The 72089-nt window shown below is 37.9% G+C and overlaps 3 protein-coding genes across 3 annotated transcripts in view; 2 read left to right on the forward strand and 1 right to left on the reverse strand.

The window, feature by feature from the left end:
* Positions 1 to 5511: 5511 nt before the first annotated feature.
* Positions 5512 to 31913, forward strand: eif4ebp2 (eukaryotic translation initiation factor 4E binding protein 2). The gene is made up of 3 exons (XM_028795525.2): positions 5512 to 5825; positions 23606 to 23782; positions 29031 to 31913. The coding sequence occupies exons 1-3, from the start codon at positions 5693 to 5695 to the stop codon at positions 29060 to 29062; spliced, it is 342 nt and encodes a 113-aa protein (XP_028651358.1). The 5' UTR covers positions 5512 to 5692; the 3' UTR covers positions 29063 to 31913.
* Positions 31914 to 33013: 1100 nt separating this feature from the next.
* ndr2 (nodal-related 2) lies at positions 33014 to 39785 on the reverse strand. Its single transcript, XM_028792806.2, has 3 exons — positions 39147 to 39785; positions 34321 to 35087; positions 33014 to 33167 (listed from the first exon to the last, which is right to left on the reverse strand). The coding sequence occupies exons 1-3, from the start codon at positions 39400 to 39402 to the stop codon at positions 33015 to 33017; spliced, it is 1176 nt and encodes a 391-aa protein (XP_028648639.1). The 5' UTR covers positions 39403 to 39785; the 3' UTR covers position 33014.
* Positions 39786 to 49241: 9456 nt separating this feature from the next.
* The window catches only part of LOC114647044 (paladin-like), a 256380-nt gene continuing 233532 nt past the window's right edge, over positions 49242 to 72089 (forward strand). Inside the window, exon 1 of the mRNA XM_028795527.2 lies at positions 49242 to 49367. The gene's annotated coding sequence lies outside the window, so the exon portion shown is untranslated. The remainder of the gene's footprint in view (positions 49368 to 72089) is intronic.

Raw genomic sequence — 72089 nt, forward strand, 5'->3', positions numbered from 1 at the left:
CAGGTATCACCATTTAATGTCATGGTAGTATTTAGTTTGAAAGCAATACAGGTTAGTATATAAGTCGCTGATGACGATGCAGAAACAATCTGATATATAATTCACTGTCTTGGGAAATAGCCAGAGCTAAGGACAGTGGAGCGGAAGTGGCAGGTGAGGTCAGACCACTGCTCCTGATGGAAGTGACATCAGTGGTGCTCTGGATTGTACTTCTCCACAGAAGTCAGGTTAGTGGTGTCACCTTAAAATTCTTCCTTGTAACATTCGAAAAATCCATCCCAGTTAGACACAGCCTAATTTCACATGCTTGACTCCTTCCATTTTTTAACACATCTAATCAAATTCAGAGTTGCAAGTAGCCACTGTTTATTTCAGTACATCAGGCACAAAACAGGAACCAACACTTAGTGGTGCACTATTACTTTTATTAATTAACAATTTCTTTGGACTCTCTATATACTACTTTGTTTAAAAAACTATTGCTCCATTTAAGTAAAGATAATCCAACTATCCCTTGTCTCTTACAAAAAGGCTTATTTACTGCAAATATAAAATCTTTATTATTTAGTCTCTGCTTATAATTTTACACAACTAGGGGGCTCTGCCCCCTGCTCGCTTCGCTCACCCACTCTCGGATTTGGTTTACCGGATATACAATTTAAAGAGATTGTTATTTTCATGGGAACTGTTACATATGCATTATTTCACTTTTACTTTAAAACTTTTGTAAAAACAATACTTGTCCTTTATTTCCAGCACTTGGCGTGGTTAAATCTCTTTCTCACAGGACGTATAACGCTGCTCGCATTGTGAAGGGGGGCGGCTGAATGCACACTATGGAGATGTCGTTCGTTCAGCTGCTGTCTTTCTGCTGCTGGCGAGCTGCGTGTTCTGTTTGTCATGCTGTGCGTCAATCATTTAAAAGCCTTTACAGCAGCTGTCCTTTTGCCACTTCATGTCTCTGCCGCTCGTGTCGTGAAGGTGGGGGGGGGGGTGACTGAACGCATGCTAAGGACAATCGGTCAGATCATCTGTTGGCTTGTTGCTGCTGGCGAGCTGTGTGTTCTTTTTGTCATTGTTTTTTAAGACCTGGGAGCACATGAAGTGTGTCTGCCAAAAGCATTCCAACAACTGCAACAAGATCACGTCTCGTCTCCCTAGTCTCCCTCCCAAGATTTTTTTTATAATAGAGAGATGTATGCCATTTCTTTTCTTACTTCTTTCCCTCTTCATTCTTGCCTTCACTTTCTTCTCTCTTATATTTTTTCACACATGATACTCTCAAACAATTCACAGTCACAGCAAGCCACAGGCTATCCTGTAAACATTGGGCACAATTCAGGAAAAAGCCCTAAACAGAGCAACAGTTCATTTTAGGGCCCATTCAAAAGTGCATAGTTATTATACCTTGTGCACATATCTAACATGCTACTAGATGCAAAGGTGGCCTTAAGTTAATTGATTTTATTATTCTAAATAACACTAATAATATAAAATGAATCGAAAATTGCGTTAAAACCCCTGATTCAATCTGGTACTTTTTCTCTCATATTTTTAAAAATGTTGGGGGCTTGCACTTTTTTAACCAGTATCTACTATTTTAATAGTCTACCAAATTCTTTTGGCATGGAAAAAAAAATTATGTGCACAATTTTTCTCCCCATAAACTTCTTTAGTGGAAAAAAAACAAATGTATAAGTGTAAATAAAAATCTATTTATTTACACCATTGGAAAGAGATACCTGTTTGATTGCTGATCTTCTTTGCCAATCTAGCCAATTACTATCATATGAAGGCTTTTTAAAGAAAAATCTTTTCCCACCAAATTTAGAGATTTTGATAATGCATTGAAGTCTATACAGCCAACTATTTTACATTTAATCAAAAACCATATGCAATTCTTCACTATATATAATATACAAGAAATATATTAACTACTATTATATATTAATGGTGCTGATATTATGAGTCGCAAATGTACTATGTTTCACACTTGCACATTGGAGAAAGCTTAAGTGCTCCGATGATGGTAATTTCCCACCACTCCACAGGTTTCTGCTGTTTACTAACACCTTTTCTCTTCCTCCCACTGCAGACCAGACGATTGACAGGTTTAACACCAACGTCATCAATTCTGCTATCGCTCAAATTTATTAGGGATCGCATATGAGACATTTTCTCAAATAAGACTTAGATGTTGCACTTTGTGGTGGTCGGCTGGGGGCTATACCCAGTCACGCCTGGACGGACCAGGAGAGGGACTGTGCCTTCCCCGGACCACGAGAGGGCAGCCGCCCTGGTTGGTGTGGAGGCCATGGGAATGGAGCATGGAAGCCCAACCCTATAGGGGCCCATGGTCACCGCCAGGGGGCGCCCGGACGAGTATGGAGCCATGGACTTCAGCACTTCCACCACACCTGGAGGTGCGGGCAGAAGAAATACCAGGGACACCCAGAGTGCTTCCGGGTGCTCATGTGGCACTTCTGCCACTTTAGGAAGTGCTGCAGGAAGCTCATCGGGGGCACCTGGAGCACGTCCGGGTGGGAATAAAAGGGGCCACCTTCCTCCAGTCATCAGCCGGAGTCGGGTGGAAGAGGACGAAGCTCATAGGAGAGGAGTGGAGGCGGTGAAGACAAGACTTTTGAGAGGCCCGGACTTGAGGGTGTTTGGTGATTGAGAAACTGGGTTGTGTGCGGGACTTTATTTATTGAAAATATTGTAAATAAATGTGTGTGGTTTTGAACCATCGGTGTTTGACTGTCTGTGCTGGGGCTGATTCTCCACATCTTCTGTACTACTAATAAAGTTTGTGAAGACTACCTGAGAATTCTACACAACATTGACCCTTATAAACAGAATTTACCTATGTTTTCTGATATCAAATATATATATAATTCATAAAAATTTAATGCATTTACTTTTCACCTGTTCCTATTGTGACAACTTTTGGCACAATTGAACTAATTATTTTTATGATGAAACATCTCACTTTCTCCTGCGAGAAAGAGATTTAACCATGCCAAGAGTTGGAAATAAAGGACAAGTATTGTTTTTACAAATATTTTTATTTACTTTAATTTCAATTTGAAATCTGTAAGGTACTGAGTGAAAATATCATAAAACAGTGCCTATAAAAAGTATGCATCCCTTGGAAGTATAATATTTTATTAATTTACAGCATTGAATCACGATGGATTTAATCTGGCTTTTTTGACACTCATCAACAGAAAAAAGACTGTCAAAATGAAAACAGATCTCTACAACATGGACAAAAAATAACTGATCGCAAGTATTCACACCCTGTAATAGGACACACCTAAATCATCAGTGGTGCAGCCAGTTGGTTTTAAAAGTCACATAATTAGTTAAACAGAGATTAACTGTCTGTAGTCAAGGGGTTTTAATTGATTGTAATATAAATGCACCTTATCTTGAAGGTCCAACTTGTGGTGAGCTAGTATCATGGCCTAATCTATAAAACGAGCAAGAGCACAATACAAGCAACTCTGTGAACAGCACAAGACAGGGGATGGATACATGAAAATATTTGACTCATACAGTTAAATCAGTCATTAGGAAAATAAAAGAAATCTTCCTATAGTAGGCTGTCTACAAAAATGCTGATATTGCAAGAAGATGACTAGCAAGGGAGGACACCAAGTGGCCTGTGATAAAAACGCTTGCCTAGGTGCTACATAAGCTACAGCTTTATGAAAGAGTGGCAAAGAGAAAGCAAATATTAAAAAATACACATTACATTTCAGCTAGAGTTTGGCAGATGGCACATGGGAGAATCTGGGGACAGCTGGAAGAAGCTTCAATGGTTTGATGAGACCAAAATTTAGCTGTTCAGACTAAATGCCATGTTTGGCAGAAGTCAAAAGCTGCACATTATAAACAACACACCATCCCACCATGCAGCACAGTGATGGAAACGTCATACTTTGGGCATGCTTCTCTGAGGCAGGTCCTGGAAGGCCTCTGAGGGTACAAGGTAAAATGAATGATGCAAAATACTGGAAAATTGTGGAGGAATACCTGACGCAGCCTAAATGAAACCTGTGCTTTTGGTGGATTTGTTTTTCAGCAAGGCAACAACATTTAGCATAAAACCAAATCTACACAGGAATGGCTTAAAAACAACTGGTGTGGTCAAGATGGAGTTCATTTATGATCCCCATGCAACCTGACATGTAATTAATTTAGGTAATTCTGAAGTGATTTGTTTTCATTTTCACATTCTATTAATGTCAAAAAAGAACCAGTTAAATCTACTGTGATTCAATGCTGTACAACAATAAAATGTGAAAATCTCAAAGGGTTAATACATTTTATAGGCACTATACACAAATGCAAATATAGACATAACACTCCCTCTTTTATTTTTTTTAATTTAAATGTCTAACTTTCACTGAGTCTCTTAAAACCCTTAAATCTTGAAAAGTAATTATATTGACCTCTACAGTAACCTTTTCAACATCTCCCTTAAAATAAAAACAAGGAAAAAACTTTACAAGAACCGAAAGAAAAAATACTGCGATGGGCTGGCGCCCTACCCGGGGTTTGTTTCCTGCCTTGCGCACTGTGTTGGCTGGGATTGGCTCCAGCAGACCCCCGTGACCCTGTAGTTAGGATATAGCGGGTTGGATAATGTATGGATGGATGGAAAGAAAAAATACAAAGGGTGGGGTATATTTTGAGGTTGCGTCGTTAAGGCGAAGTGACGCGCATCAATCACGTCCATGAACAGTAGCTAATTACAATTTTGCTGCATGAGCTGCGTTAATTTTAGGCTGATAGTTACTGATTAAAATAGGTAGCTACAACCCGACATTTGCTAACCAGATTATTTAAAGAGAAAAGACGGATATTATGCAATTAACTACATAAATCCCTTAATGACTTTGTTACACGTCTAAGTGTCGGAGAGTGCCAAGAGAAGAATCCAAAATTTAAAAAATTAAAAAAATATTGCTGCTCATTATAAATACTAGGTGGTATTTGCCAAAATTCAATGCATAAAATTGATTGGGACATATACTTTCAGCCAGGATTCGGATGTGTGAACGCCACGAAATAACGGCTGCACGGTGGAAACAAACGAGAAAAAAAGAAGTCGCCGAGTAGAACATTTAACAAATAAAAGAGCGTTTCAAGCCTAGTGTCCATGTCACAAATTAATAATAATAATTCATCACATTTATATAGCGCTTTTCTCAGTACTGTACTCAACGCGCTATCCACACAGGGAGGAACCGGGAAGCGAACCCACAATCTTCCAGTCTCCTTACTGCAAAGCAGCAGCACTACCACTGCGCCATTACCCGAAAAGGGTCGGTTAAGCGGCCACTCTTACATAGGAAAACAGTTTAGAGTGTAAAAATCGAGTATTCGTGAACTTTTCGTATTTACAGTACACCACTAAAAAATACGATTGGAGTAAACGTGCTCTTTGTGCGTCGTTGACGTAGCAGTCCGCCGTGCGCGCTAACGTCACTTCCGCTTGGGACTGTGTTGTGTTTCCTGGCCGAGGGCGGGGACCGTGCTGACGGCTGGAGGACAAGACGGAGAGAGAAAAGTAGGAAAGCTGTGCTGCGAGCGAAAGGAGAGAAGGATCTCGGAGTTGGGAATTTCAAAGCCCTCCCCTTCGCCTTTGCTTTTTCAAAGCTTACGAGCAGCAAGTTCAGGTGAAATGTCCGCCGGTCGTCAGCACAGTGAAAGCCGGGCCATACCGACCAGGATGGTGCTGGTGAACGACGCAACGCAGCTACCTCATGACTGTTGCACCACACCTGGGGGCACTTTATTTTCCACCACTCCTGGAGGTAACAAGACCGCGGAGCCCATATATCTATTTGTATATTTGTAGTCGCATCTGTTTCGTTGCGCTGACGAAGTCGTTTTAATTATTGTGTTTTATGTGGCTTAAATCCGAAACAATGCCGAGTAGCTCCGCCCCTTACTTTGTATTGGAGCTCTAGGTGCACGCCTGAAATTACGAGCTGTCCAAAACAGTAAAGTTGCAGTCTGACAGCAGCTTTTTTTTAACGAATGTGATATTAGCAAACACGTTTGTCATTGACGCCTCTTTTCTCAACTGTTTATTTCGCATCATAACAGTTAATTTGAAAGAGTAAATTGTTTTTTCCTCACTTACTTCCCCCTTCTCTGTTGCATAATATTCTTTAGCTTGGTGACAGACCCGTGAAACACCCTCTATAAAACCGATTTACGCAGCTGCAAATTGATTGGTAAAATCTTCCACTTCAAAATTGATTGGTAAAATCTTCCACTTCAAAAGTACTGCCATTTTCACAATGTGATCTATTTTTTCCAACTGCTAAATTTTGGGCGATCTGTTAAAAAAACTTTTCAAATCATGTGTCACACGTAAATATTTTTCATTGTATTTCACGGTAGTGGTATGCATTTAGTGACTTATAATTTTCATAATACATTGAAACATGCTTTAACATGCAAAACGACATACCTACAGATTACCTTGGTTCTGGAAACCTAAGGATCTAGGTTGTCCAGATTCAGTCATATATACATTGTGGATTTTTATACGTTCAGTTCAGTGGATGTCAAGTGGCTGAATATGCTAATCTGGAATGCCAACTGCATTGCAAGACTAACACTGAAAGGCAGGATGTTGCCCCTCCTTACCATGATCTGTTTGCCCTAAAGCATACTTTGTTACCAGTTTATTCCACCACTGCTTACTTGGTGGCACTGCTGCTGATGCTCTGTTTGTCTGCCATCAGACTGTATAATGCAGCCATCTTTAAGCCTTACAGTCATACCAAGTAGTTATAATAGACCCACTGGCATAATAGAAATTGCTTATATTTTGTTATGTTATAATTTATATGTTGTGTGTGTAGGTCTGGATCTTAGGGTTGGGTAATGGTTTATGGTTATACTGGTGTAATGGTGTTGTATTCTGTGTTGTAGCTGGAAAAGCCTGCCTATTTATTTTTACAACAGAGATTGCAATACCAAACACATTTTGATATATCTTTGGCTATTTTCTTTTTTGTTCACTTAAATGGCAGTTGCTGTAGTTGGCATTGTATTTTTTACCAATTACAGCAGTCCCATAATTAACAAATTTTAGTTGTAATTAAGAGGAGTCTTTCAGTCTACGTCAGGAATACAAAAATGTAGTTGTAGAATAAATATTTTTAGCTGCCACACAAAACGACCTTGTGACTATAATAATTTTGCATTTAATATGGACTGCATTTGTGTGTTTGCATTTGCTTTTCTTTTAACTGTATTTTTTGAAAATGAATCGTTAATTTAGCCTTTCTTGTAGCATATGTGCTCCTGAATGGTTTGAACAGATCAGCTGTCCATTAACTGTATTATTTTTACCTGCCAATAAACAGTAGGGCATTCATTAATGTTGTGATTCAAGGCTTCCCTGTACTGGTGAAACTATGGATAACCTAATCTTGGGTGTTTATTTCCAGAAAGGGATTTACTTTGCCGGGAGCCTTCTGCAGCGATTAGTGATTCACTTGTTTGGGGGCTTTCTGTAATCTGCCTCTGTAATCTTGACATTGTTAATCACCAAATTATACTTATTTGATTTCCTCCCAGACTGGATGCTCCAATTTCTCTCTGGTTTTGCAGCAAGTGGTTCTGACTTTATCCTTCCTGTTTACAGGGCAAATGAGATGGTACTTAGTCTTTTTAAAATGCACATTTTTATTCACATATGGCTTGGATCAAAGATTTAAGATGGCATTTAACTGTTATAAACTAAACATAAATATAAAATAAGCAAAAACATAATTTACAGTGGATTAGGAAAGTATTCAAACTTTCTGCACAATTTTTCATGTTGTAAATGTAGTTTTAAATGGGTACATTTGCCATTTCTCTCCATCAATTTATACTTGGCCAATAATGACATAGTGAAGATATGTATTCAGAAATGTTTGCAAGTTCATTAAAATCAAAAATTGAAATTTCTCATTTATTCAGCTCTTGTGCTGTGGCACTCAAAAATTGTGGCCAAGTACAGTGCATCCGGAAAGTATTCACAGCGCATCACTTTTTCCACATTTTGTTATGTTACAGCCTTATTCCAAAATGGATTAAATTCATTTTTTTCCTCAGAATTCTACACATAACTACCCATAATGACAACGTGAAAAAAAGTTTACTTGAGGTTTTTGCAAATTTATTAAAAATAAAAAAACTGAGAAATCACATGTACATAAGTATTCACAGCCTTTGCTCAATACTTTGTCGATGCACCTTTGGCAGCAATTACAGCCTCAAGTCTTTTTGAATATGGTGCCACAAGCTTGGCACACATATCCTTGGCCAGTTTCGCCCATTCCTCTTTGCAGCACCTCTCAAGCTCTTATCAAGTTGGATGGGAAGCATCGGTGCACAGCCATTTTAAGATCTCTCCAGAGATGTTCAATCGGATTCAAGTCTGGGCTCTGGCTGGGCCACTCAAGGACATTCACAGAGTTGTCCTGAAGCCACTCCTTTGATATCTTGGCTGTGTGCTTAGGGTCGTTGTCCTGCTGAAAGATGAACCGTCGCCGCAGTCTGAGGTCAAGAGTGCTCTGGAGCAGGTTTTCATCCAGGATGTCTCTGTACATTGCTGCAGTCATCTTTCCCTTTATCCTGACTAGTCTCCCAGTCCCTGCCGCTGAAAAACATCCCCACAGCATGATGCTGCCACCACCATGCTTCACTGTAGGGATGGTATTGGCCTGGTGATGAGCGGTGCCTGGTTTCCTCCAAACGTGACGCCTGGCATTCACACCAAAGAGTTCAATCTTTGTCTCATCAGACCAGAGAATTTTCTTTCTCATGGTCTGACAGTCCTTCAGGTGCCTTTTGGCAAACTCCAGGCGGGCTGCCATGTGCCTTTTACTAAGGAGTGGCTTTCGTCTGGCCACTCTACCATACATGCCTGATTGGTGGATTGCTGCAGAGATGGTTGTCCTTCTGGAAGGTTCTCCTCTCTCCATAGAGGACCTCTGGAGCTCTGACAGAGTGACCATCGGGTTCTTGGTCACCACCCTGACTAAGGCCCTTCTCCCCCGATCGCTCAGTTTAGATGGCCGGCCAGCTCTAGGAAGAGTCTTGGTGGTTTCAAACTTCTTCCACTTACGGATGATGGAGGCCACTGTGCTCGTTGGGACCTTCAAAGCAGCAGAAATTTTTCTGTAACCTTCCCCAGATTTGTACCTCGAGACAATCCTGTCTCGGAGGTCTACAGACCATTCCTTTGACTTCATGCCTGGTTTGTGCTCTGACATGAATTGTCAACTGTGGGAACTTATATAGACAGGTGTGTGCCTTTCCAAATCATGTCCAATCAACTGAATTTACCACAGGTGGACTCCACTTAAGCTGCAGAAACATCACGAGGATAATCAGGGGAAACAGGATGCACCTGAGCTCAATTTTGAGCTTCATGGCAAAGGCTGTGATTTCTCAGTTTTTTTATTTTTAATACATTTGCAAAAACCTCAAGTAAACTTTTTTCACGTTGTCATTATGGGGTGTTGTGTGTAGAATTCTGAGGGAAAAAAAATGAATTTAATCCATTTTGGAATAAGGCTGTAACATAACAAAATGTGGAAAAAGTGATGCGCTGTGAATACTTTCCGGATGCACTGTATATCCCAATCTCTTTAATTCTCCTTGATGTGTATCCAGAACTTGGTTAGAGTCCAGCTGTGGCAAACTAAATTCATTGTGCAACATTTAGAAAGACACACTGTTAATTAGTAAGGTCACACAATTCACACTGCATGTCACAACCAAAACCAAGCCATTAGGTCAATGGAGCTCTCTATAGACCTCTAGAATAAAATTGTGGTGAGGCATAGATCCAGGCCAAAGATATAAACCCATTTCTAAAAATTTGAGTGTTCCCAGGAACACAGTGGCCTCAGTAGTTATGAAATAGAAGAGGTATGTAGCCACCAGGGACCGTCCTAGAGTTGGCCAAACCGAGTTACTGCAAGAGTAGCTGGTGATGGAGGTGACCAAGATCTCATGGTAATTGTAACAGAGCTTCTGAAGTTATCTGCTGAGATGTGGGCAACTGCTGGAAGGAGGATTATCTCGGCAGCACTCTATTATGTGTTTATGATAGAGTGGCTATATGGAAGCAACTTTTAAATATAAACATATGATAGCCCTCCTAAAGTTTACCATACAGCATTTGGAGAACTCTGAGAGCAAGGGGGTTTGGAGGGATTCTCTGCTCTGATAAGACAAAAATTGAACTCTTTGGCCTAATGCCATCCCAAAAGTGAAGCATGGAGGTGGCTGAATCATGCTATGGGGGGGCTTCTTGGCAGCATGGACAAGGAGACTGGTCAGAATTAAAGGGTCATTGTGCATCCAAATTCAGACAGGTCCTTGAAGAAATCCCGCTCCTTACTGCGTGTGAACTCACACCGTGCCCACAAGTCACTGACTGTCCTTGAGTGGCCCAGCCAAAACTCAGACTTTTTAAACCCCATAGAATGTCTTTGGAGAGACTTGAAGATGGCAGTTTACAGACGCTTCCAGTGTGCAGCCAAACAGAGTTTGAGAGGATCTGCCAGGATGACCAAGATAAACTTCCCAAGTCCATGTTTGCAAAGCTTACAGAGATTTACCCAAGACGACTCAAAGCTATATTGGATGATAAAGGGATTTGTACAAAGTACTGAATTAAGAGACTGAACACTTACATGAGTGATATATTAAAGTTTTTGATTTTTAAGAAATTTGCAGACTTTTTGAAAACTTTGTCGTTATGGCTTTGTAAGTGTAGACGGATGGTTAAAAATGGCAAGTTTATCCATTTAAAATTAAATCTACAACACAAAGTACACAGAAAGTGACATTCACCAGAATGGATATGTGAACTTTCACACTCTGCTGAGAATAATAGTAAGGAAGAAAATGTCAGTTCTTTCGTTTTAATTTTAAAGTAAATCAAGATGGTTATTTTCCAAGTAAAGCCACCAAGTATTAAACATTACTTTGTATATACTGTATGGTCTACTGAAAATAATCCATGTGATCTGGTAACCCTCTTTGGTAGCTGATGTTGAAGCCCTGTTATTTGGAAACCTTCACTGTAATAGACAGTGGATATCTGTTTTAATGAAAGCCACAGAGTGTTCTGATAGATACCACATAACTTGCTGATAATGTAGAGCTGCTAACACTCAGAATTTAAACTGTTTCCATCCTTCCCTACTTGCTTTGAAGTCACGAGGCATCATTTAAACAGATGAATTCTTAAAAATGTTTTAGGAGTTGCAAGATCTGTAGTCATAACTGTGAAGTACTGGATTGAAATTATGATATGGTAAATTACAACAAATAAATGCTTAATGGTAATTTCCACATAGTACTTGAATAAGTTGAGGGAATAAAAAACATGTACAGTATACTGTTTTCTGTCTTTGTACTTTACTGTTTGCACAACCACTGAAGGTTACTTTAGCCCAACAGACCCAGTTTATACTGTAAATGCTAAACACATAGCTAATTTTGTCTTTTTTATCATGCATGGTCTACTACAGTGAGTATTCAGAAGATGTTGCTCATGGACATTAAAGCTTTTCAACCTTTTTTCTTTGTGTCCCTGGAATTTGTGGGGTGCACTCTGGAAAACAGGTTATTTTGTCTCCCTGCTTAACACTACCTCAGAACAGGTGGTGGAGGACAAAACATTTCAACATTAGAGATAAATAGCTTGACTTTTAATGATGATACAAGTGCATAAGTGTACTTATATAAAAATAAATAAACTAAAAAATACCAAGTCTGTTCTTGCATTTTAAAATGGAGCTGAAGGCACAGAAGTCCAAACTCGTAAACAAAACTCAAAAAACCTGTTGAGTATGTCTGTTATTCAAACCAAAATTGTAATCAAGTATTGATATACCCTCAGGAGCTTGGTTCCTCTATCTTATATTATTAAAATTACTAAATGTTATGCCAAGATGTGAATTTTGAAACCCATTTTAAACTGTGAGCATGGGCATATTTTTTAAATGCGTCACAACTATTTTTTTTTTTTTCATTTTATTTATTAATTTTATTGTAATCATTCCATACAAATAGATCAATTTATAACAAAAAAAAAATTGAAGACAAATCAAACCCCATCCCTGAGAAGGAGAGCTTAGCCAAAGGAGAATTGCTTAGGGCTTTTTAATAAGGCAACAATAAACAAAAGAAAGGAAGAAATATATATAGGTAAATAAAAAATGGAGAAGGAAAATAAATGCGGTAATAGTTATTTCTCTTATTCTAAAATAATATTGATTAGATCCTGCCAGGTTTTGAAAAAATTCTGTACAGATCCTCTAACTGAGAATTAGATTTTTTCCAATTTCAAATAATATAAAACATCGGTTTCCCACTGACTTATCATAGGAGAGTTAGGATTCTTCCAGTTTAACAAAATAAGTGTGCGTGCCAAAATGGTAGTGAGTGCAATCACCGTTTGCTTGTCCTTCTTCACTTCAAGTCCGTCTGGAAGAACACCGAACACAGCTGTTAATGGGTTAGGAGGGATTGTGACCCCAAGGCTGTCTGAAAGGCACTTAAAAATTTTGGTCCAAAATGATGTTAGTTTGGTGCAGGCCCAAAACATGTGACCCAGTGAGGCAGGAGCTTGGCTGCAGCATTCGCAGGTTGGATCTTGCCCTGGAAACATTTTGGACAGTTTTAAGCAAGACAGATAAGCTCGATATATAATTTTTAGTTGAATAATTCTATGCTTTGCGCATGTGGAGCTCGAGTGAATTGTCTGCTTTGCTACCTTCCATTCCTTTTCTGATATATTGATTAAGAGATCTTCTTCCCAATGTCCTCTTGGATCTTTGAAAGGTAGGGACTCTAATAAGATTTTATATAATGTGGAAATGGTGTTTAATTCCTCAAAATTGAGCAGTATTTTTTCCAGCATGGTGGAGGGTACGAGGTGAGGAAAATCGGGCAGTTTCTGTTTAACAAAATTTCTAATTTGAAGATAGTGAAAGAAATGTGTAGCTGGGAGGTTGAATTTGGAACATAATTGTTCAAAAGATGCAAATATGTTGTCTATATATAGATCTCTGAGCATTTTATTCCCAAAACTTTTCCAGGTATTAAAAACTGGATATGTTTGCGAGGGTTGAAAGAGGTGGTTCTCTTGCAGAGGTGCCGCGGATAAAAGGTTTTCCATCTTAAAATGCTTTCTAAGTTGGTTCCATATTGTGAGTGAGTAAAGCACAATTGGGTTATTAGTATATTTGCGATAACTTGCATTTATTGGAGCGCAGAGCAGGGAGTATAAAGAAGTACTACAGGATTTTACTTCTATTGCGAGCCAAGCCTGTGTATGTTAATTTTTTTGTGTCCAGGTTTTTATGGCTTGTATCTTTTGCTGCCCAGTAATAAAACTGAAAATTAGGTAAAGCCATGCCAGCTTCTGCCTGAGGTCTTTGTAGAGTCGCTCTTCGGATACGTGGGTGTTTTGAGTTCCAAATGAATGAGGTTATTGTTGAATCTAATTGCTTAAAAATGATTTATTGATATATATTGGAATGTTTTGAAATAAAAAAAGAAGTTTAGGAAGGATATTCATCTTAACAACGTTAATTCTTCCGGCTAGAGTGAGATGAAGGGTTGACCATCTATGCAAGTCTTGCTTAATTTTTTCCATACAGATGGCAAAATTTTGTTGATAAAGAGCTTTTTGTTTATTTGTGATATTTACCCCTAGGTATTTAAACTCATCTGGTATGGTAAAAGGTAGGGTGTCCAATCTAATATTATATGCTTGTGAATTCACTGGAAAGAGTATACTTTTATTCAGATTAATTCTGAGACTGGATATCTTTTGAAATTCTGTTAGTGCTGTTAGATCTACAGGCACAGTGTTTTCTGGGTCTGATATATATAAAACCATATCATGTACATATAGAGAAATTTTCTGTTCCAGTCCTTCTCTGATAATCCCCTTTATCTGATAAGAATTTTGACAGTGAACCGCCAGTGGTTCAGTGGCGATTGCAAACAGCAGTGGTGACAAGGGACATCCTTGTCTGGTACCACGTTCTAGCTTAAAGTAGTCTGAGCAAATGTTGTTAATACAAACTGAAGCTTCTGGATTGGTATACAGCAGTTTGATCCATGCACAAATATTCGGGCCAAACCCAAATTTATCCAATGCAGTGAAAAGGTAGTTCCATTCAATCATATCAAATGCTTTTTCTGCGTCTAACGATAGTAATATCTCTGGGGTGTTTGATTTTGCTGGTGAAAATATAACATTAAACAAGCGTCGGAGATTGGAAGATAGGTGTTGGCCTTTAATAAATCCAGTTTGATCCTGTGATATTACCGAGGGCAGCACTTTCTCCATCCTTCTAGCTAGAATTTTTGAGAGTATTTTAACATCATTATTCAGGAGTGAAATTGGTCTGTATGATGCACATTGTAACAAGTCCTTATTTTGTTTAGGAAAGACAGTGATTAATACTTGACAAAATGTTTGAGGTAGTATTTGGTTGTCTCTAGCTTCTGTAAATGTTGCCAATAAGAGGGGAGCTAGCTGAGTGCAGAATGTCTTATAAAATTCTACAGAGTAACCATCAGGGCCTGCTGATTTCCCGTTTGAAGTGACTTTATAGCATCTAGTAATTCTGTTAGCTTCAGAGGTTTACCCAGTTCCTCAGCACTTAAAGCATATATTTGTGGTGTCTGTAATGTATCCAGAAATGCATTAGATTGTGTGTTGTCTTCTTTGAACTCAATAGAATATAAGGATTTATAATAATCTCTAAATGCGTGCATTATATTTTTATGGTCAATGATTTCTTCTCAAGTCACAACTATTTTGTGGCAAATTAATTTTTTTATTTTTTTTTTATTTAATGTACTATATTAATCCCTGAGGGGAGAGCAATTTTCAGGTCAAGGACCTTGCTCAAGGGCCCAATGGAGTAGGATCCCTATTGGCAGTAACAGGACTTGTGTGTGGCATATTTCTGTGAATAAATAACTTGGACTTGAAAAATATTTAACTTATTCTTTAATACAGTAATCCCTCCTCCAGAGCCACTCGCGAAATAAGAAAATCTGCGAAGTAGAAACCATATGTTTATATGGTTATTTTTTATATATTTTAAGTCCTTATAAACTCTCCCACATGGTTTATAAATATTCCCCGTACAGTTATACAGCATAAACCCTTTATATTCTCTTAGTTATTAGGTAAGATTCGTTGAAATTATGTATGTAAACACAGTTTATATACTACTCACAAACATATGTATCGTATATCATTGAGGAGTTTTATTTAATACGTAATACAGTTTTAAACATATTGTAATTGAGTAGGTAATATAAAAATACGTGAAAAATCTATAACATGTAAATGCTGTACATAAAACCAAAATGTTATTTTAAAGATACTGTAGAGCGTCTCCGATATCACATTTGTTACAGCCATTACGATAGACAGGCCACCGGCAATAAATACCAACAATGCAAGGAAAAAATTGTATAAAATGTGTGCACAGTTACAATAAACGTACATACATGTACTAAGTACGTAGAAAAATAGTTTTGGGTACTCACCAACTTGTCAGATAACGATGACATTTACTGCACTGTCACAGCTGTTCTAAAGGAGCCTCTTCAGGCGACTGTGTAGCACCGCCGTCGTCTTCTTCCACTGAAGGCATACTAGGCAGTGTTTTGCGTGTAAGGAACATCGTGATGGGCTGTTGCTGCTTTTTCATTTGTGTAAAGAGGTTCCTATACACTTAACGTGGTGCCGTCAAGAGCATTTTTAAATTGCAAAGAATGAATCATTTGCGGATCCCATTCTTCAACTGATGTCTGGAGATCTTTTGCTAGATGTCTGGAGATCTTTTGCCATTCGTAGAATGGTCGCGAGACGCTCGAGAGTTAGCACAGCACCCAGGAGCTTAACCGCATGCTCTGATTGGGTAGCTTCTCAGCCATCCGCCAATAGCGTCCCTTGTTTGAATTCAAATGCGTCCCTTGTTTGAATTCAAATGGGCAAATCAACTGAGGAAGCATATGTACTGTAGACCACAGACATCCGCGAAGCAGTGAAAAATCCGCGATATATATTCACATATGCTTACATTTAAAATCCGCGATGGAGTGAAGTCGCGAAAGACGAAGCACGATATAGCGAGGGATCACTGTAATGCTGTTTGGTGCAACAGGAACCAGACACATTTGTCTGTGGCAGAGGTCTTGACCGTCCAGTCATCTCTAGATGTCTTGGTTTGGAGAGAAGTTTCAAAAGCTGGGAGTTTTGATGTCTTTTGTGTTAAAACATTGTGGGTGAGCAGTACCTGGCTGCCTTATCATATTATTCTAATTTAATATACAAAAACATGTTCATTAAATGCTAAATTCTGCGTACAGCCATTCTTATCTGTCTCTGTAACTAAAAATAATAATACATTTTATTTATATAGTGCCTTTCCCATGCTCAGAATATTCCAGAAAATTCTTTGCTATATAATAGATACTGTGCCTGACCTTCTCCTCTAATATTGTTTTTCTAGTTCATCTGTGTACATTTATATCTCAAGATGACCTTGTTTGGCATTTCACATAGCATAGTATTTCCAAAATCTAGAAATGCCATAACCATTAACCTATAAACATTTCAAACATCGGTCACAGTAGCATATTTTGACTGAATTTGCTGCACTGTTATATTCCACCCTAGCATGGCAGTTTAAATGCACTGTTTTGAGGAGCCCTTCCAACTAAGATAATTCCCTACAGTGCAGAGTGCTATATGGTCTAATTGAGAGGTGGAGTTTACTGTCTATTTAATCTTTGACTATCTTTCTTGATTTTAAGGTTAAATTAAAAGTTAAGGATAGTAAAAATGATTTACTGTGCACCCCCAAAATTCGTGGGGGTTACGTTCCTAGAACACCTGCGAATTGTGATAAACCGCGACTTTTGGATATGGTTAAAAAATGCCTTTTAAATGCCTATTTTTATAGTTTAAACCCTAAATACAGTATGCCCCCAAAGCACTTTAATTTCGTTGCAAACTCAGCTTAATACATTAATACATTACCTAAAAACAATGTAAAGGTAACCCCGTCTACTGTACAGTACTGTACTGCTATGTCTCCCACGGTGCTAGAATGTAAAATACCAATGTTACCACTGTACGTACTGTAATTTATGCAAGCGTGTTTTCTTTGGTATGTGCTGTCGTTTTCTTTGTTATAAGTAGAGTAAATACATAATCATTTCATTTGATTAAAATACAGTAAAATGTATGGGTACTCACCAATAATGAATGATGATGAAGTAGCTGTGCAGTAAGATGCAGAGGATTTAAAACTTCTCGGGTGGCGCCTCTTCTTCAGGCACTTCAGGAGGAATCGTATCTTTGGATGGGTCTTCTTCTGGAGGGGTTTCGTGCTGGCTTTTCTTTATAGGTTTCAGGAACATTGTGATGAGAACTTGCTACATTGTCTCTTGTAGTGAACTGCTGGTACAATTTCCATGCTTTCTCATGGATGATGTTACCGTCCAAGGGGATGTTCTTCTTCCTGCTGTCGGTAATCCACAATGCCAAGGCAGATTCCATCCTGACGATATTTTTATTCCTTACGGCCGTTACCTTTTCGGCACTATCACAGTAACTTACAGATACGGTACTCCAGATCGCTGCTTCGTTCTTCTTTATGTAGCATGTGGTGCTTTCATTAATGCCATAGTGGCGTGCTACTGCAGCATAACTTTTTAGTTCCCGGAGCAATTCCAGTAGTTCAACCTTCGCCTGGAGTGTTTTAAACTTCTTCTGGCGCTTAGGCTCAGTTCCATAAGCCTTAGAAGGTTTCAGGGCGATTTGGCGACATCTTGTGCATTTAAGAATAACAAAATGAATACAATAACAAAATGGCAAACATGAGGACACTCGGCTGGAGTTGCGTTACAGGGCAGAAATCAATCGGCAGCAAGGAGAAATGAATAACGCTCTCGGATTAGCTACTTTCACCATCCCAAACCGCGTTTCCCTCAGCGGTGGTAAACCCACTCACCTGGGGCCTCATGTATAAACGGTGCGTACGCACAAAAATGTTGCGTAAGAATGTTTCCACATTCAAATTGCGATGTATAAAACCTAAACTTGGCGTAAAGCCATGCACATTTCCACAGTAGCTCATACCCTGGTGTACGCAAGTTCTCCACTCGGTTTTGCATACTGGCGGCACCCAGTGTCAAAGCAGTGCTACTGTTCCTGTGTGGTTACCCTTTCTTTTTTAGATCCACATCCCTGACACGGCTTTATAAATACACTGAAATTAACCGCATATTGTTTATTGGTTTTATGCATCTGATTGTAATTAACCTGTAACAATATAATGGTCCACAGAATGGTCAAACTATTCTAAATACAATAGCTGCTTTAGCGTTGTTACTCTCACTGCACCTTCTTCTTCTTTCAGCTGCTCCTACTAGGGGTTGCCACAGTGGATCATCTTTTTCCATATTACTCTCACTGCATCACTCAGTGTATTTATATCACTGTATCTGAGTGGGGAATCACAGCTGTACAGCAGCTGATCAGAAAGAGAGTTATCAGTAAACAGCATCTAGCACACGCTGCCTCAGCCGTGCTGTCTGTTGAACTGCTCTCATACGGCAAACGCTTCAGAGCCTTTCCTGTACTGACCTTGCAGTTCAGAAACAGTTTCATCCCAAGAACTATAAACGCACTCAATCAGTCCATCAAGTGCTCCTAGTAGAACTGTTTGTACTTACAAGTACAATCACCTCACTGTAAACTTGCGATAGTTATAATATTGCATAATCCGAGCCACTTTATAAAGCATGTATTTACATATGATGACGATATTATTTTTAAGATGAAATGCAGCAAAATATGTTTATTGTATTATACAGATAAAACTTTAACTTCATTTAAATAATCTATATTGTTAATAATTAAACATGTGAGGAGCTTGCGCTCCGTTCACGGATTGTTCCTGCCTCGCGCTGTATTCTTGCTGGTGCTGGAAGGATAGATGGATAGAATAATTAAACATGTACTATGAAGATATTTCAATGCTCCTTAAAAGTTTTGAAGAATCGGCGTTCTAAGCTTACAGATGGCTTAACGTCTGTTACAGAGCTGATTGTGTGGCAATTGGGTATTTGGAGAAAGAAAAATAAGGCCAGGAATTGGGGGTTAGTACGTTTGAAAGAGACAGTACTGCTACAATAAAGTATTTGATCGAAGGTCGCACATGGCGCAGCAAGCATCTTGCATGAGACATGAACAATCACTGCGCCACCGTGTTCCCATGTTTAATAACATGCTTTAACTCCTATCATCATGAAAATATCACATATACATCTCAGTATTTTAATTATTCAGAGAGCTGTAACACACACAGCATATAGAAGATAAGATACAAAACAAAGCATTTAACGTGCTACTTTAGTTACGATGGGATTTGAGAAATTAGTACAATAAACGATTTTAAGATGGAGTTTATGATGTTTTACTTTAATGACAAAATAAACTATGTGATTAAAGTGGAAATTTAGAGATTAAAGTTGACATTTTGTGCTTTTTTTCCCACTGTGTGCCTATTTTTTTTTTTTCTCTGTACCCTAATAAGCTTTCATATGACACTCAGACGGTGGGCTACGACTCGCCTTTTCACGTCTCCTTCTTTTTTTATTTCGGGCACTGTGCAACTTTGTGAACTTGAGCTTTCAAGTTTCTCCGACACGCTATGTCACTCGATATACCACTTTATATTATACCACTGTTTAAACTAACAAATAGTATGTTTTTCCTTGCCTCCAAATGGTATTTGCTGAAATCCTTCTATTTTCCCTCGTGCTTTTGCCATTGCCCTTTCACAGCTTAAAGGCTATTTATATTGATTTGCATATTCAAGGAGGTGTAATTCTGGGAGGAAACGGGGCGGGACAGAAGGCGCGTGCACGTGCTTTACTTTTCACACTGAGCAGAAGAACGTGGAAGCTGGTGTTCGCACAGATTTATGCATCTGGATCTTTTTGTGCGTAAGCACATTTCCGCTTTTGTGCTTACGTCATGTTATAGTGCAAACTAGGGGGCTTCGCTTGCCAACCCCTGGTGTTGTGAAATTACAAAGAGCGTGATGTATGAATGAGATATAGCATAGTGTGAAGGTGTAGATGACGCATATAGGAAGCAAATAAAGTTGTGCATGTCCAAAAACGGGCTCAGAGAGGTAGATGCTAACTTTGTGTATTGTTTGTCCTTGTGATTTGTTGATGGTCATGGCCAAGGTTGGTTTTAATGGGGAACTGTCACCGTTTAAGAGTAAAAGGTAATTCCAGGTCAGAACTTGTAAGGTTAATTCTAGGAATCAGAACAGTATTGTTAGTATGTGATGTTGTAAGAAGTTTTGTTTCAATAACATTGTGTGGCATGGTGTTGACGACTAAACGTGTAGCATTGCATAAACACTATTTAGTGTTAAGGTTTCTTAATAGCATGATTATTGTTCCGTTTTTAAGGCTAAGATTGTGTTGTGTTAATCCGGCTGGGTTAATAGTGTTCAAATATTCTAAGGGGAAATTAAGATGGTCATTGTCGTCATCAGAGTCAACTTTGTCAGAGCTTAGAAAGAGCTGTGCAACTCCAGGAAGTAATGAAATGACCTGGTTACTAATGTGATCAACATTAATATTTTTTGGACATAATATAGTTTGTTGTGTTAAAAGGGGTATTTGGTGTAATGAGATTGTTGTTCCAAATATCTCCGTAACTCTTTTGAAAGCAATGCCAATTGTCTGCGTATTTTAAGGTGGACTGCAGAATAGCCGAGCGCATGGAATGTGGAACAATAGCTAAGCACTGTGTAAAATCTCCCCCTAATAAAAGTACCTTTGCTCCAAAGGGAATATTATTATTTATCAACGTTTGTAGAAGTTTATCAATGGTGTTGAGTAAGTGACTGGATGGCATTAGATGCAAAAGCAAATGAACTATTGTAGGATCTAATGCAGTTCATAAAGTTTTCGCTTTCAGGTACTTCGTCAGTTAGAAGCTTCTGTAGATATGCAGGATATGAATGTAAAGGAGGCAGTCTAATTTGACCCTTTTGACAATAACGTGTAAATTCATTACTTGTATTGCTAGTTGTTTCTTCAGGGAAGTTAAGTGAATGATAATGATTGTAAATGACATTCAGTAATCCCAATGAATTTTCATGAATTGCGTTTATTTTGTCCCTTCGCTGCCGTTTTTGTATCTCTGAGACTCGAGGTGTTTCGTTTTGAACCCTTGCCTGTTTCGATGCAGCACTTTGAGACGCGTGCTGTATGCGTGTACGTTCATTGTGTCTGTCCATCTGCGCTCGTTTCTGTTAATGTGTTAGTTGAGCTTTGCGTTTTTGGAGCCGAGACATTTTTTCTTCCAGGGTTTCAGAAGCGCGTTGTATGCGCTGACGTGTATTGTTTTTTTTTCATGCGGGTTCGTGTGTTTGGTCCCGTCACTTGAGCCGTATCGTTTTGTACCTGTGATCGTGAATTCATTACTTGTTTGTTCTGCAGCGTTAGATATATGGATAAGTAATAAGGAGGATCGCACTCACTGTTAATATGGAGCCTTTTCTGTGGTTAAACGGTTAATAGTGGATCAGTATAATGAGATCGACCTATGCTGCCTAATTTGAATGTGTTCAGATGACGTATGTTTAATACGGACGGTTCGTTTAGTAATGGGCAGGGTTGCCACCCGTCCTGTAAAATACGGAATCGTCCCGTATTTGAGAATGAAATTGCGCGTCCCGTTTTGAATCAATACGGGACGGGTTTTGTCCCGTATTTTTTTTATCATTTTTTTTAAAGCAGCGTCTCATGCAAATCATCTCACACGCATTTTATGAAGATGCCTCCTTTCCTACTTTTGATTGGGTAATACTTGATGTCATCGTTAGTTTGATTGGTCATTTTAACTGTCCAGTGAGGAGGGCGGGTCTTTTAAGTAGAGTCTGCAAAGTGTTGGCACTGGGATGTGGCCCCCGCTGCAGTATGCGTCCCTTATTTTTTTGTATTAAAAGTGGTAACCCTAGTGGGGCTTTGTGTCTCATTTCTTATTTATGTTAGTGTGGTCGTGGGTCCGAATCCTCTTTTTTGTGTATGTTTCGTGTGCTATGTCCGTAGTCTGTCCCGTTTTGTGTCCAATTGGTTTGTGTGGCGCTCGCGTCTGACCTCTTTTTTTTTTGTGTGCTAGGGGCGCGTTGCCTCACTTTTTTATCTTTGTTAGTGGAGGGGGTGTTTGTTTGTAGTGGGTCTGAATCCTCTTCTTTGTGTGCGTAGCGTTTCGTGTGCTATGTGGCGCTTGCGTCTGACTCCTTTCTTTTTGGTGTTCTAGGGGCACGTCGCCTCATTTCTTATTGCAGTTACTGCAGGGGGGCTTTGTGTGTCGTGGGTCTCAATTCTCTTGTTTGTGTGTGTTCCATTTCGTGTGCCATGGGCTTCATGCACACAGCGCCGGCGTCTGATTCCTTTTTTCTGTGTGCTATGGGCGCCTCATTTCTAATTTTACGTTGCTTCCCATGGGTGCGGCGCTGTGTGCGTCGCCGGCGTTTCACTCCTTTTTTCTGTGCTGACTCCTTTTTTCTGTGGTCGCGGCGCCTCATTTCTTTGACTCCTTTTTTCTGTGTTCGCGGCCGCCTCTCGCGGCGCCTCATTTCTTGGGGCGCCTGCGCAGTACGTCTTTTTGCGGCTACGGCCCATGGCCGGATGTCCCTGCGTCCATCCGGTTTACCATTCTCGGTTAGTAATGTGGATTCTACACACGCCGTTATGCATGAGGCCCCTGGTGATGCGTCACAGGGCAGCAATCAATCAGCAGCAAGGAGAAATGAATAACGCTCTCAGATTGGCTACTTTCACCATCCCAAACTGCGTTTCCCTCAGTGGTTGCTTCCTGTTCTCTCTACAGCACAGTATTGCCACAAAAAAAGCCATAAAAAATTGAGGAGAATATTTGCACTTTCCGCTAACAATTAATAGTTAGGTTCTAAGAAAAAATCTTACAACCCTGAACCGGGACTACTCGGGGGGGTTTACTGTACTTTAATAGCATAATTGGATGCATGATTGTTTTTAGCAAAGCTTTAATGATGATTATTTTATAAATAATTCTCAACAACGGTGTAAGATTTCCTTTATAGATTTTTTTTCTGCACATTTAAATGCATCCTCCTCTTTAGTTTTGATTCTTTCTACCAGGCCTCTGACATGTGGATAGTCCAGTCAAACACTTATTCTATTTCTGTAGAATGCTTTGATGTACACAGTGACTTCACTGATCTTATATTGAACTAATAGAAGTACTCATCAGTGTTTAAATCTGAAGTAGTATAGTTAGTGAGTTTGAATGTTAGATGTCTTGTGAAGATTTACAAAACTAGAATTTGTTTTTTCAACATATAGATTATTTCCAATATAATGTAATTGCCATTTGTGCATTACTTATAGTTCCCTTTTTTAAATGTTTTGATGCACATACTAATCTACTTTATACCTTCTTATTATTCAGGTACCCGGATTATATATGATCGCAAATTTCTTTTGGATCGTCGCAATTCCCCACTAACTCAGACACCACCACCCCACCTTCCTGATATTCCTGGAGTGACAAGTCCCAATGCAAGCACTGAAAATGGGACTGCTGAAACAAACAATGTGAATAATCATGATGGGAAAACATCTGTGGGTAAGCAGGTTTTAATTTCTCTTTTAAAATTGTTTTCATGGTCTGTTTTACAATTTTACTCTAAGTAAAAGACAAGAAGATGTTTGTTATTTCAATCATTTGCTTTCTTTTAATATGTAGGAATATTAACCCATGAGCTATATGCAAAGATTAAGGAAAACTGCAGTGACATAGTTTTTAAAAATGTAACAGTCAGAGCTATGCCTTATGATTGAATCACTAAATAAAAAAAAACAAAACTTAACAGGACATATACAGTAACTGGTATTTTGATAGATACATATTTATTGATTGTGTTACATTTACCCCAAAAAGTTTAGCATTTACAAGTCTATTTTTTGAAACATTTTGTCTAGTATTAATACAAACTGTTATGTACTTTTAGAAAATATACCTTTAGACACATTTACTATATCATATGCAGTAGGCAGTTTGTTTACCAGTTCATTCGAAGGTCATGCCCTTCGTCATTATGGTACAGAGAATTAACTTGGTTAGCATTTTTATGAGTAGACAGTGTGGTTGAGCTACCTAGATATCCTTTGTCAGTTCAGCTTAATAGTTACTGGCATATTTTGCTGAAGCAAAATGCTACTGCCACACTTCGGTAATGGAACATGTCACACCTTTTAACAGTAACCACCACCTGACCCCAGCACGCTCCACTCACCGCAAATCAAATAAATCTTTATTTACAGCTAGGGAAAAATTTAAAAATATATAGAATCTTTATGTTCTGTGAAGGTAGTTTAATTTATCTGTGTATAGCACTCTTTATGGAATACTGACTAGGAGAGTTCACACAAGTTTCCCATAAAATAATTAAGCCATACATCATATAGAGTCATGCATACACCAATTACTGTATGTCAAAAGAACAGTAAAACATGGCATATATTCAACCTGATTAACATTAAATTATGACAGTGTAAACCAATTAATATAATTGAGATGTGCCTGTTTGAAAAACTCGTTAACAGTATACCTGGAAAAAAGAAAATAGAGGGTTTATTTTTGAGAGACAGAATTTGACTTCTGCACTAATTGACTTTTTTATGATTAATATTGATTAGGTATAATATACTATTATCCATCTAGCACTACTGTTTTCCCATACTGCAAAGTCTATCCAGCTTGTTTGTAAGGGATTATTAAACTTTGGCATTTCAAATTCATTTTAAGTCTTTCATAATTGCCTTACTTAAATGCACATGAATACATAAAAAACTTTAATGCACATGTACATCCATCCATCCATTTTCCAACCCGCTGAATCCGAACACAGGGTCACGGGGGGTCTGCCGGAGCCAATCCCAGCCAACACAGGGCACAAGGCAGGAAACAATCCTGGGCAGGGTGCCAACCCACCGCAGGACACACACAAACACACCCACACACCAAGCACACACTAGGGCCAATGTAGAATCGCCAATCCACCTAACCTGCATGTCTTTGGACTGTGGGAGGAAACCGGAGCGCCTGGAGGAAACCCACGCAGACACGGGGAGAACATGCAAACTCCACGCAGGGAGGACCCGGGAAGCGAACCCAGGTCCCCAGATCACCCAACTGCGAGGCAGTAGCGCTACCCACTGTGCCACTGTACCGGCCGCACATGTACATAAAACAGCAAATTTTAAGATTCAAAACTCCAGGGCAAAAGGAACATGGTCAGAAAAACTATTCTTAATGACAGAGGGGAGCAGGTTGTTATGAATTTAAAAAAAAAAAAAAGTATTTTTGTAAATAGGTTTGATGCAAGGAAGAAAACAAAGGATATTGGCTTAAATATAGGTAAAGAAATATAAATGGTCACACAAATTATCATCCTTGATAAAATGTAAAATTCTTGAGGCCATTGTAGATACTGCAGTCTTTGTTGGAGATGCTCTGTCTAAGGCAGGACTGCATACATAAATTCTCCTGCCAGTAGGAATGGAATGTAATGTGCCTTCAAGAAGAAGAATAGCAGAGAGACATTTTACTTAACATCCAGACAACTGGTCTGAAGGAACATTGGTTGAGCAGCTTGGGAGCTGAAATGTGTGATTGTTAAGCACCTTTTAAAGGTGATATTTCCATTTATCAAGAAATATATATTCTAAAATACAAAATCTTGAAAATAAATGATAAAACTTTACATCTTGTAAGGTGAAATGTAAAGGTCTTAATCATTGAATCAAAAGGAACAATTTACATTATATCCTAGCACACCGAAATCAAAACATCTCCTTCCTGCAGAGACCCATTTAAGTACTAAATATCAATTTAGGTTGATGATAGGTTGGATATGCCAGGTACTTCACCCCAGGAATGATGAGAAGAGGAAAGTACTGAGGCTTAAAGAAACCATGTTTGTTGTGACTGAAGTAATTTTTACTTCTGATGGGCACTGCATTATATTGGTTTAGAGAATGAATAAAAACAAATTAATTCTGACTAAAATATGCATCAACTTGTGTTGATAACCAGTTCATAATGAAAGTTCTCACTTTAATTATTGACTGTGTTTCTACACATATATCGAATTTAGGGTTACTATGTTAAAATTTACATTCATTTGTTGCATTATTTTAGGTTATTAACCTATTTCTCCTTGGCTCAACACCTATCACCTCCTTGTCAAGTCTTTTTGGCATTCATCATTTCTTGCTTTGGATATCATTCTAGTCTTTGCTGCATTTACCTTGAGGCCTTTCACTTCCAAACAAACTTTCAATTTCAGTATATTCAATTCTGCTTCAATTTTTGCCATTAAAACAAGGTAATCAGTTGTAGAAGGGCTCCCGTAGCAATACTTAATGCACTTCACTGGTCACCATCTCTTATCACCATTATGAAAGTCATGGGCCCAGAATGGATTCCAGGTGCATCCCCATCTTCACCTCGAAACTTTCAGTATCCCCATCTGTGTCCTGACCGCCATTAATGTTTCCTTATACATCTAGATCACTCTAACCATCCATTTACATCTAACTTTCTCTATGCTCACCTCACAACTTCTTGTGGCAACTATGAATGCATAGTGTAGCTTCTTTCCCATCACCAGATGCTTCTCTTGCATTTACCTAACAATAGAGATTACATCTGTTGTTCCCTTACAAGTCATGAAACCAAACTGCATTTTGGTAACTTTAGTCTTATCCCCAATTTTTCCCCTCTATCAGTCTGTCAACTACTATCATTACCTATTCCAAAAGGTTTAGGGCAAATTTGAATATTCATGCTGATTCATCTGTGTGGATGGACTCATTGAGGAAGCTTAAGGGAACATATGAATTCAGCTATGTAATATTTAATAAATAAATCGACATGAATTGAATTTACTTTATGTATCAGTATGTGCCAGTATATGCATGACAAGGGTGGTATTGCAACTTATTCATGGTCCATGTATGTTTAAGAATGAAAGCTTTTGCCACTTTATGGCATAATCTCTTCAAAATCTCTCTCTCTCTCTCTCTCTCCAGGCAACACATCCACATATATTACGTAAAGAATATTGGAGGCAACAGAAGTTAGTTGCTTCCAGCATTTTAGAAACCTTTGCTCTTTTCTTTCCTTATTGTCTAAAACTCGGAACAATCTAAAACTAAGCTCCACATCGCCCTTCTCTTGTTGAATATAGCCTTAATCTTATTTTTGCAATTTTCATTTCCAGACATCTTCAAACAGTATAATAAAAACTGGATTGTAAAAATTTAGCTCATTTTGTCCTCCCTTTTAGCTACTATTTCTCAAGTACTGGACATCTACAGTTTACCTATTTCGACATGACCGTGATTTTCAAAAATGATTCTTCTTCTTCTTCCGGCTGCTCCCATTAGGGGTCGCCACAACGGATCATCTTCTTCCATATCTTTCTGTCCTCTGCATCTTGTTCTGTTACACCCATCACCTGCATGTCCTCTGTCACCACATCCATAAACCTTCTCTTAGGCCTTTCTCTTTTTCTCTTGCATGGCAGCTCTATCCTTAGCATCCTTCTCCCAATATACTCGGCATCTCTCCTCTGCACATATCCAAACCAGCACAATCTCGCCTCTCTGACTTTGTCTCCCAACCGTCCAACTTGAGCTGATCCGCTAATGTACTCATTCCTAATCCTATCCATCTTTGTCACACCCAATGCAAATCTTAGCATCTTTAACTCTGCTACCTCCAGCCCTGTCTCCTGTCTTTTTGTCAGTGCCACCGTCTCCAACCCATATAATATAGCTGGTCTCACTGCCAATTGCATTAACCTCCTTAGCGTTTCTGTCTTCAGGCAGTGAAACTGAAAGTGATTGTAGTGAATCCGAAAGTAATGCTTGCGGCACTCGCACATGTGCAATGTGCTGTTCGTATTACTATTATTAATATTCATTGTTGTTATTTGTATCATAGTACTTTCTACACTTCTGACTTTGTACTTTTAGTGTTTTTGCACATTTTACAGGAGAAATATGAGATTTAATAAAAATTTCAGTTTTTAAGCCAAAAAATACAGCATTTTTTTAAAAATGTTTTTGAAGGAAAAATGTAACGTTAAGGAAGTTAAACAATCTAGTTAAAAACTCCATTGCCATCTCTCCTAAACAACTCCATGCTTCCACAGGTATGTCATCTGGACAAACGGCCTTCCCATTCTTCATCCTCTTCATAGCTGTCCTTACTTCTTCCTTGCTAATCAGTTGCCCTTCCTGGTTCACTATCTCCACATCATCCAACCTTCTCTTTGTCTCTCTCTTCATTCATCAGCCTCTCAAAAGTAGTCTTTCCATCTGCTCAACACACACTCCTCACTTGTGAGTATGTTTCCATCATTATCCTATTCACGCTATCCTGCAGCTCATCTTTCCCAGCTCGGTCCCTCTGTCTAGCCAATCAGTACAGGTCCTTTTCTTCCTATTTAGTGACCAACCTCTCATACAACTCATCATATGCCTTTCTTTAGCCTTTGACACCTCTCTTCACCTTATGCCTTACCTTCATATAGTCATGTTTACTTTCTTCATCTCTCTGACTATCCCAAATCTTCTTTGCCAACCTCTTCCTCTGTATAGTCTCCTGTACTGTTTAAAAGTAAAATATGTTATATCGAAAGCCTGAAGCAGTTTGTTTTATGCATTTCACTTCTTCTGAAATTGTTTGTGTGATATTTTGCATCAGTGCCTATGTAGTGCATAGAACATGGATTTACTGTTAATGTCTCAAGAAGTGAAAAGTTTAAACTTAACAGTCATTTATTTTTAACCTTTCCTTTAAGGTGATGATGCTCAGTTTGAAATTGACATATAACTGAAGATAAGATTGAAGAACTTTCATCATGTGGTACCTGTGTGCCAGTGGCTTGGCTTCTGCTGTGGATCGTCACAGATCTTCCATTTAATTGCCCCTTCTCATTGGCTACTGAATACAGCAAGGAAATATGTAATGTGGAAAAACTATTACGTATTATTTTCAGCTCAGCAGTGAAACACATAACCAATGGTTACATACTGGGTTGTGCCAACAGATTTTTTCCCCCCTTGTTCATTTTGATTGGGGTTGATGAGGTTGTCAACTCCATAGACTACTAAGAAGGGATTTTTTGAGGATTAGGAAAGATACTGTAGCATACTTTACATTGAGATATATTCATAAATCATTGTAAATAAAGTAAAATGAGCATTTTGCAGAAGATGATAGATCACCTTTATTTGCTTATACTTTGATTTAATATCTCTTATTCAGTTACAAAAAGGCAAACCATCAGAGAGCAATAACTAGATCTCATATGTACCTCTTTATTGTCATGGCAAAGATAAAATCAAATTAATTGCTTGCTGCCTTTTGTACTTTTTAAATAATTTTAGATTGTTTCTGCATTACAAATAATGTTTCAACAGCTGTGCCAGTGAGGAAGCTTAAATCTTCTGTCCTCTTGAATTTATAATTCCTACACATTGTTGATATATTACAGTTTAGCAGTTCTACTGGCATTTTTTGTCATTATCAGTTTTTCTGGTCTTTAAGTCACATGCTGCACTTGTGGGGTTGTGCTCACTTTGAGTATTTCGAAGTTGCAGTTTTATGGATAATATGAAAAAAAATCAATTAAACTGAGTCTGCAACCTTACTTTTTGTGAGAAAAGTAGGCTTTTTTTTATTTGAAATTAGTTAGAATGTACCTGTCCCCAGAAAATTTAAGAACCAGTAAATCAGCCCTTTTTCATTTCTAATTTCCTGGCACAGCCATTCGTAACATGTCCTCTTTTTTTTGAACTGTGATCTATCACTTTTTTCTATAAACCATAACTCATTTTCTATTTATTGAGTGTTCCTTCATACATAAATTGCACTAATAAATTTAATATAAGCGGTTAAGAAACAAATTTAAAAAACAGTAATACTTCAAATATAAATCGTGTTCAGGGAGTGGGTATTCCCCCCAGAAGTAAACATTATTTTTTTTTTTTATTGTGAAAAGCATTTTACAAATCAGCTTTTTTTCTTGATTATTTAACACATATTGGCATTAATTAGGAATGTATTTAACATTGGATCAGTTTAGTTTTAAGGTACAATCTTTACCTTCAAGAGTGTGGCATTGAAGCAAATCAAAGATATCTGCCTTTAATTGTTATAGTTCAAGTCTCTGACTTGAATGTACAGTGTCTTACTGCTTGTTTTGTATATAGAATATGATATTATTGAAATGAAAAATATACTTGTTGCACATTTGGAAGTAATTGATGAACAGAAGAAAAGCACTTCAGGCTGATGTGTGCATGTAACAATGTGCAAGTGTAGCAACAATGCTCAAAGATCATTCTCAGTGAGCATTTAAAAATATGTTTTTAATTAACTTCCATAGAAAACAGGCAGGTCTAAATTATTCTTCTTGCATGTTTTGTTTAATGTCAGACTGGGCAAATATGCTGTTTAAGGCCTTAATATGTTCATTTGCCACCAATTTTTAGACCCAAACATTTTGTTTGTGCTGCTGTTTTATTCCCAACAGTTATAAAGATAACTGAATTAAAAGCTTAGCCTGTTTTTCCTATGCTTAAGAAGAGCTAATTTTATATAAAAGTAGAAAGTAAGCATTCTGAATTATGTTAAAAGCTTTATTTTGGGATTTGAACAAAAGTATGGTTACTAGGAATGCTGTGTCTGCAGGCCTAGTATGTGAAAAGTCTTAAAATATTTCACATAATTTAAATGTGGGCCTAGTTTAAGTTGGTAAAACCCAGGAACAAAAATGTATTATGTATTTCCCAGATTGCATTTGCAGTGATATTAGAATGAACAAATAATGAGTAAAGAAAACCAAACACCAGTTTGTTAGGGTATGCATTTATACTCGTAAAACTAGTGAAAGATTTCCTCAAATGTCTATTTCAGAAGAGCCTTCTCCTGTATCTTGTGTATACAGACACAGCATTTCTTATCATTTTTCTTCAATCTATTAAAGACCTAATTTCTTTAAATTTAAAAATAAGCATGCTGAAAAACTGTAAAATAGCTGCTATTTTCAGTATGTATTTTTCTTATCACTTAAATTAAGCAAATATTAATACCTTAATTTATTTACGGAACAAAATTTATGTTTGCTTGGCTTTATTTGACATTTTTCTGTGCTTCAGATTCTGATATGCACAGTATTTGAAATGGTCAACCTCCTTTGTATCTCTGAATTGGGTTGTTTTCTTTTTCATTAGCTAGATTTGTTTCCTTCCTAAAACCGTGATACAGACAACAGTTTTGTTGTGAGTTAATGTTTCTGATTAAAAGATAAATGAACAGACTTTTAATTGGGACTTCTAGTACAAAGATAATCTAATTGCTGGAGGGTATGATGTTATGTCCTGTGAAGACATGGTGACATTATAAAATATTGCTTTTTTAAAGCACCTATATCAATTACAGAGCTGAACAGTTTTGGCTTTAGTTGTTGATTTCATTTTTTAATGCTGTGTAACCACCATTAAATTAAGCTCCCTTTTTGTGGGGGGAGGGGTTCTTTTGTTTTTTTCTTTATCTTCCAAAAACTTTGTATAAAAAAGAAAGTAAGGAAAAATAAACAGTGTACCTGCAGTCATGCCAATGCCAGTGATCACTGTTACAAAGAAATCAATAAACATCCTTATTAATAAGGATATAACAACATGCGTGTTTGCAGTTTTTGTCTATACATGTGAATTATGATGTGTTTTGTGCATTTACCATAACATTTTAACATTTGTTTTAACATATTCCTTATATTGATAATGAAAAAGACCCTCTCAAACTTCAGTATTTCAGTACTAAATTTGTTTTTGTATAATCTTTTGGTTTTTGTATGTTAATTTTTATAGAACTTGACTTTGAATAGAATGCATAATTATGTAATAGTATGAAATAGGTAGAGAAATTGTTCAAAGAAGAGTTTACCGTGCTGATTTATTATGCGTAATAGTGTCATTATTGTGAGTAGAAAGACATTTAAACAGCAGTAATTACAGTATGCATACATATTTATAATATTTATTTATCCACATTGAATATTTCATACAAAAATATTTTCAATAAATAATTAGGGTTTATACAATATTTACAATAATATAAATGTTATTTCACATTTAATTTGTGCTAATATATATTCATGTTACTTATCAGACCCTTGATCCCTTAGTTCCTTTTATCTCTAAACAAATGTATTAAAAATGGAAACATGTAGTTTCTACATTTGGAAATTGAAATAGAAGGTCAAGTTCCCTTTGTTGAAAATGGCACATTAACCATCAAAGGGTAAAGCTATTGGTGTACTCATTTACAGTATTTGTCTTGTTCAAAACCAGTTCCTGTAAACTTCCTTGTAGTCAGTAGTTCATTTTTAAGGTGGTAAATAGCGCAATTTTGCAATAAGAAAACCTTGAATTTACTTTTCTTACTAATTATAGTAAAATATATACATATAAATCTTTACTCAAATAGTATAAATTTGCATTAAAAGTAGTGAGAAAAAGTCCAATATTACGCAAATTAAAGTATGTTGGAGTATTTTCTTAGTGCCTGTGCAATCTTCTTGTATTTAAAGTAGAATATTTGTCCCTATCTCCAGTGAGGAATGTAGCTCTCTTCTTTCAGCTTTTTCATTTACTGCTCAGTTGCCTTTTGGAGATATTAGCCAGCCGTAATATTAATTTCAAAGTGTCATTCACCACTGGTAAAGATGGTCTCTTTTTTTTTTTTTCTCCACAAGACACCAAATGTAAATGCTCAGTTCTTAGTGGCAGCCACATTCCTCTACTATCATGTCCTCATGGTGTCGAAGCATTACTTCACCATTTTCATAGTAGAGCATGCTTAATGGGCTCATTTTGGTAGGAACACAGCATGGAGAAGGTACTTTGTCCGGATGATAATGTTTGAGCAGACTCTAAAAAGGAAAAGAAGACTTTTTTAGTTTTTTATTATATATATAAAATTCTGTAATTATGATTTTGTCTAATGATTATTCATCAAACAATATTTGCACAGAGGATAAATTGGACTATACAGGTCAGCCAGATTTCAGTGTTCTTGATAAATAAGTATTTTCAGCATAATTTTGTATACTGTACATATCATTATTTTCTGATAGTGTGGAACAGAACTTAAAATAATTTAAGACTTTGCCCTGTTTATTTAAACAAAAAAAAAGCAGTGATCCATTACTAATAGAATCCTCTATCCATATCAAGCCAGCTTTGGAAGAATGCATGAAAATTGTTAAGGCATAATTCTGCAATATCAAATGAACTGATATGTTTGATATCAAACTGAAATAGTTCTTTTAAAAATATCAATCCCAAATGGTTTGTGTTTTAGTAACAATGGCCAAGTGGTTAGTGCTGCCACTTAATGAATCTAGCATCCTGTGTTTGACTGCTACACAGGATCCTTGCCTTTGTGTGGTTTGCATGTTATTTGTGTGTGAACGATATTGTTTGCATTTGTGTTTGGTTGCGCCAAACACGTCCCCACCTCGCATAGCATACCACATGGGTAAAATTTTCTGACCACTTCCAGAAACATGCAGGTTGGTTAATTGGCATTTCTAAATTGGCCCTGCATAAGTGAATAGACACAAACAGACTGGCACACTGGCTTGAGTTGCTTTCCTGCCTTGACCCTGCCAGTAGCTTATCCTGAACTATTTTCAGAGAAACGTAAACTAATATGTTTGAACATTCATAATCTGTTAATTAACATAGCTGAAAGTATATAATTTCTTTGCAACAATGCTATTTTGCAAGCAAGGAAGTATTTAGATAAGATAGTGCAAAAAGTGAACACAATGCGACTAATACTTTATATCCTGTATATTCACATAAAAGTGTTATTTTCTGAGTCTTTGTTATGCACAGCTGAGCTCCACTTTGTAATTTTATTCACATGTTGTTATGTGAATAACATACTCAGAGATGAACAACTAACATGTGGAAAGTATTAGAATTCAAATGAAAAAGAAATGTTAAGCTCTAACTAATAAGAACTGGCAACTGCTGAAGCAAGTGGAATATTTCTTACACTAGTTTAAAACCCCTCACCTGCATATATGCGTGATTTGTGGGATTAAAATCCTCTCCAACGGGAGAAGGGCACTCTCCCTCACACCGGTAAGCATTGTATTTTTTGGGAAATACAATCCAGGAGCCCCATCCAATCTGATTAAAATCTACATGCAAGTCCTCTTTGTGACATGGTTTGCTGATGGTTTTCCCCTGTATTTTCCTAGGAGGGTCTCTTTGCTTCCTGTTGCGTTTGTGCCTTTTTGGTAGTCTGATTTCCTCATCTTCTGCGGGAAGCACGAATTTGGACTGTTCAGCTGTCCGGAGAAGGCTGGAAGTAGCCAACGGACCTTCTTTTGGTTTAACCTTAGAAAATATCACAAGCAGGACTCTGTCGTTTATAGCATGGGCACCCTGAAGACTTTCTGGTAATGGACGATTTTGGGATGGCTGTTGGGAATTCCTTTGGACATACCTGTCTTTTTTTACATTCTGTTGCTCCGGGGTGTTCGGGTGTCCAAGGGTAAACCAACTTATAAATAGATCCGTAATATTGTACACTTTCCAGCTTGTGGATGAATTAATTGCTGAAGAGGCAGAGAAGAAACAAATTTGTTGCTGGTTTTGGCAAGTGTGATTTTTCTTACAGGAGTGTTCGTGTTGGTGGTGGATTTCCACTGTAAAGTCTGCAGCAGTTGTGAATCTGGGTACCCTAACTCTAAACTCTGCAATTTGGAGCTCCTCATCAGTGGGCAACGAAGACAAGTCAAATGTTGCTATCCAGCGGCTACCCTCTCGCTCAAAACCTAGTAGACCAAATGAAAAACATTAACAAATGATCAGTTACTTTACAAACTTGCAACACCAACTCACTTGCATCAAATGAATGATCTTAGCAATGGTTCTCTTTTTTCAGAAATGTTTTTACATTTAATATCAGATGCAGTTCCCAACCTCAACAATTAAGTCATCAATATGTTTGTTGGAAAAATAAACGTGAACAAAACTTAAATTCATAGGACATTTTATAGTGGTTCAGTTGGACCATTCCATTACTGCCAGCTAATTTTTAAATATATTTTTCCCTGAATGGCTAAACACATCTTAGTGAAAAAAATACAAAGTCGCTGTTGTTTTTATGCACAGTTCCTAAATATCCATCCTCTTCTTAAAATCCCTCCCATCAAGTATTAGAAAGCTTCTTTATTGCATAGGAAGTGGGATCTGAAAGTTAGTGGATAGATGACTTGAATGTAAATTTCCAAAAACGTCAAATTGAGTATTTATTTTTGTTTGAAATATCGTACTCCATGGTCACAGCAGCCAAAAGATTTTGACTTTGAGATACAGGTTTGCAGGTTCAGTCCCCATCACTGAATCGACGTGAGAGCACAATTTCTCGCGTGGAACAATCACCTTTCTACTTGTACTTCTAGACATAAGCCCACACAGAAGGGTAAATACGTAAATAATAATGATTTAAAGTCGAGCGTTTCTAATTATTTAGTTTTCAGAACTTGTAGGACTAGAAAATCACACATTTAGGGTGTTATAAATAGTAAATTCACACGAGGAGAAAGTGGTGTTTTTTTTCAAGATGAGACCGTTTATTTTATCGAGCTCATTTGTTTAATACTTAATGCAGTATCCCACTCAGGTCTTCATATATTTTAAGCTGTCAAGGCTGCCACTCACAATCGTAAATGTCGGTAATTTGCTCCTACGACTCTACATGCTCCTGGCCTGTTGAATGCATTCGCCTTTAAATGTCCGTCTGTGTCCTCGACGACAAGATTCCAGATCATCCTTATAGATGTCTTTAAAGTCTCATAGATGAGGCATCCACAGTGTTCACGAGTTAATGAAGAGAGAGAGAGAGAGAGTCGCGTGACTGACCAGGCCCGTTACTTTAAAACGAGTTGAACGAGAACGTAAGGAAGTTTTTCGTCACACAACCACAGATACATGGTAAAAGCTACCATGTAGTGTGGTGGACGGTAGGGCATCGGGGACCTTCAAAAGTAGACTTGATGATATTTTGGAGGAATTAGATGGATATCACTGGCGAGCTTTGTTGGTCTAAATTCTTCTGGTGTTCCAACTGGATGCAGTTCTCTTATTTCTGCTCTCACTGCTGCATCACCCATTCTGAACGTAACGCCGCATGTTTTTTTGTTTTTTTTTTTATTTATGCATTTTACTATTTTTTTTTAAATGATATTTTTATCTGCCCTTTTAACCCAATCAGCACATCGTCGGAACAAAAAGAATGGTCCCTAAAGTTTCAAATTCCTGCGTTTACATTTTGTTTGGGGTTTGTCCGTTTTGAAGAATGTTTTAGTATTTCATCTCTTGCTGAAATAAGTTTCACTATATAATAATTAGCTGTGTATTAAAGTTTAAATTAACTTACACCAAAGCAAAGCTCCGAACTTGGCTGAAATCATTAAAATAGACAATTAAACTGAAAAAGCTGGCGATTAGAAATATCTCGATTGTATTTTGTTTAGGATTTTAAAAACAGGTTTAACAATTAACTATCATAGGGGGGCTTATGCAAGAAGAGTTTTGTTTTTCATTCTTGGAAGCATTTAGAACCGTAGCCAGATTAAATGTCAAGTTTAAAAAATGATTTAGTACTTAAATCTATAACTTTGATTTGAATGAAATTTAAACTAATATTACATTAGGCGGATCTAGCAGAGCAGGGTAATGTTTAACAGCGCCGTTAAGCGTATAGCAAACGTTAATTTGTTCTGACATCCTATCAAACAGAAAACAAACCATTCAAACATCGTCCTTGCTCTTTAGAAGCACTTTCTGAAGCTGGTAAATTGTAATAGCCGGGGTGGAGATGGGACCTTCAAATAATAGCAGGTTAGAGAACAGACAGGGCAAAAGCGGGGCAGAGATAATCTAATCAAGTCAAGTGTGAAAGGCCGGGGGTGCGGGGTTAGATGTTGATTTCAGATGCAATTGACTTGTATAGCTCTGTCTGGCACAAGCCCCAATCCACATCACCTAGTTAACCAAAAAAGGAGCGCGCTTTGAGGACTGGCCTTTTCACACACTGATCCTCGGCGATGCTTATTCATCCAGAGAGAAGGATGTGGATTGGGAGTTTCTTGAGCTGTCTGGCACAGAGATTTGACAGCCAAGAAAGGCCAATTCGTGAAAGAAGCGGTAAGACTACTGATCAATAGAAACGACTGAAATCCCCCCTTTTTTAATTAAATAATTGTAACTGGCCGGGAACGGACTATTAACGAGGTTTTTATGCGTGTTGTCAGCTTGTCAACATTTATGATAAATCAAGATCTGCAAATGGCGGCCATCTCACAAAACAACTGCTCGAAGCTTCTCCGAGTATTTCACATAAATGCACGGTGTTGCGTTTTAAAAACTAACACCTTTTAAACGATGGACAGACAACGTCCGTCTGATGTATAACACTCGTTTTTTGCAGTTGTTGTACCTTTTACAATCTTAGGTCTTTGTTGAGGCAAGTTTACTCTTTTGTCAATTATTGTTCGTCTACATAATACAGAAGGGGCATCTACTGATATTAATCACATTGATCATCGATCCATTTACAGTTCTGTCACAACCAAGCGTACGTCGGGACTTTATCTAAGGATAGTACTATTTGAAATCGCATTTTTACCAGCTCGGAACTTTTTTTACTCTAATGTAATAGCTGCAGATATTATCCACGTAATGCACTCGGGTAAAAACGTTTTAATAATAGCATATGAAATCACTGACGCAGTATGTTAAGCAGCGTGTACCTTGACATTAATTTTAAAATGGTCAAAGTCATCTTGTCTGTTATTATTTCAGATTTCGTAGATTATTTTACCCAAAGCGACCTGGAAGATAAATTTTATATATATATATATATATATATATATATATATATATATATATATATATATATATATATATATATATATATAAAACATATAATTTAACAGGACAGTAGTTATCAAAAATGTACACCGCAAAATCGTTTGTGTTAAAGTAATGCTTAAAAGTGTTTATGGAAAAAAGTGTTTCCACACTGCACAATTACAAATAAAGGTGCCAGACTAGTTCTTCAGAGCGATGCCATAGGTTTCCAAAACACCCATCCACATGAAGGTTCCAGAAAGAACCTTTTATATATTTAGATCTGTAACAGACTCCATTTAATAAATAACCATGAACAGAGTATAACAGATTTGCGAAATAAGAGTGCCTTATAATTTTAAAATGACTCTGCAGACAATAACACAGGCTTAGTCCAGACTTTCTTAATCTGTTAGTGTCCTGCTAGGTAGCCTACCATATTTTAAAGATGTATTTTTTCTCTCTTTTCATGTAAGGGAGTTTTTCAAAGCCCAAAGAACCGACTGCACATGCAAAGAACTCTTCCCAGAATGAAATGGTTCTTTGTCAAGCAATGGAGCTATGAGGAAACACACAACCCAGTGAGGAACGATAAAGAGCCATTGAAGTTAACCATTATTTTTAAAAGTGTGTAACACTGGCTGTTTTGGTCTGTAATCCTTAACAATGCAAACTATAATCCATTAGCTACTTTGAAAATTCTTTTGAAGTTTAATAGGAGTTTTATGCAAAACGTGTCTATTTAAATTAATTTTAATCTACAAAGCACCAACTATTTGCAGGAGAAGGATATAGATTTCAAACGTGGTCCTTAATTAATGTTTTGTTTCCCAAAACAGCCAATGACAAACAAAGATTAAAAAAAATGTATCTCTTTATCCTTATCACAGACTTCTCACCAAAGGCAAACAGAGATCAATAATCACCCACTTAAATGCCCCATGATCCCGAGAGGCTTACTGGCTAAATATACTTACTTTTCGCAATTATACTTCTGACGGTATCGGCCACTTTCGCTGCTGGTTTAAGGTCAGATTTGAAAGTCCCCGACGGGCTTGTCGATTTAAAGCTCCTATAAAGATGCATCATATAAGGAGGCAAATGGTTTACAGGTGACCGCTTAGACAAGGACGTCCGCGAGGATGACTGTGAGTATCCGTCTTCAGTTTGGTGTGTCCCATATACAGTCCACAGAGTTGACAAAAAGGCGAACAGTAATCCGAGCACATGCATTTTCCGACAGCTTTAGGTGTATGACAGTTTCCCATGGCTCTGGAGAGGTCAGGGTGGCTTTTATACCAGTTCACCCACCCCTTAATGCATATTGAGCAAACAGGATTGGACCTTTAAGCAGCTTGGCATGCGTCCTGTATGGTCATCGACCTGTCAAAGCCTATTATGTTGGTAATGAAGCTTCTTGCAGATAACCGTTCGGTCGATTTACAAGGCTCAGACACGTATTTACAAAGGTTATCTCAATAATATCCGATAAATTACAAACCAAAACAGAGTAACCTACCCCTGAAATTAACAGATTAAGCAGATAGGTTTGTTTATGTTTAGTTGTATCAGCTGTGTATTTACAGATGTTTTCCAATACACCTATTGCTTGTCAGATAAGCAGCTCGACAGATTTGATTTTCAGCGCAGTGGCTGCAGCATTTAAAATGTCTGATGCGAGTACTGTTACTTCAGATGTTTTTAAAAGTGTTTAAAAATTAAATACAAGTATAGGCTATCTGCATGATAGGGATGATTTTGCAACAACACAGGTGTATACTTACATTGTAAAAAATTTGACTGTAAATTTACAGTAAATTACTAACTAATAACTGGATTACATTCGAAATATTAATTACTGTATCATATTGCTGTATATTACAAGAAAAATACAATAACGTGACTTCATAGAAAGCTGGAACACAAACTTTATGCTGCCGTTGAGTTACAGCAATTTCCTGTTTTTTACATGGTAACTGTACTAGTTATGCAATTTAGTAGCAAGCAATTTACTAAATTAAATTTAGTTAAAACACAGGAAAAACTATTGTTTGTACTCAAATAGTTAAATTACTAGCAATTGAGTTACCAATTATGTTGCTGTCAAACATAGACTGTCAAATGTATTCATTGCTATAACATCAATGTTTTTTAAAACATTTCACGACATCTCGTGGAACATGAACAGTTGCTTTTGTGATGTAGGGTGTGCTACAGGTTCTCCAGTTTATTTTAAAAAATCTTCCGTAACACAAAAATAACCTTCAGCATATAGAAAAATGAGTTTGCTAGCCAACTTAAAAAATTTCTTTCTTTCAGTGCAAAGGTGAGGGAGTCATCAGGAACGATTTACAGTGCTGCTGCAAAGGGGGCGTTACTTATGTAAATATATTAACTTTATGCAAATTTAGTTTGCCGTGCCTTTGTGACTTTACAGCAATTCAATTATTCACAAAAATAGTCTTGCACCGTGAAATAATTAATTGATAAACACTTCTTAAAGTTAAGTTTGTGTAGGCTATTTCATTATTTAAAATCATTGCTCTGTTTACAGTATTACAGATTTTGGATTGCGAAAATACATAGTGTAATGCATTTTTGCAGGATTTGCAGTGTATTCTCCAATTTTCCTCAAAATGTACATCAAGTTGAGTTTTGAAGGTTCCTAAACTATTTCTCCTCCTGTCCACCTCACTATTTGGTCACTTATTCCTTGTATCTCTGGTCCCCTGTGTTAATGAAAACCTTCTCATGTTTGTTTGATGTCATACATGTCTCCATCTTATCTCACAAGTAAGTGAAACGCTATGAAACGGAACAAACTGAAAATGTCCCACAATGCAAATTGGCCCGGTCCAAATATAATTTTACCGTAGTTTGCTGTCTTATGACAGAAGATGGCTTAACCCGCTCTGATTACACAATATATTGCTCATTACAACATTTTATTGTGAAAAATTACAATTCACTCTTGTGAAATGCTGATAATTGTTTACAGTGTACAGAAATCATAATCCCAAAAAGGCCAAGTCTGCTCAAGCATGCACTATTTATTAGATTGTCTCGCTATTTTTTTAAACGCTTAAAGTCGACATGCCTCTCGACATTTTGTTCTTTAAAAATGAAAGTGTTTTGCACTTTATGTGATTTTTGTCTAGTGTAATTAATAAAAAAAAAGTATCAATCGGTTTTCTTAACCTGTTTTTCTTTTACGTTTAAAAAGAAGTAGCTAAACGACAGCTGGAACTGACCATTGTGCTTACTTTAAAGCTGTCTACACACCGTTTAAATAGAAGTCTATAATTACTGTCTGAATTACTAAGTTGCTTAAAGAAAATGGCACACTTCACTTTAACTTTTAAAAGGATACAACATAGTAACAAAAACATAACACAACAACTATTTATTGTAATTCGTTAACGTGTATTTTATATAGTGCCCTACAAGGTGTGCATTATCGCAATGCAAGCGAGTCTGGCCGTCAAGTTCAAGTGGCGTCCTCTCATTTCTGCTTCATGAACCTCTTAAATTACTTATCTTAATGCTCTTTACCGTTTTACTTTATTTTTATCTTTTATTATCTCGTTAATTTGTTTCTAAATCTTTTTTGATTGTTTCATCATAAAAGGCGCTATACGAAAATGTGAAGCGATTGATACTATCTGCATTTACATAATGCCGCTATTGTATAATCAATAAGGACTTTGCATACTACACATACTTATTGAAACATATTGATAAATAGACCACTTCAAACAGACTTGTAGTAACCATTTTTTATTTCTCCTGCACCGCGTGGTGTACATCATACATCTAAGGTTACGAGCTCTGATTTAAACGGCGATTTGTCCACAGGTGAAGTTTAATTTGCGGTTGAGCCCCCAAATATTATATGCATATAGGGCTCCCCGGCGCGCGGTATCGACGGAACTTCGGCACCGCCCCTGTGACGTCACTTTTCTTTTCTTTTCTTTTCTTTCTTTTTTTTTTAATTCGACCACCACAGTTTATGCAAACGCACCGCGAGAAAAGTCTGCAGCATGTTTGATCTTCCCCGCAAAGACTCCTTAACACGGAGACTCGATCCGTGTCGCACATCAGTGCCCCTATTATCACTTGGATGCGTATTCTAGGAAATAATGGAAGTGCGCCCCATTTCGTAATGCATTGATCTCTTTCCCCTCGTTAAAAGATGCCCCATCATCAGCCCCATTCGTTGCAAAGAAGCAAAATAAAATGTGGCAGGCACGGCCAATATATCAGCTCCGCCGTAAAACATAAAATGTAATAGCAAGTGAGTAAAATAACAAACCATTTACCGAAACCTTCTGACCCAAATTACAGTATGGTCGGGAACATTCAGAATGCTCTAGGTTATTTATTTATTTTTTGATGTACTCCGGAAAATGTTTATGATCTGTACAGTTTTTGTACTCAATAACAGACTATGACATAATACTGTATTCCCAAACCCACTCAGTCCAGTTTAGAGTTGCAGGGCTGGAGCCTCTCTTGTAGCAGAGGGCACAAATCTGTCACACAGCCCACTTGCACAAGGCCAGTTTTCAATAATCAGTTAACCTATGGGCAAAAAAAATGACATACACTCTTAAAAATAATAGTTCTTTCATGGCATTTTAAGGTTCTTTATTGGGTTTTGTGGTCCTCATAGAGCATTTCATTCTGAGAGGGGATATTTGCATATGAAGTTGGTTCTTTGTGCTTTGAAAAACTTCCTAATATGTAGAAAAAGTCTTTAATGGATGATAGGTTACTATAGCAGGACACTAATAGATTAAGAAAACCTAGACTTACTCTGTGTTATTGTATGCAAGAATGCTTTTCAAATCATGACTTACTGGTATTTCACAAATCTGAAACCTTGTATTTGTTATGTACTGACTGTATAAAGCCTGTTACGGATTCAAATAAATCAAGGCTTTTTCTGGATCTTCATGTGGATGGGTCTTCTGGGAAATGATTCCCCTATGGCATCACTCTGAAGAACCACTCTGGCACCTTCATTTTTTAAGAATGTATGTGGATGAAGACCCACACATGTATAGGGAACATGTTCAACCTCCATCCAGGCAGCATCACGGAGCAGGACTTGATCCATGAGGTGGCAGGACGTCTTACTGTGTTATTGTGCTTCACTGTTTATATAATAGCAAGTTAGCATTTTTCTTCTATATAATCTTGTCTACTAAGGTGGGATGATGTTGCTGTGTCAGCACTGCTGACTAACCTTTCCCTCAGTCAGTGATCTGTGTGGAGTTTGCATTTTTTCTGCACATCTTTATAGGTTTCCCTCCCACATCCCAAAGATGTATGTGTTTTTCAAATTAGGGATTCCAAGTTAGCCTTTCATGGATATGTGCATGATTAATTGGCACAAAAATGATGATTATCCATCCACTCATTTTTCAGGGCATCTTTTTCCATGACAGCCTGATGGTGTGGTAAAGTCTGTCCTGGAGCTGCAGAGGCAAGAACCAACCCCAGATGGGACATCAGTTCATGATGGGGCAGATTTCAACTCACTGAATAACCTAGTGTGTACTTTTTTGGCATGTGGAGGAATCCCACAAGTATAGTAATTTTGAAGGTGATCAAATTGAAGGTTTCAAATCTACAAAACATCAGCATTGCCATAGGTAATGATGCTTTACAAAAAAAAAAAAAAATCTTTGTACTAATTATCAAAACAGATTAACACAGAAACATAACATTCTCAGACCCATTTGATGCAGTTCAGATGTTGTAGATCTCCTCAGGTAAAATAGTCTATATACGAAATGAACATTAATGCTGATAATACAAAGCCTCTGAGTGGAACACTGACAAACCTTACAACACCAAGCTTGGCCATTTTTTTTTGTGTATAGTTTATGTTCTCCCCTGCCCGTTTGGTGAATTGCAGGCAGTGTGGCATAAGGCTTTGGACATCAAACCCTGAGGTTCTGGGTTCAAATCCCATTACTGACACTGTGTGACCTGAACAAGTCATGTCATCTGCCTGTACTCCAATTGGAACAAAATATACAAAGGAAACATAACTAATTGTATCTCTCAAATGTTATAAATTGCCTTGGATAAACCAAGTATTAATACAATTTGTGTGGGGTAAATGGGTGTGTCAGTGTACCCTGCAGTGGAATGGCAACTCATCCAGGGGTGACCCCTGCCTTGTATACAATGCTGCAGGCATACTAGCCAGCTCCTTGCAATTGGGCAGAATGAACAGAGGAAAAGTTGGAAGCCATGTTTATATTGCATTTCATGAACCCTAATGGGCAACACGGTGGCGCAGTGGTAGCACTGCTGCCTCGCAGTTGGGAAACCTGGGTTCGCTTCCTGGGTTCCCCCTGCGTGGAGTTTGCATGTTTTCCCCGTGTCTGTGTGGGTTTACTCCAGGTGCTCCAGTTTCCTCCCACAGTCCAAAGACATGTAGGTTAGGTGCATTGGTGATCTTAAATTGTCCCTAGTGTGTGTGCCCTGCGGTGGGCTGGCGCCCTGTGCTGGCTGGCATTGGCTCCAGCAGACCCCTGTGACCCTGTGTTAGGATATAGCGGGTTGGAAAATGACTGACTGACTGATTGAACCCTAATGGTGTAGAACTCACCAGTTAAGAACTAACGTCTGAGCATCGTGAAGTAGGCTGAACTCTTTGTAGCTGACCTGTCTTTTTGACTCATTCACAATGAACTGCCACTAATACAAAAATGGAATGGCCATGAAAATAAAAATCATCTGCTACAAAATCAATCTCACTGTTCTTGTCCAAACTGAAGATGGCTCTGTATTTCCTCGGCTTCTTAAATTCTTCCTTTACTCCGCCCTGGACACATTTAATTAAACTGTGCTATGTAATAACCTGAGCCAGCACAGAGCATCCTGTTTATTCCAATGATTGTGCATTTTCATGAAAGGAGCCCAGCGGGTGGAATTTCCGAATTTGACTATGGAACTACTAAAAGAAAACACACATTAAAAAGTGTGTATTAGGGCTAATTGGGGACCCTAAATTGGCCCTGGGTAGATGTTCTTTAGTGGACATTATGATGGACTGGTCCCTGTCTTGCACCAAATGCTGCGAGATAAGCTTTGACCCTGCTCTCACTATGAATTGGATTAAGAGGAGTGTTAAACAATATTATATTATGTAGTATCCCAGATTACATACATAAACTAATACAATCCATGATCGTTATTGTATTGACATTCACTAAGATACACTGTAATGATTTATCAAAAGAAACCTTAGTGCGAAAAGAATACCATGTCATGTTAACATGATAATATCTAGATGTAACTAAAACAGCAGACAAACTCATTTTTAATCCCAAATCCCCAAAGATGTGTATGTTAGGTTAAATAGCGACTCTAATTTGGCGCTGTTTTAGTGAATGTGAGTGTATGCATTAGCCTGATGCTTCAGGGAAAGGCTCTGAGCCCTGTGACCCTAAAGGAAATTAAGCGGGATTGAAAATGGGAAGGTAGAATGAGAAATACTGTATATGTAAAAGAAAAGCAACATTTATCCAGTGATCCATTTTCTGAAAATGTTATTCCAACCAAGGTTCACAATGTGAGTGATTTCATTGGATTTCTTATATAAAATGCCTGGAAATTGTACACAATTGAAGTTTATTCTTACGTAGCACTTCCATACACAAGCACAAACTGCTATACGATACTGTATGTACAGGTTCTGTCTTCATCACTGATCCTAGTGGTGGTGGCAACAACATGGCAAACCGAATAGACCAGGCTACTTTATTCTCAACAACAGTCGCAAAGACTTTCTGGAGCGTTCCTGGGCTTTAGTATTCCAGCTGGAAGTTACAGTAGATTACCTCTACTATGTCTTCACCCTGGTGGCATCCCTACTATATGCTCAAAGCTTTTCTGCTTATTTTTCTTGATCTAGGTGAGCAATAGGTCCACTCCAAGGTCTCTCCATATTGCCATACTCCTCACCCTATCACAGGTAGTGAGCCCAGAAACTCTACTTCAGGACTTTGTTTTGGCCTCTTACACTTTTAGTCTAATTATTTAGGTCATTATTCAAACTCTAGATGAGAATGGGGATGTATATGGACTGGGTAATCAAATGCTTTGAGAATTTGGTTTCTACATTACCATCAAAGTGCAACGCGGTGTTCTGAATACTGTCAGCACTGCATTAATTCATTGGTCAATTTTATGATCACCTCTGTTCTCACTAGTGAACTTGACCAATCCCTAAGCCACTGAGATCAAACCACATCAACCGGAAGAGGTCTATTTGACACACATATGGAAGTGCTGATTCTCACTACGACCCATTTTTTAATGAGTGCCTGGGATCACAGTGTGATTGAGCTGAGAGAACCAAACTACCAAAACCAGCAGAAACAAAACTCCAAGACTGGATCATCTCAGGTTACACTTTGTCCTCTTGTCCATGAAAAGCACAAATAGGATAGAAGATAAGAGTCACACTCAGTGAAGTCCTATATTCACTAGGAATGCAATCAACACAAAGTTACGCTGCTCTCATTCTGCACGTACAGGGATTCAATGGCATGAAGCAGTGGACCTGAAACCTTATATTCATGAAGCACTTCCACAAGAAAAAGCTGGGTTCACGGTCATAGATTTCTTTTTCTAGTAGAATTCCCATCTCGGGATACCTGTGCCATGATTCAGTTTGACGATGGAACTAATAAAAGAAAATTCTTATTAAAAAGTGTTTTAGGGCTAATTGGGGACCTTAAATTGGCCCTAGGTGGATGTTCTTAAGCGGACATTATGATGGCGTGGCACCTGTCTGAGGCGGGTCCCAGCCTTGCACCAAATGCTCCAAGATAGGCTTTGGTCCTGCTGTCACTATGAATTGGATTAAGAGGAGTGTTAAACAATATTAAATTATGTAGTATCCCAGATTACGTAAAGAAGCTAATACAATCCATGATCATTATCATACTGACATTCACTAAGATATTTTGCGGTAATGATTTATCAAACAAAATCCTGGGCAAAAATTAGTATAAAAAGAATGCCATGTCATGTTAACACTATAATATTTAGATGTAAATGGAATAACATGGGCAAATTCAATTTTCTTCCCAAATCCACAAAGATGTGTGTGTTAGGTTAAATAACGACTCTGATTTGGTGCTGTTTAAGTGAATGTGTGTTAAATGGCCACAAAGCACATACAGACAGGATCGGCCTGGTTCCTTAAAGAGCTGGCGCAGTTTTCCCAGCAAGGTTGTAATCTAAATTGTTCATCATGATTAGAAATACTATTTTTTTTTATCCTGGCATAAGCTTTCTAAAGAAGACTAATTAATTTGATCCTTTGGTAAATTAATACAGCCTTTTTCAAAATGGGGACCATCACCCCAGTTGTTTTGGCCTTCCACACATAAATCGAAGAGATGTGCTAACTAAAAACCATCGGCACACCCAGTGTTTCCAGCTTTTCTAACCAGTAAAATGGAACAAACATTTCCAGAAATGTCTCCTTCTTAGAAGAAAGTAGTAGCTCTATTCAGCTTGGTTTAATTATCACTAACCCCTGTCAAATTGGTACGCAGCCTTGGGTTGTGATTAACAGATTATGTTGCTTCAAGGACCATGTTGTTATGGTCTCTTGTTCTTGCAGATTTGCTCTGCACAGTACCACATCTGACAGGGTATGCAGGACAACTCCTGCTCCTGCTCCAGACTCTGATCTGGTCAGGAGTGGACTACTGCAGCTCTCTGCTGGCAGGAGCACTGGCATGTGTCACCAAGCCGCTGCAGGTGATTCAAAATGCAGTGGTACATCTGGTGTTCAACCAGTCAAGTCGGACCCATGTCACCAAGCTGCTGCTGATGATTCAAAATGCTGGAGCACGTCTGGTATTCAACTAGCCAAGGCAGGTACATGTCACTTCTCTCTTCAGACCACTACACTGGCTTCCTGTAGTGGCACATATTAAGTTCAAATCCTTGATGCTTGCCTACAGTAGTCAGTGGGTCTGCATCTATATAAATGGTGACACTTGTTAGATCCGGTGCTTGACCACGCAGTTCTGCTGATGTATAGTGTCCGGGGATGCCACCTCGGCATGGTATCAAATCTCAGTCCAGACTCTTTTCATGCGTACCGTAGCTCCTAGCTGGTGGAATGAGATGCCCACCTCCATTTGAAACTCTGACTCCTTCAATGTGTTCAAGAAGCACTTTAAGACTCTATGCTTGGTGAATTTCTAGGTGAAAGCTATTCGGTTTTGTAAATCTGAGAAATGTAACTAGTTTATATTTTGTTTTGAGCTTTTCATTTGTGGAAATCAATTTTGTACCGTTGTCCTGAGACACTTACGCCCTAACAGTCCCGAGGCTGATGTTACTCGATTATGACCTCTCGTACGTCCCTTTGGATAAAAGCGTCAGCTGAGCAAATAAATCTAAATGTAAATATGATGTATCTGTAATCAGGTTTTTAGAATGACTTTGGCTCTTAAGCTGCATATGTACTGACATTTTGACATGCTCCTGTTAACTTAAGAAAAGGATCTTTGCACGCGATCACAATCTATTTAACAGTGTAATGAGATATTTAAGATCTCGCGTCTCACCCCAGGAGGAAGGCTGTCTACTGGTTAGCGGTGCTGACTTCTGTCCAGGACCCTCTGCCGTGTTTGCACTTTCTTCCCCAAATCACAAAAGCAGGGTTTCCTGTACTAATGTGTGTGTAATTCGTGTTTGAATGTCATCGAGTCCAGAGCTGGTTCCTACATTACGTTAAATTTAGTCATAATACACTCTGTGTCGCCGCTATGTTGATAAAGTAAATCACGGAAATAAGATAAGCGATCCGATGTCTGACAGAAAACTGCACACTCTCGTGTAATGTAATAAGCACGGTAAGGAAGAGCGTTAGATGTGGCAAACCTAATGGGGCATTTGATCGACCGGATTTTTTTTTTTTTTAAAAATGAGAATCCACAAATGCAGGAAGAAAACAAAAACCGTTTATGACAGTCAGCGCAAAAAAAAACACCGGTCTAGTCCGCTCGATGCCAGACATCTTTTTCCTCCGGCGGGCAGCGCGCATGCGCCCATGAGCGACTTCTAGGCAGTGTAGACGGGATGGCAGTCGGTGGACTTTTGCAAGAATTTTTAACGGAAAGGATTAGTATTTAATCCGCACCTCCACGCAGGTAAGCGATATGAACCGATGGGTTTAACGTCGTGAGACAAGAGCAATGCTTAACCGCCCCGCCCTTGCCCGGAATGTGGTGCGTCGTGCGCTGTTTATCCGCTAGAGAGGAGAACGCTTAGGTGGCGCTTCGACGCCGAGTAAAGTTGAAAGAATTCTCGTCGCTCAGCGGTGACCGCCTGGCCGCTTACTTCTCGAGGAGTTCACGCTTTGTTCACCTTTTCATCGCGCATCAGCCCAGACGTGTAGTTACTTTCCTCAGAACGCTGCACTGTAATACACATTTTCTTTGGTGTGTCTAACTTAAGAGTTTACAAGAAGTTCTTGTAGTGGAATTGTGCAAAGCAGTGCGCTTAAATAGCGGCTACAATCTGAAAAAGAACGGAGATGGCCCTTTCCCAGCAGTCTGCTTAGTCCTACTGGGCAGGACTGTCTGCTGCGGTCAACCACCGAGGCGACGGGAGAGTTAAACGTGGACCTCAGTAGCATCCTTCGCTCGGCCATCTGGTCTTTGAAAAGTTACCTCGAGTAACTCGAAATTGGAAGCTGAAGTGCGAGACGATTCCTTAAACTACTGTGTATCTTCCTGAGTCTGGTAAAGGTGGCAGGATAGTTTGAGTTTGTTGACCTCTTGAATTCGCTTTTGCGGTGCAGTCTATACAGTACTTTCTTACTTTTCTGTCATTGCTTGGGTTTCAAGCCTCCCGCCATTGACTGATAGGTAGCATGCATTTGGATTATTGTGGGAGTTGACTCGAGCATCTTTTGATTTTGTCTGCTGCCACGCCATATACAAAATGATAGGGCTCTTGCTCCCTTTGTACCTTTAACGGAGAAATGTTTAAGAAACTTAATGAATGAATTTAAATCTGCTGGCGTTGTGGTACAGTTAAATTAGTATTTGTTTTCATTGGTATAATAATTACCCCTTATGAGTAGAATGTGCTCCCCGTAGTACTCGCAGAGAGAACTTTTATTTCAGCCAACATGAAAATTGATAGGTGGCTATTTTTGATATCAAAAAGATATTCTGCATACAAAATAGTTTATATTTTTGTTTATTGTGAACATCACCCATTATGGATAAAATGTGTTGATGGGTGTCCATAGTGTAAAATTTGAGTTTAGAAAATGAGAAAATTAATGTGTGACTGGAACTGAACAAATTATCAGGAAGACCTGTACATCTGCTTGTGCATGCAGTTATCTAATCAGCCAATCATGTGGCTGCAGTGCAATGCATGAAATCATGCAGATAAGGGTAAGGAGCTTCAGTTAATGTTCTCTTCAAAGATGAGAATAAGGAAAAATGAGAGCTCAGTGATTCCGAACGTGACTAAGGTGCAAGACAGTCTGGTTTTAGTATTTCGGTAACTGTTGATCTCCTGGGATTTTCATGCCCAACAGTCCGTACAGTTTAATCAGAATGGTGTGAAAAATATATATATATATATATATTCAGTGAATGTTAGTTCTGTGGACAGAAGTGCCTTATTAAGGAGAGAACTCAGAGGAGAACTGGCAGACTGGTTCCAGCTGACAGAAAGGCTATGGTAACTTAGATAACCACTCTGTATGCCAGTAATGAGCAGAAAAGTATCTCAGAATGCATTGAACCTTTAGGTAGACAGACTACAACAACAGAAGGCCACGTTGGGCTCAACTCCTTTCAGCCAAGAACTGAAAGCTGAGGCAGCAGTGGGCACAGATTCCCAAAACTGGATAGTTGAACACTACAAAAATGTATCCTGGTCTGATGAATCACAAATTCTGCTGCGGCGCACAGGTGACAGGGTCAGAGCTTGGTATCAAGAGTTGAAATCTATGTACCCAACCTGTGCCAATAGTCCAGACTTGTGGAGGTGGTATTATGATGCGGAGAGAATGTTTTTTTGGCACACTTAGTTTGGGCCCGTTAGTACCAATCTATCATTGCATGAATATCATAGCCTATTTGAATGTTACTCCTGACAATATGCTTCCCTTCATAGCCACAGTTTACTCATCTTTTAATAGCTACTTCCTGCATAATAATGCACCACATCACAGAGCAAAAGCAATTTCAAACTGTTTTCTTGAACAAGACATTGAGTTCACTGTTCTTCAATTTCTTATCAATCATCAAATCCAAATCCAATTGGGTACCTTTGGGATGTGATAGAACTGGAGAATCACAGCATGAATGTGCAACTGACACATCTACAGAAACTAAGTGATGCTGTCATGTCAGCATGGGCCTGAATTTCAAAGGAATGTTTCCAACATCTTGTAGAACCCATGCCACAAAGAACCGAGGCTGATTTGAGAGCAAAAAAAAATGCCTACTCCTTAATAATTTGCTTGGTGTGTTGTATATGAATGCAATATTTGTTATATAGCAACTTTTGTTGAGAACATCATTCCTTATGAGTAAAATGTCACCCTCTCCAACACAGTATTGAGGTTTAGTGGAAATCTTTATCAAGGTGGTATAGGAGATACAATCTTTGTTACTGTTGGCAGCATCTATGATAAATGTCACCCTTTAAGTGTAAAACATGCACACACCAGCGTACTGTGTGCACGTAGAGGTAGATCTGAATTCATGAAAAGAGAAAATCTATACATATGGGGAAACATTTTCAAAAAGTTTTAAAATTTAAAAGTTTAAAATTATTGTTATATATGATACATTTCATTGTGAGTATCAACCTTCTGGAGCAGAATGTGACATTACAGTCAAGTTGAAAATGAGTTCAAAAAATGGAAGTTTACTGGAAATCTATCAGGATAATATAGCTGACAAAATATTTTGTCATGGTAAACAATTACTCACTTGAGTCAGCTCAAGTTCCACTGTGTAAGTATGCTGTTGAGTAAATGGCTGAATGGAAATATCAATACGGAAGCTACAGTTTACCCAGTACTTATGTAATAGAGCCATATTAGTTGGCTGTGACCCCAGTTGCTCTTATACTAGAGATATAATGTTCAGAAACTGGATGGATGAATGGACATCTTTTTTTTACGGAGATACAATTGGCACAGTAATTGTTTATATTAACCATTTAGTGGTGAACATTATCTTACAGTACTGTACCAATACTGTATAATTTGTTCCACAGTTTATACCTATTGAACTAATGCAGATTAAGTGACTTGCCTGGAGTTAACTTTGCTCACCTGTTATGACATTCATGAGTGTATTATGATCTAGAGTATATATGTGTGTGTATATATTTGATTTGTATCCATTCCTTCCTTTTTTAGTGATTTTTAACACTTACAATGAACGAACTAAAAAGCTTATGTAATTAGTGAAATTAGTTTTTTTTAACTTTGGGAACTTCAATGCACACATTTTAATGTTTGCAGACTGTCTGTCGTAATGTGTTTTCTTGGTGAAGCAGGCAAGCCTCTGAAGGTTTCATGTACCTTTCTTTCAATATTCCCCTCAGTGGTGTGTTCTACAGACATGATTTTTTCAAACCTTTTCAGTCACACATAAGTTAGGACACCACTGTCCACAGTTTCCTCTGTATTGAGGTCAAGATTTGAATACACTGCTGCATGCCTTTCTGGGAGCATTATTTTGGTGAACTGAGTAATAGTATTAACTTTTAGGCATAGATTTTGGAATAGACGATGGGTTCCATTTGAATATCTGTTACTTGTACATGCCTTGATGATAACTTGATCTTTATATTTATAATTCACTGATTCACAAACAGAGCACCATGATGGCACAGTTCTTAATGCTGCAATAATGCTGCTGGATTTGAATAATTGTCTGATTGCTGTTTGTGCAGAATATTCTCCCCTCGTTAGGGCTGGGCGGTATGACCAAAATTCTATATCATGGCATTTTTCAAAATTATACCAGTTTCACGATATTCAACGGTATTTTTTTCCCCATGCATGAGTGGATGTTAACCACATTTTCAACTGCAATTACTGCAGTAGACTGGCTAAGAATAACCTATTCCACTGTCATGAGAATTGTACATTGTACAAAAAAAACATTTTAATGTGCACACACGTATTAATACAGGTTTGCATGGCCCCATAAAGTGATAATTTTCAAGGGGGTGACACTAATGAAGAGAAGGAATCACATTGCATTACAGTTGCAGTCAAAATGTAGAACCTTTTTATTGAACAAATTTTGCAAACAACTTAAACTAAAATTTTGACAACATTTTTTCAACCATGCAAAGAGGCATTTAGACTTAGTAAAATATCTAGAGGTGCTTGTCAAAAGTTGTTTTGCACTGAACATGTCTTAGAAAAGGAATAAATAGTAAATATTTTTTGTAAACCAACTACACTTTCTGTTAATGTTAACAATCTCTGGCCACTGACACGTTAGCTATATGGATTGTAATGGCGTTGGTTATCTTGATCCACGGCTTGCTTTTTTTGTCGTAGGCAGTCCTCTAGCAAATGCGTCTACAAGTGACGTCTGACTCAAGTGTCCTCTAGCTTTTTCAGTTTTACCTGAGGATGTGGAGGGTGCCAATCTTAGTTCCATACATTCATGGTACTCCAAAGCATGTTTGCGGCTAAGGTGGTGCAGCAAATTGCTCGTGTTACCGCCTCCAGCGACAACTTTAGCTCAACAGCATTTGCAGTAAATAGTTGTTTGGTGCACATCTGACCTTTTAAAACCAAAATGTCCAGACAACAGACGTGGCTCCTTTTTTCTGCAAAAGTTCTTCTGTGTTATCATGTTCAACTTTATCATCTGCTAAAGCTTCAGTTTTGGAATGTTCTCTGTCAATTTTCACAGCTCAATACCTCCACTAACGCATGTACTCTGTTGCATGGGTGTTTAGCGGTGTAGCAGTGAAAAAAGTCCCCCCTTAAACAGTTTCCTGTTTTCGGTATGAACCGGTATACCTCCAGCACTACCCCTCGTCTAGCCCCATTGTCTGTTTTCTCAGTGTGCTGCGACTTTACACCTCCACCAAAGATATATAGGTCAAAGTAATTGGTGACTTTTAACTCCTTTGATCTTTTTTGGTAAGACATCATTTGTAGTTCTAGTTCATTAGCTCTTCTCTGGGATTTTTTTTACACTGATTTGTCCTTCATGCATTAATGAAACGAAAACCTGCAATAATATTCCAAATGTGACCTCACAAAAGTGGGACTACTTCTATGCCCTTATCACAAGGCAACCTTCACGGCTTCAATTTGATTTTCTTGAATTTGTATACAACTAGGAGGCTTCGCTCGCCAACCCCCCGTGCTTGGTTTTCCAGATGCACAATTTTAAGATTTTTTTTTTTCTTTAAATTGTTGCTATTTCATTAGTTTCACTTTTATTTCAGAACTTCTTTAAAAATAATATTTGGAATCTTTCGAGTCCCAACATGCTGAATCTTTTAAATGAGGTCCGTGAGACATGTGTTTAATGACTTTGTACCATAATTCAGGATAGGTTTCTCAGTTTGGAATTTCAGCACAGACAAAATGATCTACATCATCAGCAGTTAATAATTTTTTTTGCAAAGTAACAAATAAATGCATGTGAGGTAAACCCCGTTTTTGAAATTCTCTGACTTAAACTTCAAAGCCTTACAATATTTACATACTTCAGACATATCACTTATGTCCATATATTCGATCTCTATTCACCTTTTCGTTATCCCCCACCCCCCCTTACCGCATCAATCAATACCCCGCTGTCAGTCTTCCGTGCTGTACTCCACTCTCCCTCAATCGAACCTAACAGTCACTCCAAAAAAAAAAAAAGGCTTCAACCTGGAAGGGATGCTACAATACTTTCGAATTTTCCTGCGTTCATATTCTTTACCTTTCTCTGCATGTGTATCGTGCCATCGTTTTTTTTGAACATTTTGAATTCCACTGCTTTCATAATCTCTAACCTGCTCTGCATGTGTATAGCACCAACGTTTTTGAACGTCTTTATGAAGTTATACTTTGTCTTTTAATTCTGAGCCTGATTGGACGTGCTTTTTTTTCAATTCAACTTGTTCTGGACTGATTATTACTTTCCTTATATTTTGAATTTGCACCTAGATTATTCTTTTTCTTTTTTGCATTTTTTTCTCTCCAATGCTTTTGAGTTTCTTTTCTCCAAGCTGCTCTTTCTTCTTCGCTTAGTCGTCGACATTTCATCTATAACGTATTGTCCTTATACGCTTTATATTAACTGAGAGCCCTGGATCTGTGTGTGCTCAGCCTTGACACGACTGAGCATTTTGCTGCCCGTGGTCTTATTTGATATTAGTTGTAAGTAGGGCATATCTTGCAAGAATCTCATGTTCTACGTCCCTGCGAGATGGTCCTGTGTCAATCTCTTGGCACAAAGTCTCATGTTTAAGGTCCACACGAGATGCTCCATGGCCAATCTCTTTTGTCTCGCGGATCTTTTAAGTGTCTTCCGTGATCTTCACGTGAAGATCACGTCTCGTCTCCCTAGTCATTCTCTCCCAGGATTTTTTTTTTTATAATCGATATACAGTATTCTGCAGTGGGTTGGCACCCTGCCCGGGATTGGTTCTTGTCTTGTGCCCTGTGTTGGCTGGGATTGGCTCCAGCAGACCCCCGTGACCCTGAGTTCAGATTCAGCGGGTTGGAAAATGGGTGGATGGATATACAGTATTTCTTTTTTTAATCTAAAACATACTATTTGTTTCTATTAAATTTAATAAACTTGAAATCTGGGCAAATCCTAATCTGTCCTGATGCATCTGTAGTGATGTAGTGACTCTAGAGTATATAATAATATCAATAATTTTATTGTATCTGAAGATTTAGTGAACTTTTGTCCAACTCAGTAAGTACATAATTTTTTAATCCTATTTTTAGTTGAAGTATCCTAAGTGAGTAAAATGGCATTCACACATTGAATTTTCTTGACCTTTATACACCTTTGGAGTTAAATAAAGAAGCAGGCTATAGGTACACACAAGCTCACTATTTTCCTTCAGAAAACCTATGTGTACAAGTATAGACAGTAATAAAAATTTTTAATATTTATTTTTTAACAATAATGGGTCAGGTTCAGTGTCAGCAGCTGTTTGATTTGAACAGGACCTTTAAACTGTTACTGTAAGTTCATATCCCAGTTCCTCCTTATTCCCTAGAAAAATTGCTCTAACCAGGGTAATTGAGACCAGTTGCTTGGAAGAGCAGAATATTGTAGATTCATGTCCTACTGTAGCCTAATAATTCCACTTTTCTTTTAGTTTAATTTCTGCTACTGTTTTTCTGCGCCTGCTACTGAGCTTGGAAACACTCTTGTAGTTTTTTAGCCTGCTTCATTCCTTTTCCATAAATCAAGCCCATAATTGTTAGGACACTTTAAGCAAGCTAATGGTGATGACATTCTCACTTATTTTTTTCATGCTGTAGCCATTCTGATGACAAAACTGTAGAGTCAGCATTGATGTTCTACAGTTTTTAAACACTAACCTATTAGTTTATAAATGTATTTTGGTGGAAGTTTGTTTTGTGTAATGCATGATTTTTTTTTTTTGTGACTTGGAGTCATACTTGCACTAGTCCGCAGACAAAGTGCAAACACTTATTGTAGTTTATGCAGATAATGAAAATAAATGTGACTTGGAAGCATTTATCGGTAAAGGGAAAGTGTATAAGTATTATTGAAGACAGAAAAAAACAGGCATTATACACAGTGTGAAAGAGTGTAGAGAAAAATAAGAACTGAAGCAAGAGTAGAAAAAGCAGTGGAAATTACAATTAACACAGTAGTAATTTATCCCACATCTTGCATGAGGGTAGATGAATAATTATCTGTCTGTTGCATTTGATTTTGTCAGTGCACAAGTACAGCTTTCTTTGTTTTTCTCGATTCTAATGGAAAACACCCGAAACCAGGCCATCAAACTGGATTCAGTTCTAGATGTTGATAATAAATGGCATAAATGGGCCTCAAGCAAGTCACTTAACATGCTACTGTAAGAATCATAAGTTGTATTAATTAAAAGTGTACAACAAGAAATCCATTTAATTTAAGTGGTGAAATGGTACAATTAGTACAAAAATATTCTTGTTTTTTTCTGTAGTAGTTTTATTTAAATTATCATTGTGGAATAGTAATACATATAATCATTGAAATTAGTTTTTTTCTGCAGGTCCTTAAGTTTTCCTCTTTAATTCTAAAAACATGCAGGTTAGGTTATTTGTCAACTGCAAAAGTAAGCCATCGTGAGTAACTATGGGGATGTTTTTGTGACTAAGTGTGCATAGTGAGGGACTGGTGTCCCCTCAAGGATTGATTGCTGCTTTGTGTTCAGTGCTATCAGTTGCATTAAATTAATTAAGCCAATAAATCAATGTGCAATTGTGCAGTTTATGACCAAACCCAGTTCTTCTATAAGCAGGAGTTTCTAATACTTATAGGTGACAGTGTTAAAGGCTGATTTATAAATATGTAATTGACATCATGTGCTGATTTATGAACTTAAGACAGAATTCATTGCATCTTCTTTACGTAAACTAATTCTCAAACCTTAATCTTATTTTGAAAAGAGACACACGGCAGACTATTGCCTTCCAAGACCTATTATATGCTTATTTTACATTGAATTATTTAAATTTTATTTTACATATATACATAAATACTCTCAAACGTACTCAATCCATTAATACTTGTGGGTGCTTGATCATATCTCATCAGGCCTGGGGAAGGTAGGGAATAAACTTGGATAAGACTGTTGTCCGTTGTAGGGCCACTCATGCAAATATCCAAAGTCATACCAGGCTGATTTAGAATCACAGTTCTTTGTGATTTTTATGACAGACTATTTTGATAGTTTCATTATCAGCTCTAATATAAAATTGTTAGCCTTGTAGCCCATCTAATAATTAGATTTCTTTGGGCACTAAGATGCCATGTGTTTGTTCATTACTTAACATTCTTTTATGACATCTGATAGCAGCTGTAGTTTACGTCAGTACTTTAATTACAGCATTTAAATTCTTATGGCAGTTTTTATGACAAGCTTATTGGATTTGGTGTGCATCTTCATCATTTCCGTTCTGTCTGTTGAGTTGCAAGGCTCAACTTAAAGAGGAATCAAAGTCATTTACATTGCTCACAAACAAATACACTTGGAATTACAAAACTTAAACACTTCAGTTGTTTAGTGTTGCAGCTCTACACTTTTGAACAATTGTGCATACAGAATAAACAGATAAGAGTTTGATGAGAACATATTGACAACATAAAAGAGACATTTTAGTATAGCTCTGTGTTAGCAACATTGACTTTAGTTGCAGCACATACATTCTATAGGTTTCATGTATAGTTTAAACTTATATTTTGTTCTCTGAAGACAAATTGTGCAGCATTTATCCATCCATCCATCCATTATCCAACCCGCTGAATCCGAACACAGGGTCACGGGGGTCTGCTGGAGCCAATCCCAGCCAACACAGGGCACAATGCAGGAACTAATCCCAGGCAGGGTGCCAGCCCACCGCAGGACACACACAAACACACCCACACACACCAAGCACACACTAGGACCAATTTAGAATCGCCAATCCACCTAACCTGCATGTCTTTGGACTGTGGGAGGAAACCCACGCAGACACGGGGAGAACATGCAAACTCCGCGCAGGGAAGACCCGGGAAGCGAACCCAGGTCCCCAGGTCTCCCAACTGCGAGGCAGCAGCGCTACCCACTGCGCCACCGTGCCGCCCCGTGCAGCATTTATTTTAACTAAAATATCCTAATACAATTACAATTTACTGGTCCTTTTCCAGATCCAGTGGGAGGTATTTAAAATGTGTGAGACAAGCAAATTAGCAACAAGCTTTAATTAAATTGGTGATATGTCCAGTATTTGAAGTATTCGTTGCACCATTAATTGCTCGTTAGTAAGTACATTTATGTGGTGATAATCTAAAGTGAAGTAACGAAACAATGTCATTTGGGAAATAAAACTTCTGTCTTGCAGCTATTGTACAGATAAGACAAGGAATTTAGCAGTTGGAATAAACATCACCAGCATGACAGGCCTTGCTCATCTTTATTTCTGAAAAGAACATAAAATCTACAGGAACCAAAACATTTTTACTTGCAGGTGTCTTTTATGTGTTTATAACTCTAAAGTCAACAGTCCAAACAGGGGAATAAGATATTTTAAACCATTTAAAGAGAACATTCTGTCCAGCTGTTGTATGTTGTTGGCAAATTTGTCTCACTATTTCATTCATTTTGTCTTAAAAAAGAACAGAGTATCACAATTCAGCAGTTCATTCGTGTTTTGGCAAACTCTATGTAAGCAACAGCTTTACTTTAAATGCATGATCATCTAGTGAGTTGTGATGTTTAATATTAGGATTTCTTTAGCATTATTTTTTGTGGTGAGTGCCTTGAATATGTAAAGAATTGTAATTAATATTGATTGCCACTTCAAAATGAGCTTACCAAAGTAATAGAAAAAGGCAACTCAGAAATATGCTGCTCTGACATAACGATAACTGTGCTGTAGAGTCAAACTGATTCACTGTCTGAGACAATCCCATTAATGATTTACGTGTAGCTGTATATCTGCTTTGCTTGTCAGGCAAGTACCTGCATGTTATCTGATGTCATCACAAAGTAATGTTTCCCCTCATTTGTACTGAACTGAATTTGTTTTTTTATTCTTATTATTTTTAAGTCAATGCAAGCTTACACCGTAGGTGAGAATACAATTAAAAATTGTTTGACTTATGTTCAGCTTATGGTAGTGAAATAATACTGCATAAACCATGAATACAATAAACATAAATTCTAGCTTTTCCCATGGAAATCTGGTTCCACTGCCATGGAAATTGGGTTTGTGCCCATAGTGACGTAAAACGACTGGCTTATCAGTAAGGGCTTTTCTTTCAGCTATCTTAGCATTTCACAGCCACATAGGGTGTGATTTTCAAGAGTTTGAAACAAATTTGCTGAAAGTTTACTATCATTGGTCTGAGTCTCCAATTATTGGGAAGCAAATTAGTAAATAGTAACACAAAATGTATGGATGCTTGAATAGTTAATTTGATTTATAGTTAATCAGGGTAACAAGTCAATCCATTCTTTATGGTATTTATGACCAAAATAATGAAAATATTTGAAGAAGAATTTTGGGGGAATCAAACATTTTAGAAATGTGGCAAGGCAAAACCAGTATACTTGTACTTAATGAGAAACAGGAGAGTATCATAAGTTTCCAGGTTATAGTAATGATAGGTGTGAGTATTAAAAAGATGTTCACATCTCTTTTGCCTTAAATCATAGAACATTGTAACTAAACTGAAATGTATGCTAAATAAAATGTTTGCAATTTGATTGTGTCTTACTGGTATGAAAGAAATAAAATTTGTTTTATACCACCAGTTTTACCTTTTTATATTATTTATTTACCTGTTTTTTAAAATCTCGAGTTGTTAGCGTAATAGCTTGCACATTAGGGGAAAAACAATGGTCCATTTGCCTTTCTATACAATGTAAAGGAATGGGAACCTTTAGGCAGTGATGGTTCATGTATGCTTCACAGATATATTGTTACCAGGGGAAAAATGAAAATGATTGTGTATTTTACAAATAAAATTATAAAGTGCAGAGTTATGTGTAATATTTGTAGTTGTTGATACAGTTACATGTTAGTATTACGTGTGTTACATCAGTCTAATTGCTTAAATGCAGACATTTTCCATTAGACATCTTTTGGTGGAGCTGCGGAATCACTTGACATAAACAGCAAATTTCATTAACTCTTCTCTCTGGTGTTTCTAAATATGGAGTTGCATAGTAAATTTGTTAGTAGATAGATAGATAGATACTTTATTAATCCCAATGGGAAATTCACATTCTTCAGCAGCAGCATACTGATACAATAAATAATATTAAATTAAAGAATGATAATAATGCAGGTGAAAAACAGACGATAACTATGTATAATGTTAAATGTTAACGTTTACCCCCCCGGATGGAATTAAAGAGTCGCATAGTTTGGGGGAGGAACGATCTCCTCAATCTATCAGTGGAGCAGGACAGTGACAGCAGTCTGTCGCTGTAGCTGCTCTTCTGTCTGGAGATGATACTATTAAGTGGATGCAGTGGATTCTCCATAATTGATAGGAGCCTGCTGAGTGCCCTTCGCTCTGCCACAGATGTTAAACTGTCCAGCTCCATGCCAACAATAGAGCTTGCCTTCCTCACCAGTTTGTCCAGACGTGAGGCATCTTTCCTCTTAATGCTGCCTCCCCAGCACACCACTGCGTAGAAGAGGACGCTCACCACAACTGTCTGATAGAACATCTGCAGCATCTTATTGCAGATGTTGAAGGACGCCAGCCTTCTAAGGTAGTATAACCGGCTCTGTCCTTTCTTGCACAGCGCATCAGTATTGGCAGTCCAGTCTAATTTATCATCCAGGTGCACTCCCAGATATTTATAGGTCTGCACCATCTGCACACAGTCACCTTTGATGATCACTGGGTCTATGAGGGGTCTGGGCCTCCTAAAATCCACCACCAGCTCTTTGGTTTTGCTGGTGTTCAGGTGTAGGTGGTTTGAGTCGCACCATTTAACAAAGTCATTGATTAGGTCCCTATACTCCTCCTCCAGCCCATTCCACATGTGAAAAAAATTAAGAATTTTTTGTTGGATCAAACCTGCATAGGAATTAGTGGATTAAGTTATAATAACAATGGAGGCTTGAAGGGTGCCCAGTTGGCAAGAGTATGTTGGGGCAAAGTCATCATTAAGCTGCTACAAGAAAGGTTATATTTTCACAAACAGAGGCCCCGAAGCTCCAAGGGAAGAGAGGAACTTCACTCTCCCATAGAAGCCTGTGCCAACCTATACAGAACATTAGTGAGAGATGTAGTGACATCCCAGGAGGAAACATGCAGTATATAGTGTTATGTATATGTAACTCGTTTATATTGCTATTATAGCGCAAATGATATTTCCTGTACCCTCACCTAAAAGATAGTTTGGGTTTTATCATGTGCAAAGTTGTGTACTTAAACTTTCTAACTTTCCTAGTAACAGTCTGTCTATAGGATGATTTACAACTTGTTAGCTGTCTTTCTTATCTATGCCTATATAAGCTTAAGAATGTCTTTGTCTAGTCAGGTTGGCTTAAGAAGAATGGATAATTCACTTGCCACTTTGACATAAAACTACTAAATTACAATATATATATATATATATATATATATATATATATATATATATATATATATATAACAAACAAACAAATTCACACACCAGATCCTTTGCAGATGTACATTGGAACATTTATTTCAAGTAATCCACAGCATCCTCCAGGGCTCTAGAGGACAACAAATGCCAGATAAGCTACTTGGAGAGAGCCTAGGGGGTCATGGGTGGTAGGTGCCGGTCCAGCCTGACTCTTAGATAACAAGCGGTAGCACAGGATCCCGAGTTGAGGAAGCTGCAGCTGGGTTGCTAAATTAAGGTATAGTTAAAGAAAGATTGCAGTCTCCTGCCCATACATAGTTGGGCAGATCATAACTCAAAGTACAAAGGAAATGGACCATATTACACATTTATGAAGGTGTGGAGTAGGCTGCTTGGAGTGTGGCCCTTTATGGCGTTTTAAAGGCTAATCATGGACACCTGAGGCTGCTAGAGGAACTTCAAATCTGTTGTCTGCGTAACCAAAACAGGTGCACACTTGACTCTAGAAGTAATTTTGGAGCTTGGCCACTACCACTCCAAGTACTACTAGGAGAGGCTTACATTTTTTAATTGAAAGAGGCATTGTTAAGTCTAGACTCTAAAAGACAATTTAATACAAATTGAAGATGGTGGGACAAAAAGCCCAGGGCTATGAGACCTAGAATGAGAGATGAGATATGAAAAATGGGCAAAAAAGGTGAGTGAACTTGCATAGGTTAAAACCTATTAAGTTAGGCTGGATGCACCTGTGGTTTGATTGGCTTATCTTTTGATATACAGTATATACAATCTTCTCTCCACATTGAGTGCTTTTAAAATAAACAGACATACAATACCCAAAAAATTAAGGGAACACTTAAATTACACATTGGCTCTTGATGAATGAAATAGTCAAATGGAAAGTCCTTACTGAGTAATACTGTGAAATTTGTTGAGAACAAAATGATTTAACAGTGGTCAATGAAAACCAAAATCACCAACCCATTGAAGGCTGAATTCAACATCTCACCAAAAATCAAAGTCAAAAACTAAAATCACATGCTGATCCAACTCATGTAAATGTCAACATGGGAACTCTAGGGTGTTGTACCATGTTAGCCATAATGAATGTAGTGAGAAGTCAAGCAAAATAACACCTTTTATTGGCTAACTAAAAAGATTACAATATGCAAGATTTCAAGGCAACTTAAGGCCCCTTCTTCAGGCAAGATGTAATCTATTCACAAACAGTAAATTGAACAGCAGTTCATCCTGGAATATTTATGTATGGCCCTTTGGATATGTAGATGTCTATCTATTCAACATACTGAGGATGTTGAGAGCACCTTTGCAAACATTGTAGGAGCGAGTTGAAAGATGATGTGTTAATGACAACACAGCATGCAGGTAGTGTTTGATCAGATGAATCAGTGTCCCCCCTCTCCCCCAGGATTTTGGGATATAAAAAAGGTGGGTAGGTGCCTAACAAAACATGCAACCTGCCTACTAACAACTGCAAAAGTAACACATTAAATAGTTTATTTGTACTCATTGAAAATTGATCAGTAATACGGTATTTAATCTTTTTACTGAAATGTTTTCACTGATATTAATTTGAAACTAGCCCTTTAAAAGTTCTTTCATGGACTGTTAAGCCCCTTTACATGTTAAATTGTATGTTTTGTTTAAGATATTCAAAGTTGTGCACTATCAACCAATTATAATATTTGCTTTTAAAAAGTCGTGGTTACTAGAAAAAGTAAAGGAGGCTCCAGTTAAAAATGTACCACTGTTTAATTCTTATGCCTTACTTCTCTATTAAATTACCTTTCTCATTAGGATGAAACTAACATTTAGTATTCATACTAATAATTATTATACAGCCATTATTAATAATTAGTGTTGATCAGCAAATTTCACCAAAGCGTTATGTACATCGAATTTGCTGTCTTCACGGTCGCCCATGTTCGTCCAATTATTTACTGATAATTCGGCTGGTTTAGGAGATTTTTTTTTTTTCTTAATACCAGCACCCCTTAATGCTTTGCGAGGCCAGTGCGACATCCTCGGGAGCTGTAACAGCCAGCATTGATGGGATCACCCTCCCCCGGGTGTATAATACTGATCTTTTGCATTACAGACTCTGCGGGATGAGTTATCTGTGCTTCTAGCCAAATGTACAGGTGGATCTTTGAGTTCCACAACAATATAAGAGAAGGAGTTGCATGCCCTATGCTTGCATAATAATTAGCCACATGCAGATAAAAAACAAAACTTGAAGGTGACTGACCGCCCCCCCCCCCCCCAAACACAAGAGACTCTATGAAATAATAATAATAATGAAAGGTTTATTACTATTTACAAGACGTTTCTATCTTTTTGATAAAAGAAAAAGTGCAAAATGTCAATACAAACAGTTTGGAGAGTCAGTGGCGCCACCTTGAAATTTCTGACTTTTGACTATGATTTCGGTATTTCTGTTTTGTTTTGACAAAATCTATGATTGCACGTCTCTGACTGCTTTCTTTCTTCTTTGATATCACAGTGGTTGGCTCTACTGCTGTACTGTTCAATTTACCATTTTGGCCACAATAATCTTTCCAGTATAGTTTGGCAGATGTTTCCATAGCCCTCAGAGACACTTTAAAGATGGCTGCACCATTATAATCCAGTCAAAGTTAGTTCAGTTTGTCCTTTCTCATTGACTTTAATGCAGTTTACCAAGTTCAGCAAACATCATAAACATTTCTGTGATTTTGGGGAACTCAAAGTGAAGCGAAGTTGGCATTGTTCGCTCATCACTATTAATAACAGTAAAGCATCATAAACCTTTGGCATCACTGCTTAAGTGCAATTTCTGTTCTGTTTCTCTTCTTGTTCTGAAGTCTGCTTTGAGGCTCGCTTTGCAATTCAGTGCTTTACCTTAGTCATTGTTCACCTTTGAACTAAATCTTCACTAATTTTTTGGTATATGATAAACACTATCTAGGGTGATGAATTTCAAATCCAGTACAATTACTAATTCTTTGAGCATTTCTGTTCACTTGTTCGTTTTTTTCATTGCTCATGCTTTCCTTTGCCTGACTAGTAATTGAATAGTTGGTCAAGGGCATTTATTCTTTCACTCAGCTTTTCAATATAATACCTTCTCATTGTATATACTAGTTCACCGGTTCATACCATTGTTATGCCCATTCACATTCAGTTATTTTATTGGTTGGAAATAATAAAGTCAGCAGGTATGATGAGACAGTTTCAAATTTTGCCATTGTAGTTTAAAATGGATGTAGATACATTTATTTAAATACTTTCTCAAAAATGTTGTTATATAGTAACTGCACATCACTAGAAGCAGTTGCAAAAAGTCTGATCTTGTATGAATTTTTCCATTATAGTTTTGAGTTAGCAAGAGCTATGTCAAACTAAGGTAGTTTTGTATGGACAGCACAAAAAAAAAAAAAACTATTACAGTGCTATGCAGTTATATGGTGCTGTAACTGACATTTGCATGGCAAAGATTCAAAGTTTTGAGAATGTTTAACAATGAAGTTCACACCATTAGACTAACATTATTCTTGTAAGTTAAGTCCACAGAGTACACAAAGTAGGGTGTGATAATGGATTTCAAAACTTGTTCTATGAACCAGAATTTGGTCCCTAACAGGTATGGTGGACCGCCACGGCCCTTACCCAGCCGGGATGCCCCAAACATGGAAGGACCGGGGGAGAGGGACCAACAGTGGGCAGTCCACTTTGCTCCCAGTAGGGCCACGGGTTATGAGCATGGAAGCTCAACCCTGCTGGGGCCAGTGGCCACAGCCAGGGGGCGCCTGGATATTTGCAGGGCCCTACTTGACAGCACTTCTGCCACACCTGGAAGTGCTGCTGGAAGAAGCTCATTGGGCACCTGGAGTCCTTACGGGTGCCCTATAAAGGGAGCCAGTCACCACCACTCAATGGCCAGAGTCGGGAGGAAGAGGTCAAAGCCTGAGGAGGAGTGGAGGCGGATGAACTGGTGGCAAAGAAAGGACTATGTTGGGTTCGGTGAGCCTTCTGTCTTGGTGATTTGTGCACTGAACTGTAAACAAACCGCGTATTGTGTGTGATAAAATGTGTGTCCTACCTGTCTGTGTTGGGGTTGGCATCACACAGGAAACTGTTTAGCTTAGAGGAGACATAATATGTATTCCCTGCCTTACTTTCTGGGCAGGATGTAATCACATTCAGCATCACATTTAACATACTGGAATCCTAATATTTCAGAGGGTTTTTATTGTATTTGTGTTGTTAACAATTAAATTTATTGTGTGTCATATTCAAATAATGATTGATATCATTTAACTTTAGACAATTTTCAGTTATATTACTTTATTATTGCACATTAATTATATTTTCTTATGTAAAGAAAATTAACACTGGTAGCAGCTATATACCAGGGAAGTCAAATGAAAGGCCTGCGGACCGAATCCAGCCCGCAGACCTTTTCAATGTATCCTGCGTCATCAATATTCAAAGCGTTACATACTGACCACAACGACTGTTAGTTTACTCAAAAAATTCCTATAGTATACATTTCATATATAGATTCTCTGCATAAATTACCTTTTACAGTTGGCATTCAAATGCCTCTACAATGTTTGTTGCATTTATGCACAGCACAACACACCACAGCCATTAACTTGTAGTTAGACTGAAAACTGACTGCTAATAATGGCCCAACAAGAGAAATTGTAAGGAAGGTGAGATACTACTGAAATTAAAAACATTAATGTTTTTTATTAAAGGCAAAATATGTGACTGTCTCACGAAGACAATGCCATCTCAATTTCAGACATTGCACTTCATTCACTTTTTAAAGCTGCCAGTCCTGCTGCTGCATACCTGACTGCTGCCAACAGTTATTTTGTCTTTTCCTTTACTTGATTGTTATATGTGGATAGAGAATGTATTTGCATTTTCATTCATGTTAAACGTGATTGCAGTCTGCTTCTGACTAACTTTGAATGTGGTCTGTGTGCTGCATCACCAGTACATTAACAGTACATCCATTTTTTAACGAGGACAGGTGCCATCATTGTGATGATGGTTTAAACAGATGTTTTTTGCTTTAGCAACAAATTTTTCCCTGTGTCTGGACTGCCACTCTCTTTCGTCCTTATGTGTTGACCCTTTAAAAGTGGTCTTTCAAATCCCAAGGTGCAATGTACCAGGCTTCACAGAGGCGCTCTTTAGTTGAATGTCCTCCATCCATCCATTTTCCAACCCGCTGAATCCGAACACAGGGTCACGGGGGTCTGCTGGAGCCAATCCCAGCCAACATAGGGCACAAGGCAGGAACCAATCCCGGGCAGGGTGCCAACCCACCGCAGTAGTTGAATGTCCTTCTTTCTTTATTTTCTTCAGGTGCAAGTTGGTAGTTTGTTTTACTACTATGTACTTTTTTAGCAAGTGTGTTCTTTATCCTCTCTTCCACCCTTATTTTTTTCATTGGCTTGATACAGATTTTAGATACAGTATACAGTATACTCATATAGTACATAGATTTTAAATAAAAATTTCCTTTATTTTTTAAGCACAATGAACTACCATTAGGAGTGGTTCGCCAGTTATAAATCCTTACAATATGTAAAATCAAAATATTCTAGAGCCAGAGTTTGCTGAACTGGTCAACATACACTTTTCAAAAATGCTATGGTTGTATTGTATATTTAATACATGTATACCTGTCTTATTATTTTTATCTTGTTGTATAAATGTGAACAATTTGTAAAATTAGTGAAAACTATACAAAACCCCTGATCATATAACAAAAGCCGTCTTGTATGTCCTTTTTCATTAAACATATTATTGATTACTATTTAAAGCTGGTATTCTGTTTGTAAAATAGAATTATCATCAATCATTTAACCTACCCATTATGTTATATTGTTATATGTATGTATAATTTGCATTCACTTATTTTGTCAATGATATATACAGTCACTAAAATTAATAATCAAATTGTATTCATTTATCTAATATCTGTAATAAACTGCTAGTTTTCTTTGGGGGATGGGACAGGACAGGGTGCATTTACAGCTACACCTAGGGCAGCAAAAACACTGGCATTGGAGTTGACGTCATTTCTTCTAGTCCAGGGGTCTGCAACCTTCACTATCAAAAGAGCCATTTTGCCCTCTCCTCCTCCAAAGAAAAATAGTGTGGAGCCGCAAAACATAACACAGCTTATAAACTTAAAAGTTTTAATCTTTTTTTAGATTTTACATGTTACAAACAATGAATACAACAAACAGAAGTGCAGTGTGCATGTGTAGGCCTACTTTGAAATAAATTAAACTGAACTATGCAGGCCTATTTGAGTCCTTCCTATACCTGTGTAAAATTAAAATAAAAACTAGCCCACTTTAATATAAATAAAACATTTAGCTGTAGCTTAGCAGCTTTAAAAAAGTAAACATAAAATTCCATTTCAGTGTGCTCTCATCCTCTTCAGGTTTCCCTTTCAGCCAGCAATCAACTGAAGCACTTGAACATACAAAAAAACCTACATCAGCTCCGGGTCTGAAATGAATGTGTTTTTTTTTTCTGAAAAATAATAGCCTATTAAATGCTATTATTCTCACCTGTTTAATGTGACTTCTGTTTCTGAAGTTCGCTGCAGATCATCTCTATGTTGGGGCTGTACCATGTGACTTTGAGCTTCACACAGGACTGCAGGCTCTCATGTGTGAGGTGGGAGCGATATTTGGACTTTATGAAGTTAATGCTTGAGAAAACTTGCTCACATAAGTATGTTGAGCCAAAGATGGACAGGACTCCAAATGCATATTTTTTCATGTTCATATACGTTTCGGGAATGGCACTCCATGTGTCGAAAACAAGTTTTTCGGGTTTGGGGAGGTTTTCAGTATCACTCCATTTGTGCTCTTTAGTGAGAGTAGCCTTCTAATGGGTGACTTCTTCAAGATCTGCTGTCAGGCATTTGAACTTGGACACCCATAAATCTTTATCCGCTATGTCGGCCACTTCAATTTCTAGATCGGGCTTACTTACTCCTGTGAATGTGGATGTGTTCAGCAGGGATGGGTCTATGTCCAGGGGTGTGACAGGGAAGGAGAGAGTGTTTTTTTCCTTTCTGAACTCACTGAATCTTTCTCTAAATGCAGATTGCATTGCAATAACTGTACGGTGGAAATAATCACAATTTATGTAATTGTTCGCTTCTTTGAACTCTCTCAGGGAGGGGAAGTGAGAGAGCGTACCTTTCTGTACATCTCTGGCAAACACTGTCATCTTGCGCTCAAACGCCAAAACGTCCTCCAGCATCTGCAGGGCCGTGCTTCCCTTTCCTTGGAGATTTTTATTCAGCGTGTTTAAGTGACTTGTCATATCCACCATGAAGTGCAACTTTACCAGCCAGTCGAGGTCTCCCAGTTCAGGATAGCTGAGGCCTTTGCTTTCCAAGAAGGTTCTCACATGCTCCAGACAGTTAGCAAAGCATTTCAGCACCTCTCCCCTGGACAGCCACCGGACTCTGTTGTGCAGCAGGAGATCTGAATATGTGCTGTCGACTTCTTCTAACAGTGAACAGAACTGTCGGTGGTTTAACCCGTTTGCAGTTATTTCGTTCACTATCTTGATAATGAGGTTCATCACTTCCACACATTCAGGGGGGAATGTTTGAGCACACAGTGCTTCTTGGTGGAGGATGCAGTGAAACGTCATCAGCTCTCGATCCAGTGACTTTTGAAGTAAATTCACAAAGCCCTTCTGTGCTCCTCTCATGCTGGGTGCCCCATCAGTAGACACTGACACCAGGTGAGTGGTGTTTATTCCTTTGGCTTTTAGACAACTCACAACAGCCTCACAAATGTCCTGTCCCCGCGTTTGGCCCTTTAGCGGTATGAGTTCAATCAGTTCTTCTTGCAGCCCATCAGAGTTCACATATCTGCATAACAGTGCTGTCTGCTCAATATCATTTACATCACTTGACTCATCACAGGCAATTGAAAATTCTTGAGCTGAATTGATGTCATCAATTTGCTTACTGGTGATGTTTGTTGCCATTTTAATGGTCCTATCTTTGATGGTCTTTGCAGAGAGAGGCATTTCTCTAATTTTCTGAACAATTTCCCGTTTGTTTTTAAAGTCGGAGAATAGATGCTCTGATATTTTTATGAACGATTCTTTCATGTATTCTCCGTCTGTGAACGGCTTACCCCTCCTTACGATCTCTTGAGCTGCCACAAAACTAGCAGCTGTAGTTGACTGTGGAGAAGTGATCCACTTTTTGAAAGTATGTTTGCTCTGTTCAGCTTTCTGTTGCAGTTCCGAAATTGCTCTCTTTCGCTCATCTTCACTTGGGTATTTTTCAGTGAATGCTGAGTGCTTGTTTCGAAAATGTCTTTCAACGTTACATTTTTTGTTGTTCGATAATTTATCGCCACATATTAAGCACACCAGTAAGCCAGCGTCATTGGCAGTGAAGGCAAATGCTTCTGTCCACGCAGAATTAAACTCTCTATTTTCTTCTGAGATTTTTCTTTTTTGGGATTTATTCATGGTTAGTGCAGGGGTCGCACACTCCAGAAGCCGCCTGCAGGTAAAGGCGAGGGCTATAGACGTGGATGTGACGCATATTTTAATTGACAAATTATAAATAAATAAAAATAAAAATTAGATGTTAAAGTGTATAACAGTAGTAGTAGTAGTAGTAGTAAATAAACATATATAAATACAAATTAAATTAAGAAATTGCTGTTATTCATTTTCATGTTTTTTTTTTGTCAAGGCCAAAGGGAGCCACTACAATGAGGCTGAAGAGCCGCATGCGGCTCCAGAGCCACGGGTTGCCGACCCCTGTTCTAGTCAATATTGATTCTAGTTCCATGGCCATTGGTATATTTGAAACACGCTGCAATGTCTAAGAAAAGAAAAGCTGATAAAGAGAAAAGACCGTTTCAAGACTGACGTGAGGCAGAGTATGCAATTGTGATGAGCAGAAAGTTACCTGTGTGCCTTGTTTGTGTTTTGGAGTGGATGAGCAGTAATTTTCTCAAACGAAATAAGGAGAAAGCAGAAATCTTAGTTATTGGCAAAAAGGGATATAGTGAGGGTATTGGGGTGTTGTTTTTTCTGTCCCCCTGGCTATCCGACCTTACATTTTCTTTGTTACATACTGTATAATATTATTGCCTAATCTTGTTTGTTTATGTTTTATATTAAGTTCCTTTTTATTTCATTGTGTAAAGCAATTTGAGCTGCATTGTTTGTATGAAAATGTGCTATTTAAATAAATGTTGCTGTTGTTGTAAAGAAAATGAAGCAAGAGTTAATTGTTGATCTATTCCGCTTGACGTTGGGTATGTAAAGTGTTGTTTTTGGCCATCAATACAATTTAGTTTGACACCCCTGCTCTGTACTTAGATTAATTTATTGGTTAATCTGTTAGTCAGTTTTGTTTTAAGTAATGTTCTTACTAATAAACATAATTATGAAGTACTTAGTAGAAACCTATTTACAGATTATTTTATTTAGAGGGGTGGTGGATTCAGTGATGAGGGTACAATGTGTCAGTG

The sequence above is a fragment of the Erpetoichthys calabaricus genome, chromosome 2, assembly GCF_900747795.2.
Source record: "Erpetoichthys calabaricus chromosome 2, fErpCal1.3, whole genome shotgun sequence".
NCBI lineage: Eukaryota > Metazoa > Chordata > Cladistia > Polypteriformes > Polypteridae > Erpetoichthys > Erpetoichthys calabaricus.

Excerpts from the sequence above, each read along its gene's own strand:
- eif4ebp2 (XM_028795525.2), top strand. The coding sequence starts at position 5,693 with ATGTCCGCCGGTCGTCAGCACAGTGAAAGCCGGGCCATACCGACCAGG. Across the intron at positions 5,826-23,605 it reads ATTTTCCACCACTCCTGGAG|GTACCCGGATTATATATGAT; the intron begins GTAACAAGACCG and ends CTTATTATTCAG. Across the intron at positions 23,783-29,030 it reads TGATGGGAAAACATCTGTGG|GTGATGATGCTCAGTTTGAA; the intron begins GTAAGCAGGTTT and ends CTTTCCTTTAAG.
- ndr2 (XM_028792806.2), bottom strand. The coding sequence starts at position 39,402 with ATGCATGTGCTCGGATTACTGTTCGCCTTTTTGTCAACTCTGTGGACT. Across the intron at positions 35,088-39,146 it reads CAGAAGTATAATTGCGAAAA|GTTTTGAGCGAGAGGGTAGC; the intron begins GTAAGTATATTT and ends TTGGTCTACTAG. Across the intron at positions 33,168-34,320 it reads CAAATCACGCATATATGCAG|AGTCTGCTCAAACATTATCA; the intron begins GTGAGGGGTTTT and ends TTTCCTTTTTAG.